Source organism: Mirounga angustirostris, unplaced genomic scaffold (assembly GCF_029215605.1).
Source record: "Mirounga angustirostris isolate CCGP_5_RB_7025 unplaced genomic scaffold, mMirAng1.0.hap1 SCAF_1, whole genome shotgun sequence".
Taxonomy (NCBI): Eukaryota; Metazoa; Chordata; class Mammalia; order Carnivora; family Phocidae; genus Mirounga; species Mirounga angustirostris.
The window spans coordinates 29,714,346-29,786,434 of NW_026991709.1; the positions used below are offsets into that span (position 1 = coordinate 29,714,346).

The following is a 72,089-nucleotide window of genomic DNA, read 5'->3' on the forward strand; positions in this document are numbered from 1 at the left end:
GACTTTTAAAAATCAACAACCATTTGTCTGTTTAGAGTGTTTACTTCATGTTCTGCTCCTTTCTCCAACTCTTGGCCAAAAGCTGCTGGATGCAGGTAAGGGCAGGATGAGGAATACAAACAGAGGCTGTAATAATTCCTGCTATTTTAGGCCACTGATGTAGGGCCCTGGTACACCTGTGGTTCCTGAGATTTCCTTCTGTGAATGTAAACCAGTAGAATGGGTGATATAATATGGAGAAGCAATTCTGAATTTATTATCTACATTGAACTGAACTTTTTTTTTTTGATACAGTACTTTGTGTATGTATATAATTCTTCACCTTCAGTGTGTCTTTTTACTGCCATGGCACAAATTCTTCTGCAACTTCTCTCGAGATTCACCCCCCCATCACACGTGAGCTTGCCTTCAATTACCATTTATTTCATTTTTTTTTTCTAACTGTAAGGCAATTACTAAGGGGGTGGTATCCTTGTAAGAGCACCTGGGAATGGATTGCGTATAGTTATCCAGACCTTAATTCTACATTTTAAATTTCTTAGAAGAATACAATGCAATCATTAGGTTGGATTGCTTTCTCTCCTTTTGCCTTTTCTCCACTCTACAAGAACTGCATAACCTCTCCTTAATTTCCCAATTTGTTTTCTCTTATTTTTTTCTCCAAGCTAAACTGGGTGTTCTTCCTCCTCTAATAGAATACACTCTTTTCTGGATTTACCATATTTGATCAATATTATCTACCCAAAACACATATACCAATTGGTCATAATGCACAACTGACTTGCAACACATAATGTGAACTATTATTTGTGAACACAAAAAATTATTTTCAGTCATAGCAGTTGTCAGAATATTCCTTATATTGACCCCAAATCTATGTGCCCTTAATCCTTTGCATTGGACCTAGTTCTGATATCTCAGGTGAAACCTGTTTACATGATTAGCTTTCAACAATAATTTAGGAAAATAGCTATCATAGATTCCCTTACTTACATTTCTAAATGCCACAAAGCCTGATTTTGAAGCATTTCCATCATTCTGCCACTTTTTTTAGAACGCACACCAATTCAACAATGTCCATATGTTTAGTACTAAAGGAGATCCTTTTTTTTATCTCAATTCAATTAGCCAACATATAGTACATCATTAGTTTTTGATGTAATGTTCTATGATTCATTAGTTGCGTATAACACCCAGTGCTCATCACATCATAAAGGAAATCCGATCGTTGCATCTATTAGCAAAAAGCTTAAAGGAGCTGCAGACTCCTTGGTTGTGAATACTGTAAGTTACAGGTTTTTGAGTCAGAGGAACCTGGGCACAAATCCCAGTTCTGATGTTAACTAGCTGCGTGATCTTGATTGGCTGTTCAAGTCACTTCCCTGAGCCTCAATTTACCCTTCTGGGGTATCTCCTGTCTGCCTCATATCTCACTGTAAGGTTTAAATGAGATGTGATCAGCTCAGCACAGTGCCTGATACAAAGCAAGGATCCAGTAATGGTGGCTCTTGTTCTTGTGGTCATTATTGTCTATTATTATTATCATTACTCCTACTACTCCTCTGGGAATGTTTGCTTTTAGACAAAAAGATGTCACATCACTGAGTCCCTGTAAACTTAGAGTCAAAAGGAACCCCCATCATGTCTCCCACATATGCTGCTGTTTTATTCTAAGGCATCTCTTTAAATGACTGCAAAAATACCTGTCCTTATACTTGTATATTAGCATATTATTTAAAAATCTAACAAACTGTTTTCTGGCATTTGTGCCAAATGAATTGACCAATCCTATTTCTAATTAGTTATTTAACATTATTTTATCTCTGCTTTATTTTCTTAAACCATTGTGGCTCACCCCTTCCTTGACATGTCTAGATAAAAACTGGGAAGGAAAAGAAATATAGATATTTCTCACTAAAACAAAGAATTGGTTCAGTCCTAAATTAAATTAATTCAATCCATGGGGGTTGAAGAGAGGATGAACAGAGAAAGCAATCAAACTTTTTGCTCACCTTGGAAACAGAATTAGAAAAATGTTAACAATGTAGATAATATTTTCCTTTAAACTGTCATTACCTCAAGCTGATAAGAAATAGGGCACATCAACAAACATTAAGCAAACACTCTTCCTTTCTGCCTTAATAGGATCAACCTGAGCTGAGAAAAACTGCTTTATCATCATCACCATAAACACCTGACCATTGTTAAGTGCCTGTCACAGGCAAAATTACGAATATTAAAAAATATGAGATATAAACTCTGGTTGGGGTCAAAAGGCATCTAAAGATAGAAAAAGGAAGCATTTGTGTGCCAAGCAATGGCAGAACCAGGATGTACTTCAGCTCAAAGGATAAAAACATTCTAATGTGACTAAGATAAGGCAAGCATTCCGGAAGTCAGGGAGAATGAAATTTGCATTTAAAATTTCCTGTCTAGGCACAGCAAAGGAAACAGTCAACAAAACCAGGAGGCAACCCACAGAATGGGAGAAGGTATTTGCAAATGACACTACAGATAAAGGGCTGATATCCAAGATCTATAAAGAACTTCTCAAACTCAACCCCCAAAAAACAAATAATCAAGTCAAAAAATGGGCAGAAGACATGACAGACAATTATCAAAAGAAGACATACAAATGGCTAACAGACACATGAAAAATGTTCATCATCATTAGCCATCAGGGAAATTCAAATCAAAACCACACTGAGGGCGCCTGTGTGGCTCAGTCGTTAAGCGTCTGCCTTTGGCTCAGGTCATGATCCCAGGGTCCTGGGATCGAGTCCCGCATTGGGCTCCCTGCTCTGCAGGAAGCCTGCTTCTTCCTCTCCCACTCCCCCTGCTTGTGTTCCTGCTCTTGCTATGTCTTTCTCTGTCAAATAAATAAATAAAATCTTAAAAAAAAAAAAAACCACATTGCGATACCACTTTACACCAGTTAGAATGGCAAAAATCGACAAAGCAAGAAACAACAAATGTTGGAGAGGTTATGGAGAAAGGGGAACCCTCTTACACTGTTGGTGGGAATGCAAGTTGGTACAGCCACTTCGGAAAACAATGTGGAGGTGCCTCAAAAAATTAAAAATAGAGCTACTCTATGACTCAGCAATTGCACTCCTGGGTATTTACCCCAAAGACACAGATGTAGTGAAAAGAAGGGCCATATGCACCCCAATGTTCATAGCAGGAATGTCCACAATAACCAAACTGGAAAGAGCCGAGATCCCCTTCAACAGACGAATGAATAAAGAAGATGTGGTCCATATAGAGAATGGAATATTACTCAGCCATTGGAAAGGATGAATACCCAACTTTTACATCCCTGTGGATGGGACTGGAGGACATTATGCTAAATGAAATAAGTCAAGCAGAGAAAGTCATTTATCATATGGTGTCACTTATTTGTGGAACATAAGGAATAGTATGGAGGACATTAAGAGAAGGAAGGGAAAAATGAAGGGGGGAAATCAAAGGGAGAGATGAACCATGAGAGACTATGGGCTCTGAGAAACAAACTGAGGGTTTTAGAGGGGAGGGGGGTGGGGGAATGGGTTAGCCCAGTGATGGGTATTCAGGAGGGCACGTATTGAATGGAGCACTGGGTATTATATGCAAACAATGAATCATGGAACACTACATCAAAAACTAATGATGTAATGTATGGTGATTAGCATAACATCATAAAATTAAAAAAAAACTAATGATATATTGTGACTAACATAAAATAAAATAAAATAATAAATAAAATAAAATAAAATAAAATAAAATAAAATAAAATAAAATAAAATAAAATAAAATTTCCTGTCTAGGATGCCTGGTTGGCTCAGTCAGTTAAGCATCTGCCTTCAGCTCAGGTCATGATCCCGGGGTCCTGGGATTGAGTCCCTAGTCAGGCTCCTTACGCAGTGGAGAGTGTGCTTCTCACTCTGCCTGCAGCTCCCCCGGCTTGTGCTCTCTCTCTGTGTCAAATAAATAAATAAAATCTTTTAAAAAGTAATAAAACAAATATTCCTGTCTAACTCTTTATTCTTTTTATGATTACCCTTGGATACAGTGCGTTCTTACCCAGATAAGGCAAATGTTTGTAAACCCCCAGACAATGACTTGTCAAGTTTTTCCTCCATGCTGTTCATCCACCCAAAAATCTCTTTCAGTCCTCACTTCTGTCCATAACTTAGGACAATACACTTCCTTTTTCAGGAAACTTTTCTTGCAGAGGTCTTCTGGAATCTTCCTGTCATATATCTTTGTAAGCTGGCAACATCTGTGTTTGTCGTTTATATCTATTAGCGTGTCACTCTCTCAAGAGTGAATGATGTACCTGGTTTCTCTCTTGAGCCCAGCAGCAAACGGACTATGTAGGACACATAGTCACAGAACACAGGCTAACAGTTATATCATAGTGGAGGCAGCCAGACCACATTTCCAGTCCTAGATTCATCCCTTTTTGGCTTTTACTTGGATGTGATATCTGACCTCTCGAAGGCTTAGTTTCTCCGTCTGTAAAACCAGCATAATCCTGTCTTCATTGTAGGATTCCTAGTCAATTGAAAATAATAGGTGTAAAACACATCCTATAATGACAGGCATGTAGCAGAGACTCCATAATTGATAGCCATTGATATTACTATGATTAGAATGAATGAATGCGTTCACCAATGTTAGTCATAGATGTTTCAGGGTTACTTAGTGTCTTTCAGACTTCCTACTGATGTGTCTTTTAAGGCACGAATATCTCTTTTTGGTTTTTAATCATTTGGATTCTCCTTATTACGTCGGTTACTGAGATCAGCATGGTGTGAACTATGTCTCTGGGTAGATCCCCTTTTTAGTCTCAACTGAGCAACTGTTCTTATTCTACTCTTCTGAACAACAATTGGAAGATAAAAATGACCGTTTTCAACATCCATGATTCTGATTAAGCAGATTTATTTTGTCCTGTGGACTCTAGCTTCTACTCTCCCTGTTGCCCCCTATATCACACTTGAAAAAACATCGTGTTTTCCTTTATGCTCTTTTCTAAGAATAAGGTTTTTGAGGAACATGTCATCTTCTAATTCCAACTATATTCTACCTCTCCGACGAAATACATCTTTTCAATGAAAATCCTCAACTGGGTGAGTATGTGATATGATGATAGCGTGATCAGCACTGATTCTGCTATACTTTTCTTATTCCTCTCTTCCCTCAATTCTTTGCTTACCTTTCTGTTCAGACTTGAATTAGTGGGTCCTTGGGTAGATGATAATAAGAGAAAGTATGGAAACACTGCACGATCTCTAGAAGTTTGCCTACTCTTCCTCTATCTGAAGGATCTTTTATTAAGCTGTGCTGAACAGTTGGGAAATTTGGAGAAGATGCAGTTAGTTAATAAATTGTCTTATTTCTCCACTAGAGAGGAAAACGGGGTATTTAAGCCATATCATCAGACATTCTGCGCATCACCTCTTTTATGAATGAGATTTTCCTCACTAACTTTCACTGATAGTGCTGCTGAATATATTAATAGATTTTAACCTACCATACCTTTTCCATGTTAAGTAACTCAAAACTTCTGTTTGCTGCTTGTTCAGAACCTTTCAAATGCTTCTCATAATTTTTTCATGAGGACAAAGTTGTGCTTTAAAAAAATAATAATTATTATTCTTGTCCATTACTGAGAAATGCCTGTTGAATGATAAATTGTATCACTGATGGGATAATTCCAATCTGGGAATTCAAACTAATTATTTACCCATATCTTTTTAATTTGCCTTTTAGTTGTCAATTGTTTATCAGATATGATGGTATAAAAATGTTTTGATGTGCTTGGCATCAATTGCTCAGCACTCAAATATGTTCACTGTAGATCAACTTGAGCTTTTGAACACAGCTAGTATATCCCTGAGAGACAGTATTAATCATTTTTTTTCCACATGACATAATATATGTTATCACAAGACAGTAAATGCTCAGGGTCTACACTACTAATTATTGTGTCTTAAGCTATTTATTTATTTATTTATTTATTTATTTATTATATTCAATTAGCCAGCATATAGTACATCATTGGTTTTTGGATGTAGTGTTCAACGATTCATTAGCAATGTCTTTTTAAACTTAAGTTTACCCCTATGATATGGACATTTTTAAATCCAGGTTATAAACAAATAGTCCTATTTTTAAAAGTATTTTTAAGATGTAGATATGATAAGAGTGTACTACCATCTGAATATTATAATATCCTTATATTTCCAAATTCTCACATTTTTTACACAGAAAAACCTGTTTTAACTTTGTATTTATAAAGCACCTTAAATGCTTCTAAGAACCAAAGAAAAAACATATATACTAATAAATGAAGAGCATCCTATTTGCCATGGACCGTTGCACTCCTCTTATGCATATTTGATGACAGTAATTTACTACCTCTCTCTTAACCTCCAATGACCCTGTGGTAGCATGGAATAATTTTAACAAGGAAGACAATCACAGGTTCATCAAAAGAATATTGCCCTCATATTTTTATTCAAATCGTATCTATGTGGCCTACATGTCTGTCCATTAGAGAGCAAGAAGTTAATGGCTCAGATTTTGAATGCATGTTAATCTTCTCAAGCTCTGTGACACCGTGACCTTTTTGAGTGTACCAAAATGGAACCTTCCCGTTCTGGAACTAGTAACCCATCCCCCAAGCATACAGAGGTGGGAACATACCAGATTTAGGTTTCATAGTTCACATTTCTCTAGCACGAGTTGTTGTTTTTAGTTTGAGTTCTAAGTATGCCAAATTGACAGTAAATTACTGAACAGTGAACAAAGTGGAAAATTGATAACCTCTATGTATCTTCACAACACAAATATACCTATTTAATGGATCTTTTTTCTCACTTGTTATTTTTAAAAAATGCACTGTTGGCAGTATGGTATTTTCTCTTTTACTCAGAGACAATACTTGCCTTACAACTTCTTTTATATTTACTCAGTAAAAAGGGTCATATATAGGGTGACCATATAATTTATTGTCTGAATTGAGGGATATTGAGAAAGAAAGAGGAGCAGGTCTGCTAGAGTCAGGGTCATGGTGTAAGTCATGATCATCCAGGCAGGCTGAGATACCTCCTGATCTTTTCCTTGCAAAATTCAACCATCTGAAGCCAAAATGGACTTGAAATTACCCAAATGGGTAAAGGTGGCTCCATTCTGTACTACTACTTACTTGTCCTCTTTGTTCTAATGAGCTTTTGATTCCTTAAGCTATCTAAGAGTGGTGCATGAAAAAATTTCATATGATTTCTGATGTATTATTAAATGTTCAATTCATGTAATTTGACATACTTAAAAAATAAATTGCTTTTCCATTTTTGTAGAATTGTAATTTAATCCCAATAGAAATAGTATATTAATATGTGAAATGATTCATTACTAACTCCAAAATAAAATATGTGTGTGCGTAGTCATTGGCATACAATAGCCACAGAATCATGGAAGTTGTCATAAACATGACATGGTAGCTCAAAAATTCTAGGACTCTTGGATTCCAGTTTCATGGCATCAGATTTAATAAAGGTATCCATCGCAATAATCTGCAATATAATTAGAGCACAAAATGTTCCCATATCCCCTGCTTCTGGAGATTACAAAGCAAAGGAAACTTGAATTTGCATTTGAATTTTTCATGTATTGAAAGTTAAAAGGCCCCGCCTCCTAATATCATTACATTGGCGTTAGGATCTCAACATACGAATACTGGGGGGATGCAACCATTCAGTCCATAATCCTCACTCTTTTCTTTTCAATTGTAGTATAAGTGACATAAAACACTTTATTACTTTCAGGTATAATATGTAATAATTTGACACTTTGGGTATACTGCAAAATAATCACCACAATGAGTCTAGTCACCATCTGTCACCATAAAAAGTTATAAAAACATTTTTTTCCTTGCAATAACTTTCAAGATCCACTATTCCTACAACTTTCAAACATGCACTACAATCCAGTGACTTTAGTTACCACGCTGTACACCACATCCTTGGGACCAATTCATTTTACACTGGAATTCTGTACCACCCGAAACCCCACTTTGTTCTTCATATTCATGAGTTTTGTTTGTTCATTTGTTTTATTTTTTAAATCCCAAGTATAAGTGAGATCATACGGTATTTATCTTTCTCTGACTTATTTCGCTTAGCATAATTCCCTTAAGGTCCATTCATGTGTCACAAATGGCAACATTTCCTTTTTATGGCTAAGTAGTATTCCACTGTATGTGTATAACACACTTTCTTTATCCATTTATCCATCAATGGAACTTAGGTCGTTTCCATATTTGACTATTGTAAATAATGCTGCAATGAAGAGTGGTATGTTTCCTTTAGCCCTTGGAATCTCCTAGATGTAAGCCCCATTGGTTTTGAGAGAAAGAACACAAGCAGGGGGAGTGGGAGAGGGAGAAGCAGGCTTCCCACGGAGCAGGGAGCCTGATGTAGGGCTCGATCCCAGGACCCTGGGATCAAGACCTGAGCCAAAGGCAGATGCTTAATGACTGAGCCACCCAGGCGCCCCAGCCCCATTGGTTTTCAAAGCTAGACATTTTAGGGGATCATCTCTCCAGAGCTGGTCCTAAGGGTTAGGGTGCCTGCTATAAGGCACAAAACATTTGCTCCTTAGGGAGGAGCTCCTATTTTGAAATCCCTTCTGACTGTGTTCCACCATGCCAAAAGTGGGATTCTGGGTGAGAAAATGTCTATCTCTGCTACCTGTCTTCATGTAGCCCTTTTATTCATTGCTGTGAGGAGCTATTCAGTTACTTTTCAGATATCTTTCAGAGGGGATTGCTCCACATATAGCTGTATATTCAGTGTGTTCATAGGAGGAGGTGAGCTCAGGCTCTTCCTATGCCACCTTCTTGGACCACCCCCAACATCCACTTTTAATGAAAAAAAAAAAAAAAAACCAGTCATTTTTGTTATTGTTTGTTCCTGGTAAATAAATAATGAGAAATGTATTTTCATTGGCCATATACTGGCGACTTATGTTGTGGTGGCCCTTATGGTCTCACCAACTTGGTCGTCAAATGTAATCATGCAAGAGAGTTTGCTACAATCTCAGAACATCCAGTAGAATGAATGGCTGTGTCAACTTCTGTAGTATGGTAGACACCTCACTATAGGTTTGTATCTACCACCTGCTCCTATGCCATTACCAACTGAGGGAGAAAATTTCATTGCCATCTACACTCGTCACTGAGTTCTCTGTCATTGTGAGCACACACTTAGGGAGAAATCGGAGTTTCTTCACAAGGGTATATAGGTTCTATTGTCCATGAAATTTCTACTGAAATACAGAAATGGCAGTAAATTGCTTGCATTAGGGGGTCCTGAGGATTGTACCTTGTCCTGTAGGGTGGATTCTATGTTAAGGTCAGCACAAGAGAACTTTGACACTAGGAGACACAGCAGGGAGTTGGGTACTAAGGGACTTTCCAAAGGAATGAGGTAAAAAGCTTTCACATACAGTTTTCTCAGGAATCTTCCTAATCATGTATGCAGGGAATGCCTATTATTTGCACAGAAGTGTAATAAACAGGGGGTTTCTAAAATTAGACTCACTTGGGCTCCAATGAGAACACAGGCAGAGAAGCGGCATGAAACACTGCGCAGAGTCCTTATACCCCTGGTAGCTCACCCAGTTCCAAGTACCTGCTGCCTGGGCCAGGGGACTACTCTGGCCTGTTGTTCCTTAGGCTGGAATCATGCCTAGAATCTCTGCTTTCTGTTTTTCCATTGCTCAAAACACCATCTTGAGAAATCCCCATGTCAGCCTGATCAGAAGTAGAAATTTACTAAAGAATGTAGGTCAGTTTTAAAAATCCATATCTTCTTCACTGAGGATAATTCTTTTTTTTTAAAGATTTTATTTATTTATCTGAGACAGAGAGAATGAGAGAGACAGAGAGCACATGAGAGGGGGGAGGGTCAGAGGGAGAAGCAGACTCCCCGCCGAGCAGGGAGCCCGATGCGGGACTCGATCCCGGGACTCCAGGATCATGACCTGAGCCGAAGGCAGTCGCTTAACCAACTGAGCCACCCAGGCGCCCAAGGATAATTCTATATTTTAAAAAAATGTAAGACAGGAAACAAACTAACACAAGTGGTTCTGTTTGTAACATGCTCTTCTAGTCATTAATGTTTACAAAATACATCTTCGCAGTGTTCCAAATATCACTGCAACCTAGGAAAGGAAGGAAAGGAAGGAAGAGAGAAAGAAAAGAAGGAAGGTAGACAGAAAAGGAGAGAGGGAGGGAGTATGAAGGTGAAAAAGGGAGAGAAGGGGAAGGAGAAGGCAAAAAGAACAGTGAAGAAAACTGCATGACTTCAGTACACTGATCGCATAAAACAACAGCCCAACTGTTCAGACAGCTTTCAAAATATGTTATCGTGCCACACTGAGATTCCTCAGCGGGAAGGAAGTCACAGAGGCACAAAAACTCAACTACCTTAAAATAAATTTATTAAACCATTTTTATCTTTATCCATAGGAAAGGAAAAATCCAAATCAGCTACCTTTAGGAAAATATATTAATCTAATTTGTTTTAACACCAACACAGCGGGGAAAGCCAAAATAAAACTGTGGCCAGAAAATAAACGAACCCCACAGTGGGGAAAGAAGGGAGACAAAAAAAAAGACAAAAGCAGTCCTATCATTAAAAAGAAGAAGAAGAAACAAAGTAGAGGTAACCTGGAAAATAACTGTAATTTTTCTAGTTCATGAAAATTGCATGATTGTGCTTTTAGGAGAAAATATTTATTCAGCATGTTGGTTTACTTACACACATTCTATTCTGTGATGGTGATTGTGAGCTCGTATTCATAAATTCCCTTTAATAAGCCATTCTTTTCATTCCATTTCATGTCTTGCCAGTGCTACACTTATCTTATTTTGGAAATGTATGCATCTTGGTGTAATATCTCAGTTATCATTATAAAAGTATCTCAACATAGTGTTTTCTTCACATAGCAATTGAAACTGTAGATTCAGGGTTGTACTTAGTGCTGACATTGAAAACTTCTGGGGGTGGTGGTGGGGGAGAAAGGGTCTGTTATAGACCAAGAAGGAAATATTATATGTGAGCATTTTAGGCTGTATTAATTCTGTATCAAAAATTATTGGCATATATATATATATTAAAGACATTTGGCCTGTAGGAGTACCTGCATAATACTAAACTACTAGAACTTCTTTTTTTTTTTTTTCATAAAGTCTAAACTGGTCCCATTAATTGACAACTGTGTTTTTATTTTCTCCAATTTTCTTATGTTTCATTTTCAGGAATAGAAAATAGTCCATATTGCTGTTCTTGAATACAGTGTTTATATTTCTTAAGGAGAAATTCTGGTGGTATTTTTGTTATTCCACCTATTGGATCACTGGTAAAGAACCAGGATCATTAAAAAAAATCTATTAGATATATTATAAATTATTTTATGATCAGCCTTCACTCTGCAATGATTCTGAATCGTTTTCTCTTTGATTTGTCACCTGTTATCTAATTGACTTAACAGTGTTTCATGATATATGAACCCCTAGCGTTCGATGTTCTACTGAATGATGTAAATATATGCCAGAATTGATGGGATAAATCTGCAACTAAATAAGTTGTCATCATCTCATAAAGAACTAGTCTCTGTGGTTAGCAAGAATTCACAGTGGTTCTACGTAATGCTGTTATAATGTTTAGATAATTTCAATGTCAATACTTCAGTAGCTTGATGTAGACATAAATTCTTGCATATGGGATGGTCTGTGTCTTAGTTGATGCAGGCTGTTAAAACAAAGAACCATGACTGGATTGCTCATAAACAACAGAAACTTATTTCACACAGTTTTGGAGGCTGGATATTTGAGATCAGGATGCCAGCATGGTCAAGTTCTAGTGAGGGCTGTCTTCCAAGATACAGACTGCTGACTCTCTTGTATCCTCACATGGCAAAAGCACAGAGAGGAAGCAAGCCCTCTCCTGGCTCTTGTAAGGGCACTAATCCCATTCATGAGGGCTCCACCCTCATGACCTTGTCTTGTCCTAATTACCTCCAATAGTCCCACCACCTAAAATCATCACATTGGGGATTAGGATTTCAACGAATCTGGGGGGAACCCAAACAATCCAGAACAGCCTACCTAATGATGGACTATTGTTTAGATTTTTCCTGCATGATAGGTACCCGTCTGTAATTTCTAGCCTCATAAATTAAACATGATCATTATCATATACTCAAAACAGTTTCAAGATGGGTATATAGGCTATACGGCCACAATCTTTCATCCAAAACCCTTGCAGACAAGTGTTTTCAAGTTCAGAAGTTTCCAGAGTCTGGGACTCTAATGGTATACATATACTAGATGTGATATAACACCCATATGGGGTTCTATATGAGCACCTGATAATCAAAGATGGTAATATCCAGCAAAACAATGGATGTTTACAGTCAAGGAAATATGGCATTTTGAACTTGATTTTGAGTCATTTTCTGATTAGAATTGATAGACAATATATTCTTAAAATAAGACATAGTGATCTTTAAAGGTTTATTTTATGTAGTCACCATCAGTTGTAAGAACATTATTTTATATACCATTGAAAAAGAAATGGTCCTTCAACTCTCCTGTTACCTAATGCTTGTTTTTTAAAGAAGCCTTTTGTTTTTGAAGTTTTAGCTTTACAGAGCCCCCTGTTTCTTAGACATTAAAATTATTTTTGTACATTTAGTGACAGAGCTCTTGGACACTGTAGATATGGCTTCTAAATTATGTATTTTGTTCCTGCTTATGTAAAAGAAGGAATATAAGCAAAATAAATGGTTTGAGGCATTTCCCCCCAAAAGATGGATGTTTATAAAGTATTAAATATAATGACTTTATGTAACTTCCTTTCAGTTGAGGTCACACCTTAATGCTGAATTAGTTTGGGTCAGTCTAGTATTTGTTATAAAGTGAATTACATGGAAAATTATGTCCGTTTTCAGAGATGTTTGGATTTGGGAAATATGGATTATGAATTGTGGGTATTCACAGGCTCTGGTGGATATGCATGGAAAAGGGGGTTGCTTATTGTATACTTGTGATTTAGCAACAGGTTAAGAAAATTTACCTTCACTATATCATATAATCGTCAAAGCAAATACTCAAAGACGTGTATGAATAATTATATCTGAATAAGTTATTTCAAAAGTGGAGCCTCTACCCCAACCCCTGGAAACCAAGTTCTAGCCCTAAATCCTTTCTGTCTGCCATTACAGCTACTCCATGCTTCCGAGAACATTCTCACTTGGTTGTATTCCTTTTATATTTATTAGGGTACCCAGAACCACATTAAGATTCCAATAAATACTCAGTAAATATCAACTATTTATTAACCAGCTATAGCCATTGGGTAGTTCTGGGCTTTTATGGAATTATGTTTATTCCAGTCCAGTTTTATTTAGACCCACAGGGTCAGTAAGCCAAACTTTAAACAACAAAGTTCTTGGTGACTTAATTTAAGTATCACTTTTTACAAACTGTTAATGCAGCTGTAACGTGTATAAAATGGAGAGAATAAGCATATAAAAGAAACTATAAAAGTCCAGATATGTTTAAGTGAATTTATACATAAACTTAATGGGATATATGGACAGTAATGAATGACATATATATCTAGAGCTCTTTAAAATGAAATAATTATTAAAAACATGAAAAATAAGGAAAGAACATTAACCCTCTAAAGGATTTCAAGAGGCACATGACTTTGAAAGTAAAATCAACTTATTGATTTATGACTCAAGTATTTTTAGTAATTTTTACTTAGAATTTTATATTAATTTCCACTTTTCACCCATTTACTAAGCTTTTTCAGAGCTCCCTCTACTGTTCAAATGTGAACATACCTATTGAAATTTACTGAGGAAGGCAATCTGGCTTAGAAACATGCATCCTGCTGAAGATAACATTTATAATTTGAACAGGAATAATATCTTCAGTCAAAAATGTGAATTATACTCTGTGCCCATTGAAAGTCATCTATCTAATTTTATAGCCCTGCTCCTCAAAAAATAAAAATCTATTTGTTGTAAAATACATGGATTTATAAATATGCTCATTTCAAAAATTTACCCCTGTCCCCAGTCTATCAGTAAATATCTTATTTTCTTGTTCAATTTGTATGACAAAACTCCTTGTAAAGAATATAATGAGAAACATCCTAAAGTTTACATAGTGGAAAATAAGACTTAAAATATCTGCTTCATAACTCCAGAAGGTGAGCAATATATCATGTTTGCATAAATGATGTGAAATTAGTAAGGTCTTTTCATCTTTAGAATATTTGAAGACTCACAGTTCTTGAGTGAGTTAAATAAATGTTAAATATTATCCAGGTTTATGAAAAAGAAACCCAGAAATACTAATACAGCATTAAATCCACAAAAGAAAATGTTATCAAAGGCAAATTTTCATGTTCTTAATCAAATTAGATGTTATGAGACAGAGTTTTCCTTATCAGAATTAATATAGTGAGTAGGAATGTTTCCTATTATTGGGGTAATGTATAAATTTCAGATTGCTCCTTACTTAAAACTATAGAATTTTCTAGGATATGATTAAATCATAAACACTAAAATTTGAAGTCATAAAATATCTTTTCAATAAAATACCAATAGTAGCTATGGGACTTGGAGATTTTTTGTACCAAGATACTGAGAAACAAAATGGTAATTAATTCCCTGAGATACAATCATCGAGGTGCAAAGCCCCAATTAAGATAATGGTAGAGTTTATTAATTCAATAATTCAAAAGACAAAGTACAATAAGGTAAAACTTAACAGTTAAGAATATACATTAGGTACATATTTTTCTGATGAATTCATATTTAACATTACATAATTAATTGCTCAGGAAGTACCAGGAAATTTTAAGTGAAATTATATCAGTTTATAGACAGAATAAGTAATTTATAGCTGCTATCTCTATTTTAGGAACAGGAAAAATAATAATTTTTTTTCACATTTCAGAAGACTAATATTCTTTAAATCAGCAGTGAATGTCATTTATATATTCTTAAGATTTTTGAAAGCCCGGAGATATAGTTCTATCCTGCAAAATACAGTCATAGAAATGTTATAGACCTTAAGAAGTGATATCGTAGACTCTGGGTATTTAATCAACATGTTTTAAGCAAAAGAAAATGGTAGAAGTTGGGGTGTGTGAACACCTATTTATTTAGCAAATGCTCGTGTGCCAAATACTGCCTTAAACACTTTATATACATACAAGTAGAAACTTACTGAAACCTCCTAACAGGTAAGTACTATCATTAGCCTCCTTTTATAGGTAAGAATACTAAAACATAGAGAATTAAAAAAAAAAAAACCCTCATAAATAGAAGTTAGGGAAGCTGATATTTAAACCTGGGCATGTAGCTTCAGAATTTATGCCTTCAAGCACATTATTGTGCTCACATCTTTTTAATTCTACCTGGGAAAAGGTAGATTTTTTATTAAATCAAGAGGCTGGAATTGGATCAGTGTGAACTCTGGGGTTTGATCCTGGTGCTAACCAGAGGAAGATAAGAAATGCACTATTTTTCATCCCCCCCACCCCGTTTTAGTTAAAATTCCATATGCTTGAACAACGTGCTTAAACAATACATAGGAAGGTTAGTCTGGTGTCTAAAATGCGCATGGGTGTTCTCACCGACCACCTATTGGTATCCTTACGTAAATTCTTAGTGTCCTCAAAAAGTGCAAAATTTTGTGGGGTACATAGGAAGACAAAATTTTGTGTATTAATAGATACACACATTTCAGCAGAAAGACTCCATAACTTTCTCTGAATCACAGATTGATATATGATCCAAAATGGTTAAGAATCACAAAAAGCAAATTCTTGCTCTTTAAGGGGAGATTGCAAAGAGCATCTTCATCCACTTACTTGATTCCGTAACTTTTGTCTGCTTATTCTCAGGGCACACCAAAGTGTGTTAGTCTTTGAACACAATATATATACCATTTTAGAATTCAAAATCCTAGCTGCTTTCCCAGGTCTTTTACCACCGACTACCTTACCCTCCTTTTGTCCTTTTGCTCTTTTGGATCCCAGTCTCTTTATTTGAGCAATAGGATTCCAAAAGCCTCATGGTTTGGTGGTCCTAGTGGGGGATGAGGGGTTGGGTGTTTGTTTTAAATATTAAAGTAATTTATTTAGTTTAGCACCTGATGTTGCCTGGGGTGGGGGGAGAACGGAAAGGAGAAGTATTAACTGTTCCTTTTGTGTAGTTCAAAGGCTATGGCTTGGAAATCAAACAAATCTGGATTAAGATCTTCCTTCTTTTGTGTATCAACTATGTGATTTGGGTAATTTGCCTAATATCTTTAAGACTCAGTTCTTCTACCAACTGGGTATGATAATAGCTACTTATGCAGGTGATGTTGACAAATAACTTAATTATCTATCTAGACATGCCCTTTTGAAGTTCTACCAAGCATCATCAAACACATCACTTGAGAGTCAGCTGATGTCCTAGGGAATTGTAACTTTGTTTGATTTAATATTGATTAGAGCCAGACTGTAAAGTTAGATGTTAACTTTTAGAAGATAGATAAGTAACACATGATTTCTGTCCACTGGAAAAGATAACCCCAAAGGTTACATTTTTATTGCCCTATAGGCCGTTTACCAACTTTGTATCTAATACTGCAACATTATTCCTGGGATTTTTTTTTTTTCCCCTACTGACTTTATGTTCGTCTGAATGGACTTTGTCATCTTGCTACTTCCCTGATTAATTCATTAATATATATAGATATATACTACAGGAGCTCATCATATATATTTTTTCAAGAGTCATATTTTAAACTGTATATACTTGGATGCAAGTAGCTAAGTAAGTGAAATTATTTGGTTACTTCATTCCCTGGGCACTTTTTGAAATAATTCCCTGGACACATGGAGATACTCTTGCTCTCTTCACATATAAAATGCCCTTTATAAGCTTTTCCTCATCCTCCTTGGCCTAGTTTTAAATGTTTTCTCCTTCAAGAAGTCTTAATTCCACAAATCAGAAGTGACTGGTCTCTGTGTTCCCACAGCATTTTCTTTGTCATTGAAATTAATCATGGTTATTTGTGTATATGTCTTCACTCCCCTGATGAACTAGGGTATATTTGAGAGCAGAGATTGTATCTTATTCATCATTTAACACACACCATTCCCTACACTATGCTTTGTCGTAGCAAGTATAGAACAATAACTATTTGTTTATTAGAGTTAGGCATGAAAAGCAATGAAATGAGTCAATTAAACTTATTAAAGTAACAAAATTATTCATATTGGGGGGATGACATGATAAAATAAGATAATTTATCACCAGTAAAATAGAGTAAAAAAGCACAAAGGTTCATTTGCTCTACAATTACATAGATTTATACAGCTCTAATTACTGATAGATAATAAGAAAAAGAACATAGAAAGTAAACTCATTCTGGAGATTATTCTCTTTATATACAATACGACTTCCTATTCCATAAAAACTCCATGATGTTAGCAAGAGTCTGTTTTTATTACCTAAAAGAGCATTCCCTTTATAGTTTCAAGTTATAGAATAAGAGGAAGAAATCATTTTAATATTGATTACTCATTGACAAACTTATCATTACTGACAGTGTAATAAGTGGTAAATCACGTCCTTTATGCGTACTGTTTTTTGCTGTCTGTCAACTTAAAACATACCCACCTTCCTAGCATGGAAAAACATTGTGAATATGAGCTGTGTTAAATCTCCTTGAGCTCTGAGGAGGAATGAATTATATGGACCTGTGTAATAGAATTTGCCTTCTCAAACTTTAATGAATATACAGATCTCCAGGAGATCTTGTTACCATGCAGATTCGAATTTAGTATGTCTAGAGTGGCACCGGGAGAGTCTGCGTTTCTCATAAGGTTCCAAGTACTGCAGTGCTGCTAACTCAAGGCCCTACTTTGAGGGGCAGAGGATTTGAGAACCCACTTAAAACCGAACTTCCTCTAGGATGTTAGTTTTCTTCTAATTCATCTTTCAAAATTAGTCCTTAGTCTATAAACTTGATAGGGGTAGAAAAATATAATTTTATCTCTTGCTCAGCGAAAATGGGAGGAAAAAGAAAACTAATCTTACACAAAATAGGATTAGAAACCTTGAAAAATTCAATATTTTGATATTGATCCAACTTTAATAATTTCCATTTTTCTCCTTTCCGTACATCTTTAATATGCAGTGCAGTACAGGGCATTTAAAAATGGAAAATTCTTAGAGCTAAACCCCATATTTGCTTTTCTCCTAATTCTTTAAAATAGTTATTTATATTATTATTATTTCCAGTTAGTAAACATTCCTTTATTTTTAACACTCAACATGATGTTATGAGTTCCATAATAATACTAAAGCAACTATGTATTTTCATGATACCCTGTAATCACCATGGTAATTATGTTATTTTTTTTTTTAATTTTCAGATTGGACAGCAGGGAATTATAATATGATATTTTACTTGTCATAATCAGATATCTTTGCCTTTTTGGAGGAAAAAGAAGGATAGGAGACAAGAAGTTTGAGAGCAATCTTTCCTCCCCCTTTGGAACAAGAAATATAAGTTGTTCTCTATAGGCAGATGATTCACTTTTATCTTTGTTTTAAAAGGTTAAAAAATATTTATGGTCATGTCTATAACTCCCTTGTCCCACCCAAATGTTGCTATGCTAGAGGCAGTTCTTTTAAAATCCATATTTTAACATGGAAAATATCAATCATGTAATAATTTCTATAATTAAGCCACTCAGTAAACAAAACAAAACAAAACAAAACAATAACCAAAAAAAAAAAAACCCAACAACTAAGAAAATTAACTTAGTTGAGTTTTTAGAGTTGGAGTGTGTGTGTACATGTATCTGTGTGTGTGTGTGTGTGTGTGTTTATAGAAAGATTTTAAATAGCTGCTTCTCATTTTACCTAGAATATGCTAGTTTTTGTTTTTGTTTTGTTTTGTTTTTTGACTGAGATGTTTTCAAATCCTTACTGCAAGAAGTGGAAGAATTTAGAATGCATTAAATTAAATTTTAAATGATTAGAATTTCAACATAGAATGTACGTAAAACATTTTTAGGTATATCTGACCAGAATTTTACCACTTAAGAATATGCCGTATGTGTGCTAACCATGCATTCTTAATTCATGTATGGGTTATGTTTGACTGGAGGAATTATTATATTTGAAAAGTACTTGTCATGACAAGCACCATGCTACACATTCACTCCCTTTTGAATTACTAAGTAAATAATAACATGCAAATAATATGCAATAGCATGCATTAGCATCATGTACTGATGTGAACTCTTCTCAAAAGATAAGAGCTGCAACAGCATCAGCCTGGCTCACAACATGTACTCCTTTACATGGAAGATGGATTTATAGACAATATAATACTCTCACTACTGGCAATTCTCAAATGCAAGTCTTGAGACTGTGACCCCATATAATCTTTAAATCCAATCAGTTTGTTCTGCTTTAATCTAATTTTCTAGCTCTGCAAAGCATTCCATTTTGTCAGTGGACCACATATCACTGGTGTACTGTTGGTATAATCACAAATCAGGAAGACTATATTTTACCGAGGTCTTAAAAGCTTTCAAAAGCAGGTTGAGGATATGAGCTTATTGTTAAGTCTCATTTTAGGAAAGAGTATTTGTAACCCTTTATTTTTTATGTATTTTCTCTTATTTTTGTGGTTTATCTAAATCACTTTCAAATGTATTCATTCATTAGTTTCATATTTATTAATTAGTTGCTATATACCACGAACTCTGCTAAATAGTATTTACATAACAAGGAGTAAGATGGGCACCAGACCATACTGTAAGTTGGCTCACAGTCTAGGAGGGCTTAGAGACAAGGAAGTAAGCAAATACACGAGGGTGCCCTATAAAGCAGGAACTTATAACTGCAGGAAGCTACTGGACCACCTAGGATACTTGGAGGGAGGTGGATTTGTAAGAGGCTTTCCAGAGAGAGAGGTTTCTAAGCAGTAAGTTGAAAAGAATATTAGGGGTTAGCTAAGGGAGGAAATGGCAAGTGGGGCAGAGGTTATTTCAAGCAGAGGAAGCAGCATGTGCAGAGCAAGGTAGGGTCTGGGGAGAGGGAGAGGATACTGGTGAGATAGTAGGCAGGAAGTAGATTTATCCTAAGAGCAACTGGGAACCATTAAAAGAGGCTTTAAATGGGGAACATACATGGTCAGGTTTGAGTTTTAGATAGAATACTCTGGCTGTGGGATGGAGGATGATGTGCACAGAAGCTTATAATGGCAGTGGAGGGGATCCAGGGACGAGACCAGAGGAATAATCCAGAGGGTCAAAAAGACCAACCCCAGAGTAGAGTTGAAATTTCCTAAGCTGTTTGTTTTCCAGATTATTTCCTCTTTTCTCTAAATGAATTTTTTTTCCTCTCAGCAAGACCCTCTCCCTTCATTTTGCTTGGTTTTCTGATATCGTTCCCCTTTAAAGGAACTCCAATATTTCCTCCTTCATATGCTCATGTGTGCACGTATGTGCACACACACACAATACTAGGGCTTGAAAAATCACACTTACCAATATGACTTTGTCACATTAAACTACTGACTCGAATTCTGCCTTTGGGTTTTAATATCCATGTGTCAAATGATGGCATGAAATCCTTTTCAAATAGTTGTAGCATCAGCAAGATACTCACCTCAGGTCTAAGGATTAGCCTGGGAGTGAGACAGACTTTGTTTTTTCACTGATTTTATCTTGGTCCGCAGTGGTATCTAGAATAATCAATTATATGACATTATTTCTATTTGATTTGGTCACAAGTAATAACTTAGATAAAATATCCAGATGGGTCTGTAAGTTAGAATATTTAAAATATTTGAGAGATTAGAGATCAAAGCCCCAAATTAGATTTCAGAATAGTTCATATGATCTCCAACAAGGCACTCTACCTTTTATCTGTAAAAGGAGTTAGAAAGAAGAGTCAGTTTTATAGAGTAAAAACAGGAAACACTGAGTCTCTGTCAACTGTCCCATAAGGCAGAAAGTTTGCAAGCAGGGGGAGACTACCTGATTGATCTTCAGGTGAATTTGGTAGTCATTGGTTAGCTGCAAAGGGACAAGCAAGCAATTTGGGGGCATTTCAAAAGAGAAAGAATTGGTCAATATTCAATTTCCTGGAACAAGTGGGGATCACCAGGGTGCTGGTTTGTGGTCAGATGGTCCTTAATGAGGGAGGGGGCTGTCTTGACAAAAAGATTCTCACAGAAATGTGATCAAGCAATTTGTTCTCAGTTTGTTAGGAAATCTTTTATTTGTTAGGCCTGATCCAACTCATGAGTGTCCCTGGTGTGTTGCTCATCATGTTGAATCGACCAAATATCCCTTCTTTAATTTTCTTATGATTAAATATTAGTATCATTTTTATGAATGGATACTTTTAAATTTTTCATTGATTAGTCATTGCAACTTTTTTCTATTATCCATTTCTTTCCTCTGTTATCGTTGAAATGGTTTTATCAAAGTGTGAGGATGGGAGGAAATTAAGATATGAATAATTCCTACATCCTTTCCTTTGGAATTTAGGCAACAGTAGATTATGCTGCTCATATTCCTATCTATTTTAATGCCCAAAAAGAAGTTACAGAACCTACTTCTGAATATAAATTCCCAGTTAGAAATTCTTTAGATCATATTATACAGAAAACTAGAGTAATCTTTCTTTTCTCTTTGAAATTCCATAACAAATCTTTGATAATTATTCTGTAAGAATAATTAACAGTAGGGGTGCCTGGCTGTCTCAGTTGGAAGAGCATGAGATTCTTGATCTCATTGTAGCGAGTTCAAGCCCCATGTTGGGTGTAGAGATTACTAAATATAATTAAATAAGCAAACCAAAAAAACTTAAAAATAATAAACAATAAATCAGAAATTGGAATTTTTCGTATGTGTGGGACAATTACAAACCTTGTAAATCTGCAGTAATTGTCCTTGGAAGGAAGGAGAGTAGGAGGGAGGAAAGGAGGAGGATGTGTGGGGGAGAAGGAAATTAAACATGACTTCTTTTTATCCATCCCAGGAAGATGGAAAACAATCTGTTGCTATTCTTTCTTTCTTTCTTTCTTTCTTTCTTTCTTTCTTTCTTTCTTTCTTTCTTTCTTTCTTTCTTTCTTTCTTTCTTTCTTCGTTCTTTCGTTCTTTCTTTCTCTTTCTTTCTTTCTTTCTTTCTTCTTTCTTTCTCTTTCTTTCTCTTTCTTTCTTTCTTTCTTTCTTTCTTTCTTTCTTTCTTTCCTTCCCTCCTTCTTTCTTTCTTTCTTCTTTCTTTCTTTCTTTCTTTCTTTCTTTCTTTCTCTCTCTTTTTCTTTCTTTCTTTCTTCTTTCTTTCTTTCTTTCTTTCTTTTCTTTCTTTCTTTCTTTCAGCACTATTTGATTTATTTTTTCTTTTTTCAAATTTTTATTTAAATTCCAGTTAGTTAAGATAAAGTGTAATATTAGTTTCATATGTACAATTTGGTGATTCAACACGTAAATACAACAGTCAGTGGTCATGACAAGTGCCTTCCTTAATACCCATCACCTATTTAACCCATCCCCCCACCCACCTCCTTTCCAGTAATCCTCAGTTTGTTCTCTGTTGTTAAGAATCTGTTTCTTGGTTTGCCTCTCTCTCTTTTTTCCCCTATGTTCATCTGTTTTGTTTATTAAGTTCCACATATGAGTGAAATCATATGGTATTTGTCTTCCTCTGACTGACTTATTTCACTAATTAGCATAATAGTCTCTAGCTCCAACCACATCATTGCAAATGGCACGATTTCATTCTTTTTTATGGTTGAGTATTATTCCACTATATATATAGTGGAATTATATATATATATATATATATATATATATATATATATATATATGCCACATCTTCTTTATCCATTCATCATCGGATGAAAGATCTAAATGTGAGACAGGAAACCATCAAAATCCTGGAGGAGAACACAGGCAATAACCTGTTTGACATCAGCTGTACAACTTCTTACTAGATATGTCTTCTGAGGCAAGGTAAACAAGAGCAAAAATAAACTACTGGAACTTCATCAAAATAAAAAGCTTCTGCACAGTAAAGGAAACAGTCAACAAAACTGAAAGGCAACCTACTGAATGGGAGAAGATACTTGCAAATGGCATATCTGATAAAGGGTTAGTATTCGGAATATATAGAGAATTTATAAAACTCAACACTCAAAACACAAGTAACCCAATTAAGAAATGGACTGAAGACATGAAGAGACATTTTTCCAAAGAATACAACCAGATGGCTAACAGACACATGAAAAGATGCTCAACATCACTGATCATCAAGGAAATGCAAATCAAAACTACAACGAGATATCATCTCACAACTGTCAGAATGGCTAAAATTAACAACACAGGAAACAACAGGTGTTGATTAGGATACAAAGAAAGGGGAACCATCTTATACTGTTGGTGGGAATGCAAACTGGTACAGCCACTCTGGAAAACATGGAGGTTCCTAAAATGTTAAAATTAGAAATATCCTATGACCCAGCAATTGCAGCACTAGGTATTTACCCAAAGGACACCAAAAAAAATGATTCAAAGGGATGCATGCGTCCTGATGTTTATAGCAGCATTATCAACAACAGCCAAATTATCCCAAATGTTGCTGTTCCTTCTAACAAAACATTGGTTTAATTCTCTTCTGAATGGATTATCTTTTAGAAGCTTCATCCATAATCAGAGTAGAATATAATTAGTAAACAAATTTCATGTGTATTATATATCTATATATAGTACTACCACATGGTAACTCTTTTTAACCTAAAAATATATTCCTCAACTTTTAAGAAATAACTTAGTAATTTTAGAAAAGATTACCAGAAGAAAACCTTCTATCAGTAAATAGGAGATTTCCTTTTTCTTTCCCTTCAACCTCCATACCCATCTTCACTAAATTGGGAGACATAAGAATTTTATGGAAATTCATAAGAATTTCATTTATGTGAGCCAGGAGATTACATGGCTTCACATTGGAAACCAACAAATTCTGCTGATATAAGAAAAATTCTCAAAATTCAGCTTTTTTGCTTTTTTTCCTTCTTCCTTTTTTTTTTTTTCTTGTACTTTCAGTATTGTCTCCATCTAAGCAGGAACCCTCCAAATCAGAGCCAAGCATATTATTGCCTTTAATTAACACTATTGAGTTGTTAGCATATCCAAAAGCACTTTATACATGCTTCAGCCACACCTGAAATCAGCAATGCCACATAATAATCACTTTTGTACTTAATCAAATTAGAAGCAATTTATCACTTACAGGGGTACTGGAAAACACATCTGGATTGAGGGTTTCAATTTCTGAAGTATGCTACTTAGATGTTGGAAGTAAAAAGAAAAAAAACAAAATAAAACAAAAACTAGTACTTGTTTAGAAAACCTCCAGCCTTGTCATAATCCATTTATTTTTTTCTCAAAAGAAAGGATTACTGTCACTTATTATTATCTGAAGATTCATTGAGTCATAGTTGATCAGATATGATAAACAAGCCCTCTTTATTAAGATGCTTCCAAATCCAACAAAGAATAGGTCTTTTGTCTAACATCATCCAATCCCTCCACATTTATTTTAGATTCCTTTTTTCCCCTGCTTTCCATAGATTTCATCTGTTGTATCCTCTTTTGCCTACACTTTGAACTTTCCCTCTTGAAAAGCTAATATATTGTAGAATATTAAGAGCCAAAACTAGAGCAAGACTCTAAATCCTGACTCTTTCAATCACCAGTTTGGGATCTTCGACAAGTTCATCTTTCTGTGCCCCCAGTTTCCTTGTCTTACATGCAAAACAGTAGTAACTATTTTATAGGATTGTCATGAGTATTAAATAAGTCCATATGGGTGAACATATGGAAGAATTCCCAGCACGCAGGACACATTTGAACATTAGTTGTTTTTGTTACTTTTTATTATTACTGAATCCTTCCCATTAGCATTCAAATCTATTCTGTATTATATATCATCAAATTAAGCTACAGCTTTTTATTACTTTCCTGTGTGTCTATTCGTCTTCCCAACCAAGCCCCCATCAAAGTGGTCTACATAGTCTGGCTTCATTTCTCACCTCCCATTTTCTGTTCCTCTTCTCCTGCTAATCCCAATGCCATTCGGCTTGAATTGCTTTTGTTAAGGTCATGTGTAACCTCTTTGTTGTAATGGTCAACATGGGCTGTTTAATCATCATCTTTTGTGACCTCTTAGCTGTTTTTATGCAGTTGATGTTCCATCTTTCTTGGACCCCACAGTGCCTCATTCTTGCCTCTCCTCTGCCTCCTTCTGCCTCTCCCTGGCCTCCCTTCTAACACCATCCACTTACCTTAGCAATCTTATGGCTCTCATCACTTCCGAGATCAGCCATCTACAGCTGATTCCCCATTTCCTCTTCTTCATAGCTTCAGACCACCATATTCAACAGACTACCCGGCATCTGCAACTAGATGTTAAAGAAATTTTTCACACGTAATATTTAAGCCCAACCTACTGATCTTTCCTCCTAAACCTGCAATTTCTCCAGCCTTCTTTGTTTTAATAAATAGCACCTCTGTACACAAAGTGGCTGGAATAAATGTCATATTCCTGTGACACCTCCGCCTACCCCCAGCCCTCATATAATATCCATCATTGTAGGCTGGCCTTTTCCCTACAAAACATCTCTTAAAACCCATCCAAGTCTCTCTATCATCATTCTTCTCACCTTGCTCTAATCCTGTTACTTTTTCCTAGGCATGTAATTGCTTTCTTTCCTCTCCCTGATTCTCCTACTGACTCTCTTTGATCCTTCCTCCACAACTGCCAGAAAAATCTTTTAAAAATAGAAGTGGAATCTTATTACTTTCCTGGGCAAACCTCTTCCATTGGCTTCTTACAGCAACCATAACAGATGAAAGATAACATCTTTACCATGGAACATTTTTGTCCCCAGTCAAAATGTTTTTTCTGTATTCTAACTATCTAAGCCCATCCTGCTCTTCTGTGTCAAATGACTTTTTCAAAGTTTGAAGCTATGTTTATTTATGCTTTTATTTTTAAATTATTTTTTTCTTAAACTGTATGTACCATGAAGGCAGAGAATATTTTATTCTTTACTATGCCTGTAGTATTAAGTTCAGTAAATTTCTTGAATAAATTATCGAAAGGAGCTTCCACAAATATTTCCACAGAAAATCCTAACAAGCATGCCATACTGCAAATATTACCTGAGCAAGAATGGAATTTTATTTGAATTATTTGGAAGGTTTTTTTTTTAAGATTTTTTATTTATTTATTTGAAACAGAGAGAGAGAGAGTGAGAGAGAGAGCACAAGCAGGGGGAATGGCAGGCAGAGGGAGAGGAAGGAGCAGGCTCTCTGCTGAGCAGGGAGCCCGATGCAGGGCTCAATCCCAGGATGCTGGGATCATGACCCGAGCTGAAGGCAGCTGCTTAGCTGACTGAGCCACCCAGGCACCCTTGGAAGTTCTTTACTTAAACTTTTGGTTCATGTGTTTGAAGGGAAATTTTCTGTCTAGTTTGTCTACCTGTTAAGACCAGATGGAGGTCAGCTGGATCCGTGTGTTTGAACTTCGGAGGCTGATTAAATAGGGCATAAATTTTTATTGCTCCTTCCAAGAAAAGGTATGATTTTGGTTAAGTTACAAAAAATGGAGTCTCTTTTTTAAATACAGAAAATAAACATAATGCCACCTATCTTAATTGGCTAGTATGAAGATGAAATTACATGTAGAAGATGAAATCACATGTCAATAGGCACTCAAAAACAAACCCTATTTCCTTTCTCAGTCAGGGCCTGCTCTCAAGCATTAGATACCTTGCTTTAGCCTTCATCCTTGGGCTCTCTGCCTACAGCCATCAATAGAGGCCCCCAACACAAGTAGAAGAGTAACTAACCAGACTGGCTTGTATCTGCTTAGTTCTTTCTGTGCTTTGTTCCTGCATTAGGACATTAATAGGAGACCTCTCTTTGGGGCTAGTGTTATATCATTTTTATCATCTGCTTTTTAATTTCAATCTTATCATCCAAATCATCACTCAGATTGTTATATTGTTAACTTTATCAATGGTTGTTTACAGTAGCCTGATTGCTGTTCCTTTATGTGTATATGTATGTATGTATGTATATAAGTATGTATGTATTTTGGTCTTATTTTATTTTAATCTCTTCATTTATTTTATTTTTTCCTACTTGTTCTTGTAGCTTACTATCTGATTATACCATTTAATTGATCTGCTAAGCTTCATTAGCTAAAGTAATATACTTTATTTTACTTGGCAAATATAAGTGATAAGGACGTGACATGCAGGAACTCAGCAATAAAGAACCATTTGGGAGAACAATTTAATTACCTTTTCCCTCCTGTTGGCCTAATGACCACCTTTCTAGCACTCAAGAATGTGCTCATCTTAAAAATGGAAGCCCTTTACTTGATAATACCACAATATTATATTTTTTAAAGTATATATTTTTATGTGTGTATTTACTTATTAAAATACAAAAAAAAAAAAAAAAAACAAGAGGTGGATGGAAAGGCAGAAGGAAAGAATTTCCAGCAGACTCCATGCTGAGCATGGAGACAGATGCAGTGCTTGATCCCATGACCCTGAGATCATGATCCAAGCTAAAATCAAGAGTTGAACGCTCAACCAACTGAGCCACCCAGGCACCCCATGATCTTATGTTTTAAACTTAGGCCCACATTTGAAAAAAACATAACCTTCTTTATTTTTTTTTATTATGTTATGTTAATCACCATATATTACATCATTAGTTTTTGATGTAGTGTTCCATGATTCATTGTTTGCATATAACACTCAGTGCTCCATGAAGAACGTGCCCTCTTTAATACCCATCACCAGGCTAACCCACTCCCCTTCCCTCTAGAACCCTCAGTTTGTTTTTCAGAGTCCTTAGTCTCTCATGGTTCATCTCGCCCTCCAATTTCCCCTCCTTCATTCTTCCCCTCCTGCTATCTTCTTCTTCTTCTTTTTTTTTTTTTTAACATATAATGTATTATTTGCTTCAGAGGTACAGATCTGTGATTCAACAGTCTTGCACACTTCACAGAGCTCACCATAGCACATACCCTCCCCAATGTCTATCACCCAGCCACCCCATCCCTCCCACCGCCCACCACTCCAGCAACCCTCAGTCTGATTAAGAATTCCTCATATCAGTGAGGTCATATGATACATGTCTTTCTCTGATTGACCTATTTTGCTCAGCATAATACCCTCCCAGTTCCATCCACGTCATTGCAAATGGCAAGATTTCATTCCTTTTGATGGCCGCATAATATTCCATTGTATATATATATACCACATCTTCTTTATCCATTCATCTGTTGATGGACATCTTGGCTCTTTCCACAGTTTGGCTATTGTGGACATTGCTGCTATAAACATTGGGGTGCATGTACCAAAAATGAACTATTGGGACCTCATCAAGATAAAAAGCTTTTGCACAGCAAAAGAAACAGTCAACAAAACCAAAAGACAACTGACAGAATGGGAGAAGATATTTGCAAATGACATATCAGATAAAGGGCTAGTATCCAAAATCTATAAAGAACTTATCAAACTCAACACCCAAAAACAAATGATCCAATCAAGAAATGGGCAGAAGACATGAACAGACATTTTTCCAAAGAAGACATCCAAATGGCCAACAGACACATGAAAAAGTCCTCAGCATTGCTCAGCATCAGGGAAATCCAAATCAAAACCTCAATGAGATATCACCTCACACCAGTCAGAATGGCTAAAATTAACAAGTCAGGAAATGACAGATGTTGGCAGAGATGCAGAGAAAGGGGAACCCTCTTACACTGTTGGTGGGAATGCAAGCTGGTGCAGCCATTCTGGAAAACAGTGTGGAGGTTCTTCAAAAAGTTGAAAATAGAGTTACCACACGACCCAGCAATTGCACTACTGGGTATTTACCCCAAAGATACAAATGTAGGGAACATAACCTTTAACAACAACTACCTTTGCTCTCTGAGGCTGTAAGTTTGTTCTATTCCTCCTAGCTGTCATTAAGAATCATTAGGGCTAGACAGCATTAAACCTTTACTAAACACCTGCAATGTTGTTGGTTGATGAGAGTATAACAAAAATAAGAAGTGACCCTTAGCCACAGCCATGCCCCCAGATGCTTAAAAGTTCTAAAAGGTAAAACATGGGAGTCCTTGAGCTAATTTTAAGATTTCTACAAGTTGAATAGATAAAGCATCAGTCTTTTCTCAGGTCTAGAATAGTATCAGCTACAGAACAGTAATTCTGCTTATCTACTGCAAAAAAAGTGGTCATTTTGTTAGTAAGTATCGTTGGTTACACAAAACTTTCAAAATACATAGTTCATAAGAAAAATAACAAATGTACTTGAAGTAGCAATGTTTAGGGTCATTGACCTTGAGGTACTCACAAGTTCTAGTAATTGAGAACATAGTATAAATTCATAAAACATCAAGAAAACCTTATGTAAGGAAATATAGATTTGATTGCTAATTTGCATAGTATAGATTTGTATTTAAGCAAAAAGAAAATGTGATAGGCTGGGCTTAGCTAAGAGGATCTCACTTGGGATACATTTTTTTTTAAGTGTAAGAATTGGTTTGGTGGAAATTAAAAAGGGAGAATGAATATACATTGTGAATGTGCAAAATGGATGCCCAAAAAGTAAAAGGGGAAGCTTCTGGGAAGTACAAGAATTATGAAGTGGAGAATTAGCTATGGGGAGTAATGGAGAGGAAACAATATTAATTGGGCAGGATAAAATCAGCTAACCCATTGTTTTAAATGTTAGATGAAGAGGTTTATCCTTATTTCATACACAATTCAGTCACTATATACTTCAGACAATCAACTGGAAGAGGATGAAGAAAAGATCAGTTAAGAAAATATACTAAATTTACAAAGTTTTATGATATCTGCTATGATTGTCAAGATGTATCCTGAAATGTTCCTCTAATATTAATTCTTGTTAAAAATTATTGTAGTAATGGAAATGTATGATGGGTATGGCCTGGACTAGCCTGATAGAACAGAAATGAGTCATTGTGAAAAGACATACAACTTGGTGATTGACAGGACATGGGAGAGGTCAAAGGTGACTCCCAGGTTTTTGGCCAAAGTGACCAGGAAAATGGTGGTGCCATTGACCCTTCCTGAAGACACAATTAGCTTGGCTTTTATCCTTAACCTTTAATTAAGTTAGGGTTCTTTAAAGAGAGAAATCATTGGTACCATAAATCTCAAATTGCTCATCTCCTTTAAAAATAATTATTCTCCAGTTACTCTATTATACTGAACCTTCAGATCAGCATCAGATTTTATGGTTTATTTATAGTAATGACATTTAAATGCCAGCTTTTTGGCCTGTTAGCAATATTTATGAAAGGTTGTATATTCAGGAAGAAAGAACTCTACTGCCTAGGTTGCACAGGCAAATCCAATTTTTTAAAAATCTCTTTGTGAAACAGAACCCTGTCATGCAATGCATTTTTTAATTGAAACAGACAGCCATAATTGTATACACAGTTTATGATATTACTTGTAAATTTTCAAAATCCTGCCTCCTCAAACAATAAAAACAAAAAACAAAGAAAAAATAGAAAGCAAATTAAAAAAAAAAAACTAATAAATGACCAGAACAATTTTCTGGGATTAATTTGATTTGCTTCAATATATATAAATAAATTCAAGAAAATGCTTTCCAATTTATGATGTAAGATGTTTGATGTTTTCTACTGAGAATCATAGTAATAGTGAAGGTAGTTATGGTTGGAATCCTATTTAAGAGAGCAGTAATAATAGTATCTGGATGAACTGAGTAAAAGCATGTTCAAAATCTCAGTAATCCACTTCAGGTAACACAAACACTGGCTAGCAACTTTCTCTCACACTTGAACCTGTTTTTAGATTTGGTAGCCTGTAGATTGCCATTTCATGACATCTCTATTTTTATCCACTTCTTCACTGCAGAGGGAGAACAAGAACATCCTAAAATGTCAAGAAGAGTCACAACAATCTATTATAAAATTTTAGCTCAGCTGCAGGCCAAAAAAAAAAAAAAAAGCAAAAGCAAATTTTGTTTTCTAGAATGGCAGGAGGCAACAAATGAGCACCTTATGCACCCCTCCATTAATGTAAATACCACATGAATTTGAAAGCTCTCTGAGGATAGAGGCCATAATACTTTAACTGTGTATTTCCAGAGTTTATCTCAGTGTCTGGCTCATGATAGATGATTATTAAATATTTGGTCAAGCAAATGAATTAGCAAATAAAGTTGACAGCTCTGTGCTACAGTAGAATAGGGACTAAAGAATATGAAGATGATCTCTTCCCCAGAGTGTTATGTATCTTTAATATGTTACATAAATACACACACACACACACACACACACACAGATACTTTCTGGAACATTCTACACTGCTGTCCTTAGAAGTCAAATAACCAAACAAAGTGGCCCCTTCTCAGGCTTTAAAGGGCCTGACTTTTCACAGCATTTCAACATTTAACTTTCTTCTTGTGAGATTTCCACAATTCAATTCTCCTGACTCCCTTCCTCCTCCTTAATAATTTCTCTGACTTTTACAGTCTCCTGTGTGGCTGCTAATTCTTAGACATTAATTTTTTCAGTGTTTCCCACTCAACCTATGTTTCCCCATTCTAAGCTCTAAGCTCTGCTGAGTACTTGTATTTATTCCCATGGTTTCTATACCTGCTCTGTGCTAACTGGATGTTCCTAGCCCCAAATTTCCTCCAATCCATTGGCCTTTATATCTAATTGCACACTGGATCCAAATTTTATTCCATACCTTTTTTTTTGTATTCTTTATCATGCTTGTTCTCTATTATCATCACCATCTAATAATGAACCCAGATAAAATCCTAGAGGTCATTTTTTAAATCACTTCCTGTTGTTTCTTCCTTTACTTAAAAAACCACCTGAACACATTTCTTCATCTCAGGTAGCTACTGAATTCCCCCTGATTCTGCTATACTCAGACCTCCTCCTTGATTCTATTTAAACAGCCTTTTCATGTGACTGGAGACTCAAGCCTTTGCCTCTCTCTTTTCTCTCGTTCCAATCCTTATTGCCTGTGGCTTGCAGATAGCACATTATATCGCTCCCCTTCTTAAAATCTTCTAATGATGCATTACACTACTATGGGTTAACTACTGGCCCCACTCTCAGGATTCATGAAGTCCTACGGGCATCTGGGTGGCGCAATCGGTTAAACAGCCGACTCATCATTTTGGCTCAGGTCATGATCTCCAGGTTGTGAGAGCAAGTCCCTGTCGGGCTCCGCACTCAGCGCGGAGTCTGCTTCAGTTTCTCTCTCCCCCTTTCTGTCTCTTTAAAAGAGACAGAAATCTTTAAAAAAAAAAAAAAAGAATTCATGAAATTCTGATGCCCTGTGCCTCGGAGTGGAACTATTTGGAGAGAGGGTCTTTAGAAAAGTAAAAAAGTTAAAATGAGGTCATTAGGGTGGGCTCTAATCCAACCTGAGGGGTGTACTTATAAAAAGGGGAACTTTGGATGTAGAGACAAGCATTGAGGAAAGATGATGTGAAAAGAAGGGAGGAAGATGGGGCCATCTATAAAACCAATTTGGTTCCAGAGGCCTGGAACAGATTCTTCCCTCATAGCCCTTGAAATGAATCAACCCTGCTGACATCTTGATTTGGATTTCTAGCCTCCACAATAAATGTGTGTTATTTAAGCCACCAGTCTGTGGTACTCTGATATGGCAGTCCTAGGAAATCAAGACAACTCCCCTTTTCACCACTGCCACACTCCCATATACATATTATTAACCACATTGCCTTGCTAATAATATGCTGTCTGTGTAGGAATTTCACTTTTTTTTCTACCATTCAAATGGCACCTCAAGGGAAATTTCCAAGCTGTCCTTTTGTAGAATTTTAATCCTCAGTATTCTCAAAGCCTAGTGCTTAAACCATTGGTAAACATATTTCACATTGTATCGTAGAAATAAAAATACTTCATCATGAGACCTTTCTTCTCATTCAACAGCAGTTTATTTATCACCTTGTGAATACCCTTTAGGAATTTGTCATCTAGCAAAGGAAACACTAACAACAAAACCAACATTGAAAATTAGAATAGCAGCTAACAATGGCATCATGCTTATTATATGCCAGGTGCTGTTCTAAGCACAGATAGAATCACTGGCCTTGCTATCTTCTATTCATGGATTCACAATTTCTCTTCTGAGCAAGAATAGAGAATCATAAAAGTAGAAATAGTGGGAAATTTTATTTTTCTGTGATGTGTTTATTCCCTTAAGGAAAAATTCTAATACTCTTTAGGTACTTTGTGAATTTTGATTTTGGACTTCAGTGTCACATTAACCTGATAAATGCTGATTTCATTTTAGCTCACTAGAAATTTTTTTCAATTTATCACACTGTAAAGTTTTCCTCTAATCCAGTGATTCTCAAACTTTAGCAAGAAGCAAAATCCTGTGGGGTTTGTTAAAACGGATTTTTGAATCCCATTCCAAATTTCTGATTCATTTTGTCTTGGGGGGAGGGAACGCTGAATTTGCATGTTTCCAAAGTTCCCAGATGATGGTGATACTGCTCATCCAGGGACCATATTTTGAGAATCATTGATTGCATTCATGATCATTAACTAAGAAGCTTTGTACCTAACAAAATTCTCCAAAAGGGTGTTATTATTGCCAAGGGGAGGAAAGACAACACAATATATGCCTGATTATAAATGTTCAATCAGTCTGGACACTTAGATCAGTTTGTTAGTTGTGCTATGCACATGTGGTGTTTGTATTTCAGGTCTGTTTGGAAAAATTTATCATTAATTGGGAAAATGTGCATGTGGTCTGTGTGTACATTATTATACGTGTGTGTGTGTGTGTGTGTATAGCAAAATAATTTTCAACAGCAATCTCATGCATACACTTGAGGCTCTAATGGATTATTCTTATTTTTTTGGTAAATTCTTTGAGTATCTGGGGAAAATAAACAGCACAATTATGTTAAATTGGTCTTATGTTAACAGAGATAAATGATTTTCTCAAAACTGTATAATTCTCTGAGACTCCCCCTAGTGTCCTTAACTGGATATAAAAAGTAATGCAGCTATATTTGGATTTGATGCATTAAACAGTGAATTGGAGGTATCTCAAAGGGATTGAAATGTTGCTTGAAGATATTTCTTACCCAGTATGAGTATTTTTTAAAGTGTTCAGGATAATCGCAAAATGAGAGTGGTGCTTAGAATAAAAATAATCATTTAAAGCAAAAGTATGCAGCTCAAGCATCTTAACTATGTTTATGGCAATAGGTACATTCAAATGGTCATTGAGGAATTTTTGTGCAGATTGTAATTTGTGCATGACATTTTGTAGCCATAATCATACATGTAATTTACAATAATGTCAGTAGAAGAGTGTCAGGTTTTTTCATTTTCAAGTGGTTAAGTGCCTCTCTCATTGAAATTGTCTGGGTTTAGATCCATTCATGGCCTAGATTTTTAGAGATTAAGCTTAGTTCTCAGTCCTTGAGTTCCTTCCCTCTATGTAATGCTATCCAATAAATTGTAATATGAGACACATATATGGCTTTAAATATATTTTGTAGCCATGTTTTAAAAAGAGTAGGAACAGATCAAATAATATTTTATCTAACCCAGTATTTTCAAAGTCTTAAAGTAAGTATTTTACATTTGCAGCACTTCCCAGTACAGACTAGCCACAATTCAAGTGCTCAGTAGCCACGGGTGGCCAGTAGCTACCGTAGTGGATCCCAGTATTAGATCATATCCTGTCCTCACGTATTGGCTTGAAAGAATATTTCTAAGCATCTGTCATGGACTATGAGTCAATGTTTTGGACTATGTCATGGACTATGAGTAGCTAAAAGTAGAGTTATTTAAGACAGGAGCACTATGTACAGACACACACGCACGCACACACACACACACATACACACAGGTCCCAGGTTGTAGAGGCTTTGACACACAGTGTCCTCACAGAGCAGCCAGGAAAGTGAACTCAAAGGCTGGTGCTCGGATGCTACAGAGACATGCATGTTGGCAAGCCTCAGCCTGTGACTTCAACAGTTCTTGTTTGAGTCAACTTTATGGTTTTGTAGAACTGGAAGTCCACTTTTTTTAAATTGCTGAATCCAAATATTTGATACAATTGTTCCATTTTCTGTCATGAAAAAAGGAAGGATAGGGCGCCTGGGTGGCTCAGTTGGTTAAGCGACTGCCTTCGGCTCAGGTCATGATCCTGGAGTCCCGGGATCAAGTCCCGCATCGGGCTCCCTGCTCAGCAGGGGGTCTGCTTCTCCCTCTGCCCTCTTCCCTCTCGTGCTCTGTCTCTCATTCTCTCTCTCTCAAATAAATAAATAAAATCTTAAAAAAAAAAAAAAGAAAAAAGGAAGGATAGTGGATGGACTTCTCTAAGCTTTTACCATTACTATACTAATTGCTCTTGTCTGAAATGGCTTCCTTTTGAGCCCTACACCCATTTCCTAGCAGCTAATTACTTTGTGAAACTATGTTCTTTTTATTTCTTTATTCTTTGTTTTTCTCTACTCCATGTGAGCCTCATAAGATTAGAGGATTTCCTTGACTTTCCAATTTACTGCTTTATTCCTAATGTATGTGCTGCCTCATGGTATATGCCCAATTGAATAAATGAATTAATTTTTTCTTTAGTTTGAATGAGTTCTCTCAACGTCAGAAAATATTTTTCTTTAACTCATCCCTTTAAAGACAGTCTTTACACTTTCCCTTGTCCCATCTTTCTTGCAGTGTGTGGTAGACAGCATAGGACTCACGGTAGGTAGAGATGGTCATCCCTTTCCTACTCACTTGCCTTGGGCAATTCCACCTAATTCCATGTCTTAACCAACTTAATTACTCAATGGAGATGATTGACTTTACTTACTTTATACAGTTGTTGGAATGATTACTTACAGAATATTATCATTTACAAAATTACAAATGCTCCAAAATACTAAAGTGCATGTGTGTGTGTGTGTGTGTGTGTTTGCATGTGTGTGTAAGGATGCATGGATATTGGATTGAAAAGACTCTTCCTTCTTTCTTTAATATTTATCCATCTACAAGGTCAACCCTGTTCCCCGATGACATTTGATCTTTCTCTTTTCAAGAGACTACATGGCTTTCTATCTGTATCACTCATTTGGAAACTTAACTATATGCAAGTTTGTAACAGCGTATGACTTTGTCATGTATAGATATAATTGTCAACTTGGTAGAATATCCCAAATGAGCATAATTAAGGGCAATGACTAAGGAAAGAATCTAATAAATTCCCATTTAATGGATTTGTTTCTGTATTTCAATAGTCCTCTAATTTGTTCATTGTAATATAAAATTTCAATATTCTCATCATGATACTTATTTAAAGTCTTGTAGAGAACCTATTGGGCAATAATAGCTTTCATAGCTGATTTTACAATTTTTATTTTAAAATTTAAAATATGCATAAAACATCTTTGTTGAAAAGCATGGTAAAAAGAATGTAAAAAATTAATATTTAACAAGAAAATTTTTAAATATTGATTTTCTAATTTAAAAAACATACTTTGGAAAATGTTACAGATTGTATGATGTAAGATCAAGATATCTTCCACAGAGGCATTTTGTGTGTGTGTGTGTGTGTGTGTGTGTGTGTAGCTTTGAGTTGCAGATACACTTGGCATTCTGTAAATATCAATTAAATGGGTTAAAATTGCTAACAACTTATTTATACTAAGTCACCTAATGTGAAAGTGATTTTATTTTACCCAAGTGCATTTTTGCCCTACATAGAGCTAAACTGCAATACTATCTAAGCTCCTTTGAGCCATTTTTTTCCTCCACTGTTTAGTTACAAAAATGCTACAATAAATCTTTAAAAATTTTCTACTAACATGGTAGTTCTTTGGTATCAAATCCAAGTCAATTAAATCGAAAAGCCGACCAACACAGCCTATCTATACAGGAATGTAGTCCAAAAACTGAAACATAACTCACTGCTAATCCAGTAATGTCCCACATCTATAAGTTTTTTTTTTTTTAAATGTATGTGTGATATATTTGAAAAAAACAATTAATCTGGCTAAAAAATTCTTTATCCTTCACCTTTAGGTAGACAGTAGGATCTCAGGAGAGTTACAATAAAGAGTATATTCTAGATAATGGAAAAACATGTATATTTATAATATACAAACATATACAGTAAAATATTGTAATTATCAAAAAGTACTATAGAAAACTATAAATAGTAAGCTACCATGTATTACAAATTGCTGATTTTTAACTTTTATGTGCCATTAAGCTTAGTAAGATAACTAAAACTTTAAAGATTTTATATTCTTACTCACACTTCAGATAAAAATCAAAAACAAAAGTTGTGAGACAAATTTATGCTAATATTATTTAAACAAGTAATTGATCTTGAAATCAGTCTCCCAAACATACTGATGCAAAATCCCGAATCCTTAGCACCCTTTGTTGATATTAATGCTGACATTTAGTATAGGTACAGATTTTGACAAGACTAATAATACTATTTATATGTGTAATTATTTAAATTACCCATACTGCCTCAGTTTAATTGTGTTCACTAAATTGGCATGCATAATTTATAACCTCAATGCTGTCAACCATCAATCCACATTTCAGACAGCAACACATCAACTAAATGACAGGGTAAAATGTTTGAGTTGATTCCAGAAAGATCTTCAACTTTTGAGGTTGTAACTTTATATCATATTTATGTATCAAAGGAAAAAATATTTTTGGTGATTTTTGTAGAAGTCGCTTCAGGACTCCTTCAAAATGATCATAATTATGGTAATCCAAGTTATAAAAGGCCCATAGGATAAGGAGTAAGTTGTCTTTCTTTTTCCATTTTCTTAAATTGAGATATAATGTACATATTATATTAGTTTTAGGTGTACAATATAATGATTTGATAGTTTTGTACATTGCAAAATGATCACCACAATAAATCTAGTTAACATTGATCACCACACATAACTACACTGTTTTTCTTATGATGAGAACTTTTAAGATCTACTCTTTAGCAACTTTCAAATATAAAATACAGCTTTTAACTATAGTCATGATGCCATACATTACATTCCCAGACTTATTTGTTTTATAACTGGAACCTTATACCTTTAGACCACCTTAACCATTTTGCCCACCTCCTATCCCCTGCTTTTGGCAGCTACCAATCTGTTCTTTGTTTCTATGAGTTTAGGGATTTTTTTCTTTTTGTTTTGTTTTTGTGTTTTAGATTCCACATGCAAATGAGATCACATCATATTTGTCTTTCTATCTGACATATTTTACTTAGTGTAATGCCATTAAGGTCCACCCATGTTGTATCACAAATGACGAGAATTCCTTGTTTTTTTATGGCTAAATAATATTCCTATGTGTGTGTACGCATGCATGCACACATGGGTACGCATGCACGCACGCTCTTCCCACATTTTCTTCATCTAGTCATCTGTCAATCGATACTTAGGTTGCTTCCACGTCTTGGCTATTGTAAGTAATGCTACAGTGAACATGGGGATACATAGACCTCTTTCAGTTAGTGTTTTTGTTTCCTTTGGATAAATACCCAAGGAGTGTCAACCTTTATTTATGTGGGCCTCAATCACTTTGGAAACTCTGTAGAGCTTATACACACTTTCTCAAAATAATGTTTTAAAATATGCCTAAAATACTTTCAGGCACAAATTTAAATAGAGTTATCAAGTTATTATGTGATTAAATATGTAGTATCTTGTACATGGAACTTGTTATCAATGCATTAAATTCCAAGATCTAGTGGCAGGTTTAATAATTAACAAAATTTCAAAATACTGATGACCATAAAGGATATCTTGAGGAATGGCAACAATTGCACTGTAATAGGAAAATACTGCAGTGTCTAAAGCATAGATATTCTAATAGTGCTGGAGCTTGTTGACCACTTTTATAAAAGTCAGTGAAAATAAAGATGATTTTTTTCCTCTATTCAATATCACAAACCTCCAGAATTCTATCTGCAAACACCTCAAATGCCTGTGGACCCCAAGATTAACAACTCCTGCCATAGAGTAAACTTTGCATTTCAGTCAATCTACTTTGTCTTTTTCTTGAGAGTCAAGCTATCTATTTATTTCAGAAATATGCATTGTGAATTTTTTTAGATTTTATTTATTTGAGAGAGAGAGAGAGAGAGAGCACATGTAGGGGGAGCTGCAGAGGGAGAGGGAGAAGCAGATTCCCTGCTGAGCAGGGAGCCCGATGAGGGACTCGATCGCAGGACCCCGGGATCATGACCTGAGTTGAAGGTTGAAGCTTAACTGATAGCCACCCAGGCGCCCCCATTGTGAATTTATTGAGCATATATCAGGCAAAATAGTTAGAAATAATTTCCCCAACCAAATAATGTAGAAAAATGTTTAAGAACTATATTTTAATGTAATTTTCCTTTAATTTTATTTTTATAGTTTTTGTGATTTACATGTGATTCTGTGCAAAAATGTGTTCTGGAAATTGAAAATGCACTGGAATTCATTTTATTAATCAAAATACCAAGCCATATAATATAAGGATTTAGCAATTCAAATTGTATTACACAGAGCCTGATACTCTGTGATACTAGTGTTAGATTTTCATGTAGACATGGAGAATGCAGTAAACAATTAATAGCTTAGTACATACTATAAATATTTTCCACAGGAAGATGTCACATTTTTAAGGAATAGATTAAAAGAAAATGAGAACATTTCTTAAAAAAAAAAAAAAAAAAAAAAAAAACAGGAGAAACTGAAAGTACTGGTATACTTTAAATAGTTTTTCTTCCTTTACTTCTCCTAGATTAAATTAAAACATGCTTTGCAAGATAGAATAGCAAATGTGTCCTTCAAGTGTTGAATAAGATGTCAGGACACACCAGTTTAGGGCTGTTTTTCCAGTACAGCTGATTTGCACTTTTTAGCCAGTTTCCCATGAGACTCAAGACTGCATTTCTGAAAAGAGTAACAAAAAAGATTTATTCATATGTATTAGTTATCCTGTTCATATTGAAGATTTATTAAAGATAATCTTAACATGATTTTGGAGATCAATGTAATTCTTGGATAATAGCTTTGAGATACAAAGATCAACATTTTATAAAAAATTGTATCAAAATATTAAAACATATTCTTCCAGTCATTTAAATCTTCCATATTTGGTTCTTAACACTGAGTAACAAATTACCACAAAATTAGGGGCTTAAAAGAACACCCATTTGTTACCTCATAGTTATGTAAGTCAGAAGTCCAAGAACAAGTTTACAGAGTTTTCTACTCAAGCTTTCACACTCAAAATGTTTGCCTGCAGAGATCTATTCTAGACATCCCGGGAGATACTCCACTTCCAAAGTCACTCAGCTAGTTGCCAGAATTCAGTTCCTTATGGTTATAATGTTGAGATCTGCATTTCCTTCATGGCTCTCAGCCAACAGGGAAACAAGATGTTGAAACTATCTTACATATACTCACAAATTCCATCAAGAAATGTTTATTGAATAATGCCTTATGCCAGCCATTATTTCTGACATTGTAAATGCACTAACAAACACACAGTCACTGTTTTGAAAGAGTCTGGTTTACAAATATATCCCAATCATGAATAATTACAAGTAATACACTCAACTAGTAAAGCAGCTAACCATATTTCAACACCCATTTATTATGAAACCACCATGTGCCCTAGATGCTGATGCTGAAAACACACATGAATAATACAGTTCCTAACTTTTTATAAAACAGAATCACACTATTTTACGGCAGCTCATCATCAAACTGAACATAGTGTTTTACTTTTGTGTGTATGACAACAAGAATGTTCTTAATCCCAGCTTTCTTTTCAAAGCTGGTGGCTTCCATCATTGATAGAATGAGATTGGCTAATGACCTGGAATTGAGAATATTCCAAGCATGCCTAAAAAATGAAACCATCAGTTCAGATCCAAGGGCAATTCTGAAATAGCTGCACTTAAGGTGCCAGGATCTTGATGGCATCTCCAGGAAATTGGAAGAAGATGATTTTTCCATAGTAAATAGTCTGATCAGATAACTGAATGTACTGTTAATCACCTTGAAATGGATGAGTCTAACATGCAAATTATATATGACAAGAGCTGATGATCAGCATGTTAGCTTACTAATGGTTTTCAGAAATTAAGTGGTTTCATCAAGATTTTTCAGAATTAGAACAATTATTTAGATATTATGAATTAATGTACTTAAATGTCTGGTATTCTTTCAGAAACAATATTAAAATGAAATATGTTTTATGAAATGAAAAGTATAGTTGAGTCACTCTATCTTAACTATTCTTCCATTTATGGTGGCTTTTTATATTTTCTGAAGATATTTTACCAAATAGTTCAAATTATTTTTAAAAGCAAGCATATGGTGGCAACTATTGTAATTTTTAATGCACAAAAATAAGAGGAATCGAGTTTAGAGATTAAAATGCCTCATTTTTCATAAAGATAAACTTTTTTAAAATAAAAGGTTGGGAAGGGAAGGCATAACACAAGTATTAAGAAAGTAGCATATTTTCCTAGAATAAAGAGTATTTCAACATTTTATCAGAAGTCTTAAACTGTGGAATGTTTTAATCCTACTGAATCATTTAAGGTTAGAGTAGAGAGACTAAAGAATATCTAGTGCAAGAATACTTAGGAACCTCTAGCTCTCCTTTCTCAGAAGAATAAGCCAAGATATTAAGAGACTCTTCTTTTCAGTTTGCAGATCTAGTTGAAAGCAGGATCAGATGAAAATCTGGTTTCTTCTCTAGTCAATGTTTTTTTTTTTTTTTCCTCATTCCCAGAAAGTAAGAATTTGAACCAAATCACAGGAGGCAGTTAAGGACTGATGGTGAAATTAGAAATCTTCCTTTGGATTTAAACTCTCATCGGTGAAATTTGAAATCTTCCTTTGCATTTAAACTCTCATCATCATTCTGGGTTATCAGGAAGGAAAGAGCAAGAGCAAAGGAAGACGGGAAGAAATTAATACCATTGGAGTGACAAATATATACTTGGCCTTATTCCTAAGTCATTCTATTTCATATTTAATATAATTTCTGAAGGGCCCTATTTAAAATGTTATCAATGACCATCCCCAAGGTCACTTTCTACCCCCATATTTTACTTTATTTTTATTCATAGTTATTAACTGGTTCATTTTTGGTGATATTTTTCTACCTCCTCTACCCCCATTAGAATGTAAACTCCATGAGAGCAGAATGGTGCTTAGTACAGAGTCAGAGCTCAATAAGTGAACACATAAATCAATTCTGATTACATGCTGATGAATAAACGATATTCCCAACGCTGCTTTGAGGTAGACATTGCTCACTGACTTTTACAAATGAAAAATCCAGACAGCCTGGGTTACCTGTGTGGCATCACAGCTGAAACGTAACAAGCTGGCTTTCAGTGGGAAAAAATAGTCACAAAATAATAATTACAATGTTACACCACTTATGTGTGGGAAGCCCATAATTATATTTCTATATCATGATAAAAAAATATGGAGGAATACTCACAAACTGAGAAAGTATTTAAAACTCAATGTATGCATATAAAATAGGAGTTGTATAACATGTTATTACATTATTACACTTTTGTGCAAGTATAAAGTTTTCACAAAAAGTTTATTTGAGTCTTGTAACTTATAAAATGATAGTATCCATTGCAAGATTTATATTCATACCTATATAATGCCAGCCTCTGTGCTTTCTAGTAGTGTGGGAGCTCAGAACAGCAAAGGGCAGAGTATTCAATGACAACATGTAATGAGAGTATAAAATTATATAATGTTTTTGTTACTAAAAGTTTCAAAAAAGGAATAATTTAAACTTGGATGACATCTACAGATTATACACGGAATGGTAAGCATGCTAAATTAAATGAAATTCATGTATCATACATAAAGGCCAAGATCATTGATATATGATTCCTTGTAAAATTATTTGTGCCTTCTCATGAATGCCAAGAATTCCAAATATGAGTCAAAATGGAATAATTTTGCGGGTGTGGGGCATGATTAGCATGAGGACATCCAAAGAAACACATTATAGGTATCTTGGCAAGCTATATCCTTCATGTTTGGACAATCCATTTGAAATTCAGCATTTCAGTACCAACCCTTTCTCTGTATTTCTCTAAGCCACATATTCCATTCATCTCTGAATGTTTAACAGATAAAACCACAAAGGCCCTAGCTGTGTTCTGTAATTATGAGGAGGCAGCTCAGGTTAGTAATCAGCATTAACATGCTTGCTGCTATAATATACACAAAGCCTGCCTTCAGAGCCAAAGCATAGCTCTGGCAGAAAATGTTTATTTCTTGAAAGTGTGTTAGGAATAAAAAAATGCATCATTTCAAGATTAAAAGCAGAGAACAGCAAGGCCCTATTTTAATGTATGTTTATATAGAGAAGGCAACCATAAACCTGAGAATAAGTACAAACATTTGCATTTGTTTTTAATTTTTTGCTTTTAGAATGGTAGAGTTTTCATATCCTTATAGGGTGTTCCATTGTCAATAATCTTAGGGGAAAAGAAATTAAAATGGAACAATGCATAGAGTATCCCCATAAGTAATGGAAAATGTGTTAAAGAATTATATTTAGACTAATGACAAAGAACCGTACATCTAGAAATTAGGAAAGACATACAAGAATCCAATGAGAGGCACTTTGAGCCAGGAAAAGATTGGAGTAATTTGGCATCAGGTAGAACTGACTCTGACATTTGCTGATTGGACAAGTGTGGACTGAATCTTTCAACTCTGTGAGCCTTGGCATCATCATTTGTAAAATGCAGGTAAAGATCACAAGCTGAGCAAACACAGATGGTCCTCAAAGTAAAATTTTCCCTCATTCCCATTGGAGCTTGACTTAAACTACTGGGCAATCAACAGAAGGTGCTCAAAAGACTATCTGATAGCAAAGTTCTGTTTATGGTTTGATATATCATATAAAAAGAATTGCTCTGAATAAAAAAAATAAGTGTTTAAAGCCCTTTGTCAATTTGATAATGACTCTATCTGTACCACCATAGCAGTGGGATGAATATTTAACTAAAATTTATATTTAAACATCTTAACCATTCAAAAAATGGCACTGGAACATTGGACATCCATAGGAAAATAAATAAATCCAACCTAAACCTCACACCTTATACCAACAGTAAGTTCAAATGAATCAAGGACTTAAGTGAAAATGTAAAACTATTAAATTTTTAGGAAAAAACAAAGGAGCAACTTTTTTAGGAAAAAACAAACGAGGACATTTTTAAGATCAAGGGTTAGTCAAAGACCTCTTTAGAATGGAAACAGAAAGAATAATTCATAAAAGGAAAAATGAATAAATTGGACCACATGAAACTTAAACTTTTGTTCTGCAGAAGACCATGTGAAGAGAATAGGGAAAAAAAAGCTTCGGATTGGGAAATCATATTTGCAAACCATATATTCAAGCAACTCTCAAAACTTAACAGTGTAAAAAAGTAGAAAATGAACAAAAGGCATGAGCAGACATTTATTTCATGGGAGAAGATCTGCCAATAATAAATAAGCACATGAAGAGATAGTCAACATCCTAAGTCATCAGAGAAATGCAACTTAAAACCACAATAAGATAGTACTACACAGCTATCACAACAGCTAAAATGAAAAAAGAGAGAACACTAAATGTCTACAAGGATGTGGAGAAACCAGATCATACATATTTTGCTGTTAAGAATGTAAAAATTGTACAACTTCCATCAAGATAATTTGGCAGTTTTAAAAAATATAATTAAGCATGTGATTACCCATTATCATAGGGCCAACTATTGCACTCTTGACTATTTATCCGAGAGAAATAAAAACTTACAAAAAAACTTGCACATGAATATTTACTTACAACAGCGTTAGTCATCCTAGCCAAAAGCTAGCCCAGATATCTTTCAATGGGTGAATGGCTAAACTGTAGTACACTCCTATCACGGAATATTAGTCAGCAATAAAAAGCAACAGATTATTGATAGATGTGATGTCTTGGATGTATCCTAGGAATCATTGAGTAAGCATTGAGTAAAACAAAACAAAACAAAACAAAACAAAACAAAACAAAAAAAGCAATCCCAAAAGGTTGCATACTATATAATTCCGTTTGTATAAGATATTTCAAATGGCAAATTTTAGAAATGGGGAATCAATTAGCAATTGCCAGCAGTTAGGGATGGAGAGAGGGGACAAGCGGGAGGTGGTTGTAGTTATAAAATGGAGATTCAAGGGACCCCTGTGAAGATAGAACTAATGTATTATTCTAATGTAGTAGTGGATAAACGTGATGAAATTATATAGAACTAAATACACACACATACACATACATGAATGCATGAATATAGGCAAAAGAGAAATGTGAATCAGGTGGATGGATCATTTCCATGTTAATATCTTGTTTGTGATTTTGTACTATAGTTTTATAAAATGTTACCAGGATGGAAAACTTTGTGAAGGGTACAGAGATTCTCTGCATTATTTTTTACAGTTGTTAGTTATCACAATAAAAATTTCAATTAAATTTCTATCATTTGACTTTTTTAATGTTTCAAGTTTTTATTTAAATTCTAGTTAGTTAACATAGAGTGTAATATTAGTTTCAGGAGTAGAATTTAGTGATTCATCACTTACATATAACAGTCAGCTCTCATCACAACAAGGGCCCTCCTTAATATCCATCACCTATCTATTAAGTAAATTGTGAAGTTTTGTTTATGTTGATACTGTTGATACAAAATTGAAGGTTTCAATCATATTAAGATGGGGAAGAAAGTGAGGAAAATTGCAAATTTCATATCTAAAATGAAATGCCAATGAAATAATTCAGGAATTAATTCCCAATTCTTTAAAACTTCTCTGTCACTTAGTATTCCATATTCATTAAAAATACTGTATTTTCTATGACCATGCAATGACCATCAAGGAGCTATATAATCTATTTGGAAAACAGCAAATAGAAAATCATGTCTAATTGCATTATTTTATATATGAATGCCATTAAAAACTTTAAAGGCAACCCTATGTGACTCACAACACTGAATTATCCCCTACTCTTAAGGTCTACCCATTTGAACTATGTAAATTAAAAATATATATTTAAAAAAGCCTTCTATATTAATTATTTAAAAATGATTTTACCAAAACATTGTAAGGCTCATAGTACATTTTCCATCTGTTCCAAAATAAGAACATATGGCTAATCGTACAAATTAAAGGAACATTTCTCTTCATATTTCTTTCTCTTCAATTTTCCAATTCACTCTCTAAATATTTTAACTTACCAAAGTAAATGTTTTACAGATCATCAGAAAATCATTCTCTGATAACAATACAACAACATAAATATGTAAGTTTATTCCTGGTAATTATACAAACATTTTCTCAATTCTTGAAGAATTAGAAAAGATAATTAAACAAAAAAAATTTAAAAATCATAAAAATAAATGTAGGCCAGTGGGAATACATGTATTAAATTTCCAAAATAAAAATGACATTGAACGTTGGTCTTTTTACTCCAATTAATGAATAAGTGAGGTATAAAGATGTCCCACATGGGGTGCCTGGGTGGCTCAGTCAGTTAAGCATCTGCCTTCGGCTCAGGTCATGATCCCGGGGTCCTGGGATGGAGGCCCACATTGGGCTCCCCGCTCAGCAGGAGGCCTGCTTCTCCCTCTCCCTCTACTGCTCCCCCTGCCTGGCAAATAAATAAATACAATATTAAAAAAAATACCCACAATTTCCCCCCCAAGTACATCCTTTAGAAATGTTGTTGTTTTTAATCTTGGCTGTTTATAGAGGCTCTTGGTTTATTCTTTTGGATGAATTCAGTTATTATGTGTGGAATGTTACTTGCTTCATAACATGTGTACTGTAGTTGCTGGGAACTGCATGTCTAGAGAGGAATAGCAGTCCCATCAGTGTCACTCTGGTATAGCTGGCCACTGGCATACCAAGCAAGAAGTTTGTAATTAAAATATGAATTTGTCTTATAGTTTCTGGTCAAATTAAACATGTCTTGGAGCCTTTACACATTGCACTGAAACTCTTAGTCCCGATAATAAACAGTTGTTTCCAAAAGAAAAAAAAAAAGAAGGAAACTAGCCTTAGACATCAATGGTGGTCTCTCAGCTCTAAAACAAAATTAACTGCCTGTGTAAAAGGACATGGTTTAATAATAGATTGACTCTACAAGTAGATGTTAAGTTCTATGGATCATCTTATCTACCTAAATCCACTTACTATGTGGTGAAGGTATTATTGCTAAATAAACAGGTCATTGGATTGACAGTTGAGGATGAGGTAGACAGGGCAGAAAGGAATTGCTGTGTCGCTGTGGCACAAATAAAGACATTTTGCATAAATCTGGAGATATAATTTTGAACTTAAAAAGCCATATGTTATAATCATGCTTTTGTGCTTTAGAAGTAACATAATCTAGCTAATCAAGACTTTCTTTTTATTAAACATTAATGCTTAATAAATATATTATGATCTTAAGACACCCAAATGTTGACCTTCTGTTTTAATATCTTTGGATATCAATTCCTTTTAGAATAAGACATCATAAATTTAATTTTATATCAAACATTTCTTAAAAGAAACACTTCAATAATTAAATCTGGACCAGCCTTCTTCAGTTAATCTTTATTGCAGCTATGCTGCCCAAGTCCTGGATAGTTTCAATACGTTCACATGGGAATATATTTTATAGACATCTTAACTACTGCAGAAAGTATGTAATTAGTACAACACTGTACAGACAGAGGTTTGGTCTGCTTGCTGAACAGGGGGGCACAGCCACAGACCAAGAAACTCAAACTTAATCCCTAGAAAAATTGTGACTTGTCAACTAGATAGCTTATCCATTCATACAAGCAAAAGTTAAATAGGAGGAATCAGCCTAGGCTCAGAAGAAGCAAGCTATGTCAAACTGACAAGATTTTCAAGGCTAGCAAATGAGTATAATACCATGTACTTATGAGGTTATACTTCAGCAAGGCCTTCTACAAATCACACTGCAAACTTATAAATAGTATAGAAAAATATAAACTGATTAAAATATTTGAGTGAATTCAAAACTTGTTGAATGGCTATGCTAAGTGTTTTCAGTAATGGAACTAATCTTTCTAAAATATTTATGTGCAAAAGTGTACAAGAGTAATCTTCTTTAACATTTTTATAAAAGTTTCAGGTGAAGACAGTAAAGATAGAGAGAGGTCAAATATGTAGATGAAACCAAATTCTTAGAGCGGAACAATTAACCTAGGATTAGGATTCAAATCTAGGATCGCATGGTTCTGATAGTCTCTCTAACTCCATTTTTAACAACTTGGTAAGTGGAGTCAAGCATCAAAATCAAGAGGGGATTGAAGTGGAAAAAAATTAAACTCTTCAAAAATAAGTGAGTAGTTATGTGAAATGCCCTAGAATTTAAATTGTGTACAAGTTGCCCGTGATCTTACAGTATAATTTAGGTGTTCTAACATGCAGAGTTCTTCCATAGGAGTGTAGTGACCAGATCAGAATATTACACATTCAGGGTAAGACTGAAGTAACAGGTTGTCTAGAGAAGGGATCAGGGATAGTGGGACGTTTATAAATCACAGTAAAAGTTGGGGAAATTGGGAGTATTTAGCATAGGAAATTAAAGAATGGTGGGAGATATGCTAGTTATCCTCAAATATTTAAAGGACAATCAAATTCACGTGGAAGTAGATCTTTTCCCCTCCTTGCTGTTAGGGGAAGCTGAGTAGAAAATACAAATTGGAAGGTAAAGTTTGGTTTACTACAGACTGCCCATCAGTTGAACAGAGGCATTGTGTAAATAGGATCATTGTTTTTCAAGGATGCTGTAGACAGAATCCTATTATTTGGAGGGAGTCTAGACCAGATATCTTCTAAAATTTTTTCCAACACAATCGTTTAATCACAAGGATGTATTGTGTATATGGTCTATAAATTTTGTGCCTTGTGGCAGAATATCAGTTTTCTGGAAAAGGGAGCCCATTCTACTGGAGAAATAAAAGGGTTTCATGCATTTTCTTTAAAACAGGGGAGGTAATATTTTTCCTCTTTACATTGGGTTAGCACCAACTCCTGTATTGTGTTGTGTGACTAAATTTTGCCCTAAATCTATAGAACTGCAACATCCCCTGGCACACTATGGATCAGGTTTTAGAAACTAGAGTTCAAACAGTAAACTCACTGTAATGTCATCACAAGAACTATGATCAAACCAGACCAAAACATTCCAAAGATTAATGGAGGAACATTTTTATGGTGCAACTTTTCTCCACAATATTTGCTATAAAACATCCAAGATTCCACTGAAGTTTTCTAAGCTCTGTGGAATAGAAATAGATTGATAGCATCTTCAGCCTCTTGGTAAAAGAAGGGCAACCTAAATGTAATTATTTCAAAAGTCTCTGGGGAACAGAGAGATATGTCTCAGATGGCACATTATCTAAAATAAAGTCAGATATACCTTGGGGAAAGCAATAGTGACTTACTTTTACAGTAATACTAACTTGTTCTTGGTTTTGTCTCTGCATCTGTGTATTGGCATCTCTCCTTTACTTGTTTGTGTCTGCTTGAAACTAAAAATAAAATTATAAAGGTGAATAAAGACAGGGAAGGAAGGGAGAGAGCAATCTTCACATTATAATGCCTACTACTTTTGGGGAGGTCCCATTCTGTTATAATGGACTCATTCATATAATAAAGAAAATAAATATTAATTTTTAATAAGAATCATTATGATGTGTATTTTATGTTCTTATCTCTATTCCATATAAATGTTTCCCATGATCTTCCACATGAAGCTAAGTAAATATAGCATCATTTAAGTATGATTAAAAAACCAAGTAAATCGTTGGTAATTTAGAAATCCTGTGAATTTATATTCCTTTGCATTTTTAATGTGGCCTGTTAATGCTTAACTTTCAAAATAAATATTTCTTGGATATCTACCCCCATATTTTGTTTAGGGTACTATGGTAAATACTTACTTTGTCTTACAAAGTTGGAAATAATATTTGATGCTAAAATAGCCATTTTTTCATAAAGTTCTATAGTTTATTAAAATAGTAATTTTTGAAGTTGAAATATATCTTTCTAGATGTTTTTTCTTACAAAGAAAGCATGATCTACTAAATGTTTCTCTTTCTGATTCACACTTTGTCCCATGCAGTACAAGATTGGATGGTCTATGTTACCTCAATTTCTGTCTACTACATTATAGAAAATTCCTCAAGTTTTTACATTCACAGAACTTATTTCCCAGAATTGGTGAATGACATCACAAATCACCCAGTAAATGTTGGAAATCATCTTGACATCTCCCTCTCCCTCACCACATTAAAATATTTGTGATGAATAAATACTGATGCTATCTGCTAAAAATCTTTCAGATCTGTTTTCTTTCCATTCACATAGGGTAGCTTGGCTCTGACCCTCAACATTCCTCACTAAGATTATAAACCTATTCTTCTAACTGGTTTTCTTGCCTCCAGCTATTTCCTACTCCATCCAATTCCTTACAAATCCATAGAGTTGTCAGAGTGATTCTCTTTAAAGAGAAAGCCCCTATTTACAAATCTTCCAATAACTTCTACAAACTTCTGGATAAAATTCAAACTCCTTAACATGTTATCCAAGCTCTTTCAAATCTAATTTCTGATGTACTTCCTCAATCTACTATCTTGTCACTCTGCCATACGGATATGGCATATAGTACCTTCTTCTCTCACCCCTCTTCTTTTATTTTTCATTATTTATTTATTTATTTGAGAGAGAGAATGAGTAAGGGCTTCCCCTTACTCATCCCCCATCTTCAAGCAGACTCCCCGCTGAGCACAAAGCCTGATGCAGGGCTCTATCTCACAACCCGTGAGATCATGATCCGAGTTGAAACCACGAGTTGGACGCCTAACCAGCTGAGCCACTCAGGTGCCTCTCACCCCTCTTTGACTTGGACAATGATGCTTTGTTTTCTTGGAGTGTCATACATTCTGTCAACCTTCCCATACTTTGAATGGGAAGAGAAGATCAGGATTATAGAGGGCTGGGTCTAGGCAATAAGCCTCAGATTGGATGTGGAAGGACAGAATGGAAACCAATTATGGTGGAAGAGCATTCACCTTTGCTAATCTCTGCCATTTCATCTTTTGCCACCTACACACCTGTCCCACTCTCAAGCCCCTTACCTCCATAGCAGTGGTTGTCACCTGGGGTAGTTTTGCCTCCCGGGGGACATTTGGCTTGTCACAAATTGGGATAAGGGTGCTACTGGCATCTAGTGGGTAGAGGTCAGGCATGCTGCTAAACATCCTATAACACACAGGACAGGACAACACTCCCCCGAGACAGACCTACAACAAAGAATGATCCAGCCAAAAATGTCAACAGTGCAAAGGCTGAGAACCTCTTCTATAGATATTGAATATTAAAAACAATAACTATATTTGAATTCCTAGAGCATGGCACACTTCCTCTTTTTTCCAGTCTTTTGCAAATGCTTTCATATGTGTCTGAAACTCCTCTGTCTCTTCTCTCTTTCTCCCCTCACCACCACCCCAAGGTTTGCCTGGAGAAATGCTACTAACTGTGAATATCTGTTTAAATAGTACTCCCATCAGGAAGCCTATCCTGATCCTTCTCTGCCTGTATTGTCTTTTATAATATGCACCCATAGCACTCTCTTCCTTCCACAGCCACACACTTGTTATAATATTTTTAATTGTAGATGCCTGTTTAAGCATCTATTTTCTTGGTCAAAAAGCAAGCTCCCTAAGGACAGAGGCAGAGTCTGTAATGTTCACTCGGATATCCCCTATCCCCAGAGTGTTGCCTGTCTTTCAGTAGGAGCATGATGTGCATTTGTAGAAAGGAAGGTGTGTGTGTGTGGGGGGGAGGGTTATATGTAAATTACCTAATTCATATCAGTTATTAATCAAACTTCATTTCTTTAAAGGTTTTGCTTCAGCTTAAAAAGTAAATGCTTTATAAAATTGAGAAAAGGGTGAAAATTAATATCTTAAATCTCACTTTCTCCAACTAGTTATATTTTAAAATGGGAGTCATGTTTCTATCCAAAATACATGTATTAATTAAAATTTTTGAAAAAATGAGAGGATATCACTGGCTCATTGGATTCTTCAGAGAACCTTTAAACATTGTTTCATAGAAAGTTCTGGGGAATGCTATGGAGAGGGGGAAGGTGAGCTTGTAAATACTAAGCATATGGAATTGTTTGTGAGAATTCTGGTCATCTCTCTAAAACTAAGTTTAGATCATCTTTTATGAAGACCTGAGCTGATTGTCACAGATCGTCTTAAAGCCAGCTCAACAAATACTTCCCTCTAGAATGCAGGATCAAGTTGAAACTCAGAGGCTTGAAATAAGTTTATCAGTAGGTGTTCAAGATGTTTATATACAAAAAATACATTCTTTATTTCATAAGTGATAAAAACATGTGGAATTTGTTCCCTTCCTTGCTAATGGATCTAAATCCTTATATCTCAGGTCATCTTCCTTATTCTAGGAAATACGAGCCTTAGAAATAATATCGAAGCCAGCACTGGAAAGGCTTTTTCACATGATTAAAGATGCTAATAAATGTGTTTTTAGATAAAGAAACAAAATGAGAGAACTTGTTAGTATCTCTCATCATACTTGTTACACCATTATCACTGACTTGTGCCAGCACCATACACTAGCGCTAAAATAGAAGACAAAGCCACTGTTCTTTGTGAGAGTTTATTTTATTATTATTATTATTATTATTTTTATGAACTACATGCATAGAAATCAAATTATCGTATTTGCCCACTCTTTCTGCACTGGAAGTTAGGCGTATCTATTAGCTACAACACAGCATTTCAAGCTGGCATTTGGATCATTTCAATAACTAATGTTTGTTTTATCAACAATGGTTTAATTTGACATGCTGCATAATGCATGTGCAATAACAGTGCCATGTTTGATGGATAAATGCCTAGGAAAAAAATTCAAATTGGCTAATAAATAAAATTGAGTTTCGAGACCCCATTTATTTTAAGGAAACTTGTCATGGGTTATTAACTGTACTAAATAATGGCTTGTTTATGTCTGTGCATAAATAATTTGAAACAAATGGGGGTGACATAGTTAGAAACTATCATACTTCACTTACTGCTAAATGTTAAAGAAAGCTAGCTTCCTCAGCTCCTAACCATCAGACCTGGTATTTTTCAGAAATAATATTTCTTTGATGACAAGATTATGGCCAAAATTCAATTGAAGTTCCATACATTTAACATAAATCTATTATTTAAACATTCAAATTTCCACCAAAGGGAATTAAACTAAAATTCTGACACTAGATCAATGGTTCCTTGATCCCTCCACTTATTATAGCTAACTGGGAGATTAAAAAAAAATTTTTTTTAATGCTGATGTTTTGTTTCTCATTCTGAGAGATCCCGAATCAGTTGGTCTAGGGTGATTTTTTTCCTTTTTTAAAAGTCAATTGAGTTGTTTTGTTTTCTTTTGTTTATTTAAATGGAAAGCCAGGGTTGAGGATTTCTGTTCTAACACAGAGTTCTGGTCACTAATGCACACTAATTTATTGGTCTCGCCTGGACAGTGAGATTGAATGGCTTAATAATAAGAATTATTGCATTTAACAGACTTCTGAGCATGCCTTTTGAACATGCAGTTCTAGGTGCTAAACGGGTTACCAAGAGAGCCTTTGGTTCTTAAGGAATTTATACACAGAAACACAAGTGACTATTGAAAAGCAAAGTAAGTTAATTGTCACAAGAGAGGCACAAACAAAGACTTTGTGAGATCATATCTAAAAATGGGCAAGGACCAAAACAGAATTTTTGGAGTAGGTGAAATATAATCAGCCTTGTCAGTAAGTATGGATTTTGGGTTAATGCTTTAACCTTGTTAGTGTCTTCACAGCTCGTAATCCTACCTTAATCCACTTATGTAAACCACATATTTTTACTTTATTAATTAAAAATAATAATTCCATTTATTTGCATTTTGCTTTGCACTGTGCAAACAGGGTTATATACATCATCACTTTTGACCCTCATAACCTACAGAATATGCAATTCAATATTCCTATTTTGGGATGAGGAACCAGAGGCTCCGAATGTAAATGAATCACCCAATTTACAAAACTAGCAAGTGGCAGGGATTGGTCAAAGATTAATTCTCCTGAGTCTTAAATAGTTCTGACCTTTTTTAACACCCCAATTTGAAGGTGAGGAGTTACTGAGTTTGGGCTAGACTCCTGGTCTCTTAAAATGGAACCACTCTCTTAGGAGTGCTACATGAACGCTTAATAGACCATATTGTCAATAACTATAGCTCAGTGTTTCTTAAAAAGTTTTTTTTCAAAAGGTAATTGAAAATCAATATGCTAATATTTTTTTTTTAACAAATTCACTACCTTACTGCTTTTCCCCAAATAGAAACTTTCTTCTTTCTCTGTGTGTACTTTGCAATCATACTTAATAGTTGGATCTTGGGAAATTTCCAAAGTTGAGCAGGTTTGGAAGCTATAAAATCTCAGGGAAGTGAAAGAGTTAAGTGACAGCTCTTGATATCTGCCTTCTGATAGTTCATTTTTGTCCACAGGTACAAACATCTTACATGTTTTATCATAAGCCATGTGCACATCCTCATAAACTCTCCACTCCATGGTTTCCATGATGTATTATTAGCATTTTTTTCTGAGACCCAGAACCATCCTCTGACTGGATGATTCAGTAGAAGGACTCAAAGAACTCAGGACAGCTGTTATACAACAGTTACAGTTTATTACAGCTAAGAAACATAGATTAAAATCAGCAAAGACAAAAGGCACGTAGAGTGGAGTCTAGAGCTTCCAGTTGTCCTCTCCCACTGGCTTTTCAGAAGCAGTACTTAATTCTCCAAGCAAGCAAATGTAACCACATATATAAAGTATTGCCAGTTAGAGGAGCTCTACTGAGCTTTGAGTCTAGGGTTTTTACTGGGGTCAATCATGTAGACATGAATTGCCTGTATGACTGAACTTGGCTACACAGTCTCTACTCTCAGAGCAGAAGTCTGATCAGTAGAGCATGACCCAACACATAAGGTCAACAAAATGAAAAGTAAAACACACTCACACACACACACACACACACACACACAAAACAAGCATTCACCGTAAATCACACTGTTACCATAAACTACCTAGAATTGCTCAAAACACCAGGTATACAAAGACACTCTCAGGCAAGATATTACAAGGGCTTAGAGGTTATCTCCCAAGAACCTGTCAAGGGACCATTATTTCTTGGAATGTGAAGGATTTGAACACCCTAGGCTTGTTGAGTTAACCCTTTACTGCACAGCATCTAAAGATTTTATTTTCAATTTGTCACCAATGGGGAGCCCCTGCACTAAAACTTACTTTCCATTTAACACTTATTGTATTATCTTAGTTAATTTTATAATCTAGAAAAGGATCTCTGTCAGAACCTTAACCAGGGTTATATCTTTTAAGGTTTTGTGTTTTTCTATAGATTGGTTTTGTCATTATTGCTACAATGGTATTAAAAGAATTCAGTATATGTCATAAGATATCTTTATTCTTCCTTTATTTTTTCAATGAATAGAAATTACCAAGCAATGACTATAAAGACAGCCACTACATGGACTAGATAGCTAGAGAGCTTCCTTGGTGTATTCACCCCTTCTTCTATTCTGAGACTTTGTGTATGAACTTGGTATATGAGTAGAAAATGACAAATCTATGGACCACTTAAGTTTTTGGCCTCAAAGCAACTTGAAAGACCTATGGAGGGATGATTTTACTGTGTCTCCATTCTTAATAAGAATTTATAATCCAGAGACCAAAAGGATAAGATGCTTGTCACTCCTGTTTTGCTTATCAGTTTGACCTTGGGCATGATACTGACTTTAAAAATAAGAGCAAGTATAGCACCTATATCATAGGATTTTGTGAAGAATTACATGAGATAATAAATGTAAAGGTACTACTCTCTGCTTGGCATATTGTAAATGCTCAGTAAACAGCAATTGTTATTATTTTTTGCTATTAACTTGTATGTGATAAAGCTTAGTTGTTTATAGGGAATTTCACAATCACTGTTTTATTAACTGAAGTATTGTGACATCTTCACACAGAGAAAATAAAAACTGAGGGGTGCCTGGTGACTCAATTGGTTGAGCATCCAACTCTTGGTTTTGGCTGAGGTCATGATCTCATGAGTCGTGGGATCAAGCCCCAGGTTGGGCTCCACGCTCAGCAGGGAGTCTGCTTGAGGATTTTCTCCCTCTGCCCCTACCCCCCATTCTCTCTCTGTCTCTCTCCTAAATAAATAAATAAATCCATATATATATAGTTGTTAGCATTTTCACAGCTTTTAATATATTATTATTATTATCAATTATTATTATTATTATTTAATATTTTATTATGATTCTTCATACTCACCTAATGACTCCTATGATATAATGCTCCCATAGGAATAAAGTAGGTATTTCACTTTCTCACCTGCATGTTCTTTTAAGATAATAGAGCATTTTCCCCTTATGTATTAGACTCTGACACCCACATTATATTATATTTAAAACGACTGGCCCTAATAAAAGGAAATACGTGGATATTTTCACTAGATGACTTTTCCAGTGTAAATAAAGCTCTAAATACCTTGGTGTAAAACAGCATTAATTTGATTTGCTTTTACTATGCTGCTATATTAGCTGAATAGAATGATGGGAGAACCTACAAGAAAAACTAAAGCGTGTTCGCCCCCAGGAGTAATTTGGCACAACGAGTCTCTTAAAATCTGTTCCACTAAAAATGAATCATTTTCAAGGGCCACTTGGAGAGTAAGTAATCATAAACCCCTAGGCATCTATGTTAGAAGATAGCGGAAGGGAAAAATGAAGGGGGGGAATCGGAGGGGGAATGAGAGACTATGGACTCTGAGAAACAAACTGAGGGTTCTAGAGGGGAGGGGTGTGGGAGGATGGGTTAGCCCGGTGTTGGGTATTTAAGAGGGCACGTACTGAACGGAGCACTGGGTGTTATATGCAAACAATGAATCATGGAACACTACATCAAAAGCTAATGATGTAATGTATGGTGATTAACATAACATAATAAAAGAAAAAAAAAAAAAAAGAAGAGAGTGAGAGAAAAGGGAAAGAAAAAAATTCTGCTCCTAGTCCTTCAAACTCGTGTGTATCCTAATGAACTGCCATGGAGTGCTTCCTCTTCTTGTGTGGTGAATTGAAAAAATAGATGTTGGGTTTATGTTTCTTGTTCATTTAGTCACTTGCTCTTTTCCAATTTGAGAGAGCCACGAGTTGAGATCATTCATAAGCACTATCATATTTGGAGTATATTCTTCTCAACAGAGTAGGGATATTAAAGTTATTGTTGCACTCCAGCATATTATCATTATAAAGTAACACACACCATTAGAGAGAGGCTCAGTGAAGGACATTATCATTATGTATTAGTACACACCATTAGACAGGAGTTTCAACTGCAAAACCTACTGAGGAGGATAGATTCATAACAGCACAGCCCTCCTGGGTAATATAACTCAAAATTGTTAAATCATTCAGCTGGGGTGAACTCGGATCCCATGATTGGCACCTAACATCACTTTGAGCTCTCAGTGGTTATTTACTCCAAGAGAAACTGTTCCCTTTTCTGATTCAGATAGAAGTCCTAATGAAGCTCCCAAGGAATTTTCTCTTACTCCAGCCTCAGCAAAACTCATACAAATTAAATAATAATAAAAATAATTATCAGTGTTGCTCAGCTTAAGGCTTGCAAATATAAAACATTTTTAGTTGAGGAAACTGAACACTTAAATACTTTTGTGCATAAAATTGTAACCAGTATGTAGGGGGGATTATAAATGATGCTGAGTGAACTTATCTCAATGAAACAAAAGAAAGAACAATGCCATGTTTTATTTTAAATCTTAGCAAAGGATAATGTCAAAGTGATGTTTCTTTGTCCCACCAAATGTCAGAGTTATCTGTATATGATATGACTAAATGGCATTTCTCCATGAGGATTCCTTTAATATGCTGTTTATTCTCATGAAACATTAATGGAAGCTATGGATATTTGCCTGTGTACAGGAAGAGTGACAAATTCTGCACTTCTCAAATGAGAATTAATCTTGAATGAGTTTAACTGGCATCATTTGCATTTTCTATGGAAAACAAAAACCCATTTGTAAATAAAAGGTTTATTGCAAAGCAAAAACCAAAAACAAACAAAAGACAAACAACAACAAAAAAACCCTATGTTCAACAATGTAAGTCTCATCTGGACCATAGCCTAAGAGTTTGTAGTTTTATGTGACTGAGGCTATATTCTAGCTCCTAATTCAGTATAGGACAAAAAAGTATTACTAAAGCTGATAAAAAGCATTACTTAATTATCTAATACTAATTTTTATTTGTTTAATATTCACCTTTTTAAAATGACTCAGCCATCAGTAGACACAAAGTTATGAAATAAAATATATTTGTATGTACATATTTATGTACATTATGACAAGTCGCAAAATGTATGGCTTCTTAATTAGCTTGTAAATACTAAAGCTTAGAGACCAGTTCTAATCCTATGTTATACATAAAAAATAACAAAATACTGGTCCTAGGTTTATACTAACAGTGAAAATAAAATAGTCACTCTCTATTGGAGTAGAAGGTATGTGCTACAGAGGCAAATGCTAAACCTAAATTGCTTTGTATTTTGTTTTTAATTTTAGATGTATACAGAAAAAAACCCTATCATTGAAAACATTATATATAAGAATTATCTTTTTTAGTTTATCCTTTGTTTGGCAAGAAAATAGGCTAATCCTTTTGTTTTTCACATTTTAAAATACATTAGAGATTTTGTAACATGTCATTTGATTGCTCTATTTAAGGTGCCTCGTGCATTTACTCTCTGTATATAAGCACTGCTATGTGTATAGATGTAATCCTGTTTTCAGCAGATAGAAGTTTCTTATACTGCAGTCTCCTAAGACTGCACATTCAGTGCATAATTACATTCTCCTTTACATTACATGCTGAAAATAGTTTTACCCAAATTCTTGCAAGCACCACCACATAATAAGAAGGTAGTGGAACCAAAAATCTAGCGTGGGTGGTTCCAAGTAACTATGGACATTTTTTAATCTTATTGCGTATTTTCCTAAGCACAAGCTAATAGTTAGGAACTGCCTGAGTTCAAATTCTAACTTCGCCACCTACTAAATATGAAACTTTGGAAAAAGTTTTTTAAAGATTTATTTATTTATTTTAGAAGGAGGGGTGACAGTGGGAGAGGGAGAGAATCTCAAGCAGACTCCCCAGTGAGCACAGAGCCTGGCATGGGGCTCATTCCCACAATCTTGAGATCATGACCTGAGCATAAACCCATGGTCGGATGCTTAACCCCCTGAGCTACCCAGGTTCCCTGGAAACATTCTTGACCTCTCTGAGCTCCGAGTTCTTCATCTGTAGAGTGAAAATAATAATAGTATCCACTTCATATAGGTTGCTGTGAAGTTTCTATGAGTTAATATTTGTAAGGCACTTGGAAAAATAGTATTTGAAAAAATAGGTGCTAAGATAAGTATTTGCTCCTGCCACCAGTTTTATTCAAAGGGATTTTTAAAGTATAATCATTGTAAATCTACTTTATGCAATTTTTTTTTAAGTCAGAATGTATATAAAGAAATCACTCCATCTTTGGCAGCAACACCTACTGAAATGCCAAACAAAATGTTAATTATGGTGAAATGCCGGTCTAATGATTAATCATACAAATATGCCAGTTCATACCACCATGGGCTGTGTCTTCCATACATGCTTTCTTATTTCTGGTTCGATCCCTTCCCATTCCTTCTTTATTATTCCATCCATTCAACTCCTCAAAACCCTCATTAGCCTCCTTTAGAGCCTACATGGACAATTCCCTTTATCCTCTGACCTTGCATGCTTTGAGAGATCCTTGGGTGAGATCTATCAACGGTCCTATCCCCTTCCCACCCATCACTTTATCTATACATACGCAGTAAGTCTAGGAGCCAGATAGCTTGTCATGCAAGATTCTTCATTTTCTGAGCCAAATCTATCTTTCCAGTTTCATTCCCCATCATTTCCTTAATGCCCTTTGGGCTCCAACCATAGACCACTAACAATTCCCAAAACGCCTCATTCTTTTTCAAACCTCTGACAACTTTTTGCGCGTTGCTCCTTTGCCTAAAATCTTTTCTTTTTATATTGTCCTCCTGTCAAGATATTACATATACTCCATTACTTGGCTTACAACATGGTTTCTATTCCCAAAGAGGGTGCTGGGAGGCTACACGTGTTCCAGGCACCTATCAGTGAAGAAAATCCTACCACTGAAGCCCAGTCAGGTGCTGAGGTCCTGATACCCTCTGACAGGCTTCTCTGATGCGAAGAGCCTGCCCCTGAATGGCCCCCACTGTGCTTTACTGCTATGCTCCACAGACCCCTGTGACCTCATCTTCCTTTCAGTCCTCTGGTACAGTTTGCTCTCTTCACTGAGAAACCAGTGAAGCATCAATTCATGTACTGTCTGAAACCCCTCAGGCAAAAAATAGACTTAAAACCTTTTCTACCATGATCCTCTACACTTGCAGCTGAGTAATAAAAATTCAGACTTAACCACTTTTCCAATATGTATATTGATTAGAGCATTTTTATACATGCATGTGAGTGTATTAAGGGATGCAAATTATTAAAGAAACATTGCAGAAGCATCTTACTTGAAGGTAAGTAAGAAAAGAAGAGATATCTCACCAATGTGCTTGATTTTATTTTTGCCTGCTAAGGTATTGGTGCTCTAGATGCATTTTTTAGTTTTAATGAGTCTCATTGGTTCTAATTAGAGTAACCTTGGTGGAAATAGATATTATTACTCTGCAAATCATGGCTAAATTGCTGTTAAATAATTTGCATTCTGTTACATGGTTTATGTCCTAGTATAGAGAGAAGTGTTTAGGTCCAAGTCCCTAACTATTTATTAATGTACACCAGCAATTTTGGCCTCATATAAGGATTTATAGCTATCTAACACATTTTGTCTAAACTATGCTCTAAAGTGCTTTTCCATGTAGTTAGATAGGACATGTTCTGCAGCCTCAAACAGGATTATGTTTGTACCTCCAGAATATAGGTTTTTCTAAAATCTTTAACTTTATAAGAACTAGTTACAATTTGAATTGAGTACGTATTAGGTGCCAACTGCTTTAAAATGTAGTGCTTGATTTAATTACCTCCATCCTGCGATGTAGGCATTGTTATCCCCCTTTTTGTGGAAGGAGAAGTGAAGCAAAGGGCAGTTAAGAAAACTTTTAAGGTCATCCAGTAGGGCTGGATAATTCTGAAATTCTTATTCTTTCCATGATGATAGGGCCTCTTACTTCTTGATTTCTAATGAGCGCATTTATTATATTTAATATAGTTTATCAGTTAACAATGATCTATTGAGCACCTACGCACCCGGGACTGTATAATGGGCTGTTGATTATATAAAGAATCATAAGACATAGGCTTTTTCCACTAAAGAAAAAAAGTGATTACATTCTTACCTGGAAAGACTACAGATGTAGTTTAATAAAAAAGAGTTGCTAATTTATTTATTTCAACTTTTACATGAAACTATTTTATAAGTGTGAATTATACATGTTATAAACTGTAATAAACAATTAAATATAGGATGGCTTACATTCAACATACATTTATTAATTGAGTCTTATGGCTAAGAACAGAACCTTGCAAATGTTGCTTGTTTTTTCAACTCAATCCCTTGCATGGCGAAGTTGTATATGAGTGAATCTGATTGGTGGCACCAAGTCATATGACATTACTCTAGCCCCCAGGGTACCTAGGGAGCCAGGTTTTCTGCTTTCTATCTTGACTAATAAACTTAGAAGTCTCCCAGCCATAGAAAGGGCATTTTAAAAATGCTGACTACCCAGAAAGCATTGCAAATGTCCATGAGAATGCCTTTGTAGAAAATTGTTGTGTCTAAGAAATAAATGTTAGAAGATACTTGTTTGCTAGTTCAACAAGCAAGATAAATAAATAGTAAATAGCATGAAGTGGAATATTTTTCAACTTTACCAATGTGATACTAAATCATTTCTAATGTTATAACTTCTAATCAAAAATTTATATTTATTTTCCCCATCACAATCAACTTAATGAAGTTGCCTTAATCCATCTCTTAATGTCATCTCTGTTTTAGTACAATTACATAAATTCACCTACTATTTTTTGATATCCTAATCTGTCCACAAGATAGCATCATACCTGGTTGAAAAACATCAATTTTAATAAAACTCCTCATTATGTAATGGAATTTGATTTTTTTAACGATTTTTTATTTATTTATTTGACAGAGAGAGAGAGCGAGAGAGGGAACACAAGCAGGGGGAGTGGGAGAGGGAGAAGCAGGCTCCCTGCTGAGCAGGGAGCCTGATATGGGACTTGATCCCAGGAGCCTGGGATCATGACCTGAGCCGAAGGCAGACGGTTAACAATTGAGCCACCCAGGCTCCCCTGGAATTTGATTTTTATTTAAAAGAAACAATAAAGCTTTTAAAACAGCTTATATGTAGAAACCATAAAGATATTCTTATTTTCTGTACTGCCTTTTTTGAAATCTGTATTGTGGAATATACATCGAAAGAGTATACAAACTGTACTCATTCAGTAACTTGTTGAGGTATTATGTGCGGTTCTTTTCTGAGTGCCTGATTTCCTCCAGGAAGCACAGCCAGAAACCCCTCTTCTCATGGATGATTCTTGGGTTGTGGGGGACAAGAAATACACAAACATCAAGAAAACACCTTGAGTCAGGTGGTACTAAGTACATGGAGAAAAAATTAGTGTAAAGAAGATATAAAAAAATGCAGTGCAAGGGAGAAATCTTAAGTTGAGAAGTTAGGAAAGGCTTCCCTGATGAAGCGATTTGAGTAGAAGCTGAAGGAGGTAAGGGAGGGAGTTGTGTGGGTATCAGAGGAAAAGGCCTTCGAGGCAGAGCTAAGGCTCTGAGGTATCAGAATACTTGACATGTTTGAGAAGCAGAGAGAAGTCAGTATGATTGGAAAAGAGTAACCCAGGAGTACATTAGCAGGGACTGTGCTGTTGTAAGGAAGGGGATGGGATAAAATATAGAACTTTTTAAGCCTGTATAAAGATGATTCTTACTCAGAGTGAGATAGAGAGCCATCAGAGGGTTTTGAGCGGAAGAAAATATATGCTTCTTTTGGAAGGATCCATCTGCCTTCTATATATTGAAAAGACTGAGGGCGAAGGGCAAAAGTCAAGGCTGGCAAGTGATCCGGTAAAATGATCCAGGTGGAAGATGGATTATTGCAATAATTCAGTAGGGTAGTAGTGGGGATAGTGAGAAGTACATTGAATCAGCATGTATTTTCAAGATACAGTCAGCATAGCTTGAAGATAAATCAGGGAGCAAAAGAAAGACTAAGAATGGGATAATTCCAGGGTTTCTGTTCTGAGCAATGGAAGATTGGAGTTATCATTTACCGAAATGGAGAACATTGTCCTAAGAGTAGTTTTAAGGAGGAAGTCAGTACTGTATGTGTTGTTTGTTATACCTACTAGATGTCTAGTGAGGATATGAGCAGAAAGTTGGTTATAAAAATTGCTGCTCTGGGGAGAAACCTAGGCTAAAGATACAGACTCAGGAGGGTCAAGTATAAAGAGCATATCTAACGGCTGAGCCTGGATGTGAGCACATAGTGAGGGAGAGCAGTGAATGAAGCACAGAGTCTGAGAGAGGAGTTCTGGGTTCGGATAATGAACTGGAGTCAACAAAGGAGACTGCCAAAGAGGAATCCAAAAAGTACTAAGAAATCCGAGAGAGAGAAGAAGGTATTTCATGGGGGTAGTGATCAAACATGTCCAAAGCCGCTGCTAGGTCAAATGGCACAAATACAACAAATACATAGCATGTCTAGTTTAAATAGCAATAATAATAATATTTTATTATTATTATCCTTCTTATCTCTAACAATAATAAAAATCAGTACATCTACTACCCATCATCCTGCTTAGGAAATAGTTCATTTTCTTTCATAATTTATTTTCATTTAGACTCAGGGGACAATTTAATGTTTCTTTCTTTTTTTTTTTTAAGATTTTATTTATTTATTTGACAGAGAGAGAGATAGCAAGAACAGGAACACAAGCAAGGGGAATGGGAGAGGGAGAAGCAGGCTTCTGCCGAGCAGGGAGCCCAATGTGGGACTCGATCCCAGGACCCTGGGATCATGACCTGAGCTGAAGGCAGATGCTTAATGACTGAGCCACCCAGGCGCCCCAATTTAATGTTTCTACTTCAAGAAGCTGAAAGGGCTCAACTAACTTCTAAAAGTAGTTTGTGTATTTCTAAAACTTCCCCATTTTATTAGTGTAAAGAGTTCTTATTTTTTCCAACTTTAAAATGCATAGGTAAGCACAATTTGTTGTTTCTTCCTTCATCTTACTCAGTTTACATTCCTCTTTTGAATTAACTGACTCACTTACGGGCTTAATTTGAGCCCTTCTGCATGCTAACCTAACCCTCTACATTGGGTGTCAGTCATTGAAGTAAAAAATCTTCATTTGAGCTTTGTAGTTCACCTCAAAGAGCAAATTTAAATGAATTGTGTCTAACAGTTCCAGAGAGAGCAAGAGCATCCCACATATTCACGATGTAAGGGATAAAGATAACTGCTTAGCCATGCCCCCAGATAGGCATATTATTCATGTATGAAAGCAACCGGCTTTAGCATGCAGATGTCAGCTACTAAGAAATTTCTCACATCAACTGTCGTTTCCAGCCGTTCAAATTTATAAGATGAAACAACTCTCTAATCCCTTAAACTGTTAATACATAGCTAAGAATCCTTGTGCATAACTAATAAAATTTACATCTTCTAAGCGTCAATTTCCTTGAAGGATTGTTTTATTTGATTTTTCAAAAATTGATAAGAAAAATGTTAAGGAATAGTAAACACTGAAAGACTGTATTTGAGAGGGAAGAGGTCTGTAATAGGGGTTCAGAGTATAAATGAAGTACATCTCAGGGGATGTTCACTTGTTTGCCTGTATTAATTATTTCTGCAGTAAATGGTGTCTCTGAACATGAAATTAATCCTTGTGTGGTTTAAGGGATATTTTTCCTTGTTTAATATTCTTTTCCGACGTGTGTGAATTTTGGCTGTAATCCTAAAACAAAGTCCAGAAACATAAATGGATACCAAAAAGTGGCAGGAATGATTGATGACTATAAATTAGTAACTTTGAATATATTATGACAGTGGTAGTTTTCAATCCTTTGGGACAGAAAAAAGGGTACTGTATATCATGTGAGTTAACATAAATTATAAAGCTTGTGGCTTTAGAAGTCAACCGAAAATGATTTCCAAACCTTAAATGAGTCCAAACAGAATAAGCATGCTATGCTCCTTGATATATAATCCTTTTATTCACTGGGGATAGCTTTTATGGTTTCTCAGTTCCCAGCTAGTCCTTGTCAACCCCTAAGATGAAAACATTCCGTTTTCCAATTCAATCTTCAAGAAACAAATCAGACCTTAACAATTATGTCGTTTTATGCCGCTTTGAAAACATATTTTCTGACTGATCTAAAAAGTTGTTGTATCTACTTTTGCCTAAGATTATTTTTTTCTTTTTAAGCAATTATGAAAATCTAGTCAAAAGTTACTGTTTTCTGCCACATGGAATGTTTCTATTTTATTTGCTCACATCTAGAAAGATCTGATATTTGAGTCCCTTTCGTTGTTGTTTCCCTTTTAGTTTTCCAACTTATCATTGACAGGATTCCTACTACAAATAAAAAGCAGGACAATGAATATTTTGGGAGTTTTTAAAATACATTTAATTACAAATCCCAACAAATTAATGTGAATTGTTTCAGTGGGAGAAACCTTCCTTCTAGAACTTGAATACTGGTACTCATTAATCCAAATGTGTTGGGTGTATGCGAAGTTGACATAACGTAGAGGGACTTGTGGAGAATTGGTTATGTTATTGCATCTCTCACTTGAAGTCCCTTGAAGCCAACATCATACTCTTGACAAAGAACTGAGTGCAGGGGCGCCTGGGTGGCTCAGTCTTTAAGCGTCTGCCTTCTGTTCAGGTCATGATCCAAGGGTCCTGGGATCGAGCCCCACATCGGGCTCCCTGCTCAGCGGGAAGCCTGCTTCTCCCTCTCCCACTCCCCCTGCTTGTGTTCCCTCTCTCGCTGTGTCTCTCTCTGTCAAATAAATAAAAAAACCTTAAAATAAAAAAAGAACTAAGTGCAACTAACTAGTTCCTGGTAATTGGCATGCCTAGTTGTGTCTTATGACATAGATGGTTCCAAAAAATCATGTCAGTGGAAGAGGGGTTAAGGTTTAGTTTATCCAAAGTCCACATTGTCCTTCTCCAGAGGTACCCAGATATAGTAACAGTTTTCTTTATTATGCACAGCTGATGTTTCTTCAGTCTTAGTAAAGTGTGAATAGAGACATCGTCACAGAATATGTTATCAGCAAACCTGTTTAATAATATAATCCAAGTAAAAGTAGCATGCTTGCTCTCTATGCAAATACACCTTCAAGACTGTTACCAATGAATGCCCCCTTCCAAGCAGTTTACCAGCCTTACCTGGAAATTCTGGAAGTTGACATTGCCATGATGAATTGCTTCATGCACCTTTATCCTGTGTTTCCTTATCTTTTTCCATCTTTTGACAGATCGAATCAGGTGGTACCAACTTTCTGAGCAGTTGTTTCTGCTGCTGCCTCCTCCCTTAGCTGACTTTTTTTGTATTCTTCACTTTCCCTGGCAGCATGGAGACACTTTAACCCAAGCTACTACCTAAGTGGTAAATGGAGAAATGACCAAAGATTAGAAAGTTTGAAGTACTGGTTAAAAATGACTTCTTCATATGTAAGATAGCTTGTAAACAATAAATATACTTTAAAAAACACAAATAATATGAGTTCAGGTGGGATATCTGTGGTTTAATCTATGCCTCTGTTAGATTCCTTAAACCATGCTTATCCCAAAGTTTTATTCTAAAATTAAATTTAGTGACTCCTTGTGACATCAAGAGATAGAGAGGAGGGACAAATAGGAAACATAAATCTAGAATATCTTTCTCGGGCGCCTGGGTGGCTCAGTTGGTTAAGCGACTGCCTTCGGCTCAGGTCATGATCCTGGAGTCCTGGGATTGAGTCCCGCATTGGGCTCCGTGCTTGGCAGGGAGTCTGCTTCTCCCTCTGACCCTCCCCACTCTCATGCTCTCTCTATCTCATTCTCTCTCTCAAATAAATAAATAAAATCTTTAAAAAAAATAGAATATCTTTCTCTTAGATATCTAAATTCAATACTGTATTTAAATTCAGAAAGTAAAGTCTGAGAATGTGTGTGTGTATGTGTGTGTGTATAAATCTAATTGGATTTTCCAGCAGAGTCAGTGGTTTCTCTTCTGACTTTAACATCTAATTTTTCTTTTTATTTCCAGAGTTGCTGAAAAATAAGACAAAATAATAAATATAATTAGGAAAAAATGTATGCCATAATACATCTCATTGCTATATTTCATTATTCTTGAGGGAAATGATACATCTAATTTCAGTTCTATTCAATGGAAAATATTAATAATTGAATGAGTATCTTTCAGAACCCAAGTAGTAAAACAATAATTTATATAAAGGCTCAGCTTAGAATAGAAAACAAACCACAAATTTTAGGGGGCGGTGGGAACTTGCTATGTTTTGTTAGTGTTAGAATGTACAAGCCTCTGGTAAATACTCTCTTGCTTGGACAATAGTGACAGGGTTCCCATTTTCCAGCTTATGGGAGAAAAGAGCAAGCGTTTTATTTTTTTATCTATTTTTTTTTAAAGATTTTTTATTTATTTATCGGAGAGAGAGAATGGGAGACAGCATGAGAGGGGGAGGATCAGAGGGAGAAGCAGACTCCCTGCTGAGCAGGGAGTCCGATGCGGGACTCGATCCCGGGACTCCAAGATCATGACCTGAGCCGAAGGCAGTTGCTTAACCAACTGAGCCACCCAGGCGCCCCAAGAGCAAGCGTTTTAAATCCCAAGGGCATAGGGCACAACAGGGAGTCAGTGTCTGAGATGGTTCCAAAGGGATGTTATCCAGGATCTGAATGTGAGTACTAGAGAAGCTGAAAATAAGCCTCTACTGTATACATACGACAAGATAATAAATCTGGATCCCTCTGAAATCAGGAGGAGGTTGGAAAAGAGTTTGTAAAAAAGAAGGAAACCAGTCAAGTACATAGATTTGGAGCATGGTCAGCCTGTCAGAAGTCTTTTCTTCTTTGCTGCTGGCTACAGGGCATTGGAAAAAAACAAAACAAAACAAAACCAAAACAAAAATAAACAATTATTGCTAAACCTGGTTTCTCAGTCAGTTGGTGCTATGGACTGAGTGTTTGTGTTCCCTAAAATTCATGTTAAAACCTAATGCCCAGTAGGATGGTATTAGGAGGCGGGGCCTTTTGTAGGTGCTTAGGTCTTTGAGGGTAGAGCCTTCATGAATGGGATTAGTGTTCTTATAAAAGAGGCGCCAGAGAGCACCCTGGCTCCTTCTGCCACATGATGTTACAGCAAAAAGGTGGCCATCTAGGAGATGGGCTTTCACCAGCCCCTGCATCTGCAGGCTCCATGATCTCAGACTTCCCAGCCTCTAGGACTGTGAGAAACAAATGTTTCTTGTTTATAAGCCACCCAGTTTATGCTATTGTTGTTCCAACAGCCCTAATGAATAAAATAGTTGGAATGTAATTCCCAACTCCCACGTCAATCCCAGGGGAGCAAAATTACTGGCAGGTCATGAGTCATGGTTTCTTTTTTCTACGTGTGTGTATGTGCTTCCGAGAAGATTAACATCTGTTAGGGTTGAGAAATAACTATGAACCACTTAGTCAACCAGGACAGAAACATTTTTCAGCCTCTCTGCACTACCAGAAAAGATGTAAACTAAAATAACAAGTGATTGCTTGAGCAAATACCAAGTTATATAGTTCTGCAGACATGGTTTAGCAAATTAATTGATAAAACAATCTCATCATGCATTAGTTAATTCATTTATTTGGCACACTTTCATTGGGCTCATCTCTGCGAGACGCTAACATACCTCCTTTCTCTGGCCTAAAAATTAAAATCATTCAGCAGGCTTAGCCAAGAAGTGTGAAGTAGGACCGGGAGCTCCAAACAAGAATTGTCACTAACTTGCAGCGTGACATTGGAAAAGTCACTTAACCTCAGTAAAATTCTATAATGTTCTTATCTGTAAATAAGACTATCAATAAGTCCTGGTGGAGCACTTGGCAAATAGACCTTGCGAAGGAAATGACAGATTCAGTGCCTTTGTCCCTGCTGAGCTGTCACATATTGTGCTTGCTTTTGAGCATTAGCCTGTTCAGGTCCATCTGGGAAGTGCCTCAGGCTTTACCTGTTAATTCATTTCTCTGGCATTTGGGGATACCTGAGCTTAATGAATAGTGCCTAAAGTTGATTGCATCACTGTGAGATAAGTTAGAGCAGAAGCCTTACCAAATGCCACAGAATCAAGGAAATAAAATTTGAAAAATAATAGCACATCTTCAAAATGAATGAAAATTAGCAGTTGGAAATAATAAACCAGGAAGAGGCATATTGTCACATGAAGAGTATCACTACGTATGGGATTCAGATCACTTAGAGACCATTTTAACTTATACAGTACACCAATTAGAAATATAATCACAAAAGTAGGTTTTTCAGGTAACAGATTTCAAAAACACACATGTAATATGTACTAGAGATGTATCCAATAAAGTCATATGCATGTCATATGCATGTGGCTGTCTAATTTTTTGTAGGTGAAAAATATCTGACGTATTTGAATGATCCATCTCTTTATCTATTATGGTAAATTGCTATAAGGGCCATTGCTGTCATGATAACAATTCAATGAAAAATGTGTTAATCAAATCTCTAGTAGAATAGGTTGTGGAAGATACATTTTTTATTCCGTTTGCTGAAAGAACAAAGAGAAATGCATTATAACATCGTGCCTTTCAGACAAATATTACTTGCTTAGCCCACAGGGCACGATGTCAAAATGTGTTTACAGGATTATTGTAATTTTAATTAAACTCACACTTTTCAAGGTACAAATTGCAATGGGGATATAGCTTGAGACTAAGAAGAACAAAATATTTTAAATGTGTTAATACCAGTTATTGTTTTTAATACATTTATTGTATCAAAATGCAAAAAAAGAAATATGAATCTAGAACAGGCTGTAAGAGACAGAGCAATAAGAACAAATATTTTCTTATTTATCACCCAGCCTCTGCACATGAAATCAAGGTCTTTAGAGTCCAAAACTGGTACTTTCAGAAGGTCCTTGGATGGTGATGTTTTTATGACTCTATTGTGACTTAGGGCCAAAAGAATCACTTTTGGTTGGGGGTAAAGAAAATGGAAGGGAAATAAAATGGCCATTGGAAAGGTCTGACCTACTTTCTCCTCATTCGCAGAGAGAAAAAAAAGGGCAACAACAAGGGTAAAGAGGGCAAAATTAGATGAGGAAGGCAAGTCTTCTTAGAGAGTTTTGAAGGATTCCCTTGTGGGGACCATGAACTAAACAGACTAATTGTGACATGGGAACATGGCTGGATTGGATTGACTGCACCCCCAGAAATGCTTTTCCAAGCCCTTTCTCTCTCACCTCCCATGAAATGTAAGTAAAGCCAGCAGTTTAGGCCAGGTCATGCCCAGAGTGCTTTACATGGATTCATTTGTTTAATCTGCACGATAACTTTATGAGTGGATACAATTATGGCCCCCACTTTAGCCACGAGGAAGAAGCAGGGAATGGTTCAGAAATTTGACCCAAGGACAACTAGCTAGTAAGTAAGCAGAGCTGGGATTTGTGCTTTCTGGGCCCACAGCTTTCCCTCTCCTGCACTATGCTACCTTGACCCCTAACAAGCATTAAGTAAGAGTCAACATATATAATTGAACGCCTACAGTTGATGTCTTTGTGCAGAATACTGACCTTACAAAATCATTTTTAAACAAGATTCATTAATTAAAGAGATCATGTTATGGAAAGAACACTGTATTCATTTGCTAAGACTGCCATAGCAAAATATCACAGACTGGATGGCTTCCACAACAGGATTTTTGTCTCACAGCTCTGGAGGCTAGAAGTCCAACATCAACAGGCTTGAGTTCTCCTGAGGCCTCTCCCCGTGGCTTGCAGGCAGCACCTTCTTGCTATGTCCTCATATCGTCTTTCCTCTGTGTACACTCATCCCTGGTGTCTCTCTGTGTGTCTAAATCTCTTCTTCTCATAGGGACATCAGCCAGATTGAGTTAGGGCCCACCCTAATGGCTTAATTTGAATTTAATGACTTTTTAAAAGCCCTGTCTCTAACTACAGTCAGTCATATCCTGAGGTCCTTGTGGTTACAGCCTCAACAAATGAATTTTGGGGGAATACAATTTAATCAATTATGAACACTAAATTTAGGGCTGTGATCACAGTTCTTATTTCTGGTTGTGCCTCTGTTTTTGTTAGTCATTTTGATAATGTCTTTGAATAAGTCATTTTCTTTCTATTGGAGGACATCTGCTACCCAAACAGTGGAGCTGCCTGCTTCTTAACTTTTGCAGTTTGTGTCTTTAACTTCTTTAATTCTGTGAACCAGCATATCATCTTTATACATACATAAATTGAGTTTTTGTGTAGTTCTGTT

At 35.6% G+C, this 72,089-nt stretch overlaps 1 long non-coding RNA gene across 1 annotated transcript; it reads right to left on the reverse strand.

The window, feature by feature from the left end:
* Positions 1 to 4,293: 4,293 nt before the first annotated feature.
* LOC123863291 (uncharacterized) lies at positions 4,294 to 25,906 on the reverse strand. Its single transcript, XR_006795520.2, has 5 exons — positions 25,820 to 25,906; positions 25,442 to 25,558; positions 24,388 to 24,438; positions 20,758 to 20,833; positions 4,294 to 4,536 (listed from the first exon to the last, which is right to left on the reverse strand). It is a non-coding gene; the product is annotated as an uncharacterized LOC123863291 (long non-coding RNA).
* Positions 25,907 to 72,089: the final 46,183 nt, after the last annotated feature.